Source organism: Trachurus japonicus, chromosome 23 (assembly GCF_045865225.1).
Source record: "Trachurus japonicus isolate A0001 chromosome 23, Traja_1.0".
Lineage (NCBI taxonomy): Eukaryota > Metazoa > Chordata > Actinopteri > Carangiformes > Carangidae > Trachurus > Trachurus japonicus.
The window spans coordinates 2,977,010-3,047,343 of record NC_140929.1 but is presented as its reverse complement, the minus strand read 5'-3'; the positions used below and the strand labels follow the sequence as shown (position 1 = coordinate 3,047,343).

The following is a 70,334-nucleotide window of genomic DNA, read 5'->3' as shown; positions in this document are numbered from 1 at the left end:
TATCCAAATTATGGTTTTTGAGGAGAAACAGGATGTTTTATTTTGAAGGTGAAGAAAGTCAAATCAAACTTTATTGCCACTGTTTCCTCACGCAGAGATGAAAACATCATGAATGTAAAGATATAAAAATATAAATCAAATAATCAAAATAAAAAATAAAAGAAGCAGCAAATGAAATGATCAATTGAACGTCGTGTTCAAAAGTCAGAATTTAACGAGAATTATCTCAAATATTCTCGTTATAACTTGAATTTATTCTCATTTTACCGTCACAACGTTTTGAGGAGAAAGTTGAGAATCATTTCTGTGATGTTTAAAGGGATAGTAGCATTTTTTTTAAAGTGGGGTTGTATGATCTACAAATAGCCCCTAAGTACTTTAATTGCAGTAGAAGACTCTCTGCACTCCTCCCGTTAGCAACACCAGCCCATAATAGCCCTGCCCAGAGATTTACAACATACAGTGTTGTGAACAGACCCAAAGAAACGGCCTATTTTCACGGCCTAAAAGAGGTTTTACCTAAAAAAAAAAATACAGTTCGCTATAATATAATTTTTTCCAGCCCTTCAAAGTGCAAGAAAAACACAGTTTTTATTTGGACCTAACCAACTGCTGATCGGCGGGCGATAACCCTGGGCGGAGGGATACGTGAGTTGGTTAGGTCCAAATAAAAACTGTGTTTTTCTTGCACTTTGAGGGGCTGGAAAAAATTATATTATAGCGAACAATGGAACTGTGTATTTTTTTTTTCAGGTAAAACCTCTTTTAGGCCGTGAAAATAGGCCGTTTCTTTGGGTCTGTTCACAACACTGTATGTTGTAAATCTCTGGGCAGGGCTATTATGGGCTGGCGTTGCTAACGGGAGGAGTGCAGAGAGTCTTCTACTGCAATTAAAGTACTTAGGGGCTATTTGTAGATCATACAACCTAGAGCACTGGAAAAGAGAGTAACGACACCACCATTGACTCCCGTGGTAATGGTTTATGGGTTTAAGGGTTTTGCCCCCCTAGTGGCAGGATATGGGTATTGCAAAAGCGCCCAGAAAACCCATTCACTCCAATGTATGTGTGTTGCCCACTTGCTTGTAAATGGATGAAAACGGCCGTGTTTTTGTTTTTAGGTGTCTTGGTCATATCAGATTATACTTTGTTTATTACAAAATGTAGATTGAAACATTAATGTAGACAACTATTTTTTATTTTTTATTTTATTTTACTCGCCTATGTGTTAATGTTTATCTGTAAAGGATCCTCAATGATGCTATAAATGTCCTAAAATTATTGATAACACCACACTTGCTCATTCACCAACAATGCAGAGATGTCAGTTCTTGGGCGCTTTTGCAATACCCACATTCCTCCACCAGGAGGCGCTGCCATTGGACCAATGCGTGTTGTTACTCTCTTATTCCAGTGCTCTAATACAACCCCACTTTAAAAAAAATGCTACTATCCCTTTAATATTATTCCTGCTGTTTCAGACTCGTGTGTTTCCCTGCGTCTCCGTCACGCGGCGCCCTGACCCCCGTGACCTCCCTGACCTCCGTGACCTCCGTGACCTGCCGCCCTGACGACCACCTCCTCTCCCGACGCCAGCTTCCTGTACAGCGGCGTCAGCTCGGCGGCTCGCGGCGCCTTCGACTCCGGCGTGGCGGGAACGTCGAAGTCGGACGACGCCTGAGAGTCGGAGAGCTCCGACGGGAAGATCAGACCCGAGGCGGCGGCGTTGTGCGTCTTCTCCGGCGGCGGCGGGAGGATCAACGTGTCGGCTAAACACGAGTCCATGTTCTGGGAGGAGTGAGTGGAAGACGACAGCGTCAGACTGAACTCCTCCTGCTGCTCCTCTTCCTCCTCCTCCTCCTCTTCCTCCTCGTCGCTGAACAGCTCGGGCGTCTGCGAGCCCGTCAGCCTGGAGGGGGCGGGGCTTATGTTGGAGCAGCAGGACTGTGATTGGCTGTTCTGGCTGTTCTGGCTGTTCTGGCTGTCCGGCAACGCGTCGGCGGTGAAGAAATCCTCCCACTTCGGATCGCAGCGTTCCTACACATTGTCATCAAATGTCAAAATTCCATACTTTTTCCCAGACTCTCATAATTTCCAGACTTCTCCGTTAAAAAAAAAAAAATTCAAATAATTTGTGACATGTGAGTAATTAGATGTGTTATCATGTAAATAAAATGTGCAATAAATTGTTTGTTTTCATTATTCTGAATTTTCTGAATGCCATTATGTCACCAAATAATTTCCAGGAGAAAGGTACAATAGTGCAGCATACAAAATAATTAAAGGAATAGTTCAACATTTTGGCAAGTTGACCCATTGCCATAATCCCTATAGTCATAGCAGTAGGTTCGTTACCTTTAATTGTCGGTGCAAGCTATTTTTAGAACGGCGGAGCAGAGCCGTGAGCTGCTCAGAGCTACGCTACGGAGGCTCATGGGAGTTCTTGGTTTCCCTCGTCAAACTCATCAAATACACAATCCAACAACTCCACAACGCTCTGGTGGACAAGTTGTGAGCTGCACATTCACCACGCTATGAGATAATAACACAACGTTACCACACAGAGTTGTTTTAGAGGGAAATTCATGCAGAACCGCTGATGCGTGTTGCCTTCAGGGACAGTTTTTCATCAAGCAGTCTCTGTATTTCCCTCTAAAACAACTCTGTCTGGTAACGTTGTGTTATTATCTCATAGCGTGGTGAATGTGCAGGTCACAACTTGTCCACCAGAGCGTTGTGGAGTTGTTGGATTGTGTATTTGATGAGTTTGATGAGGGAAACCAAGAAATCCCATAATGAGCCTCCGTAGTGTAGCTCTGAGCAGCTCACGGCTCTGCTCCGCCGTTCTAAAAACAGCTTGCACCGACAATTAAAGGTAACGAACCTACTGCTATGACTATAGGGATTATTAGTAGGAGCCCCAGGAGGGGTCCACGTGCACCCCCCTTATTTTTTTTTCTAGTCTGGATTTTTTGCATCCTTGGAACCTCTAAAATAGAGATTTGGGTGATCCCCGGAACAAAACCTGTCCAAAATGTGTTTTTTGCAATGTTTTAGTACCCCTATGATACCTGTGGAATTGTTGCCAGGAATGCCAGTCAGACTGTCTTTCAAAGACTGTAGCACGCTCAAATTTCGAGCGAGCCCAAAGATAGAGATATCAATGTATTCGGGACAACCTCAGGTTTCCAGTGTGACCAAGTTTGTTAAGCTACCTTGTCAGAAAGGGAGCTAAAAACCTAATGATTTAAAGTCAGATGAAAATTTTGTGAGGGAAAAACAGCCATCTACATGTTTTCAAATGGTCCCTTGACCTGTCACCTAGATGTATGTGAATGGAAATGGGTTATATGGGTACCCACAGGCCTCCCCTATCCAGACATACCTAATTTGTGTGAATCTAATGCCGTTTTGGGGGAGAACCATGCAGTAATTTGCATGCAGTAGCCTACAAATATGTCATTTCCGCCTATATACAAAATGGTGTATTTGACTATTTCTGCACACTGGGGGTTCATAAACAGTCACAGAATTGCATGAATTGGGTATGACTGGATAGCTGAGATGCTTGTGCATCCAATCAGCCTATTCAATTGTGATTTTAGTCCATTAAGTAGTGTAATGGCACAAATGGTGCTTATTGCTTGTCTTGAGCAATAAAGTCGATAAGAACAAGTTGGGATTACATGTTAAACAACAACCCTAGGCAAGTGTGGGAAGGCCTAAAATACATATTATCAGGGCAACATGGCTGGGTCTGTAAGGTCATTTTAACAGAGGAGCTAAACCACTTCTTTACCCGCTTTGAGAAACCCAAAGCATTCCAGCTTCCCACACACCGCTGCCCATAGTTTCCTCTGAGCATATCCACGGACACACTCTCCCTCAAAGAACATCAGGTTCACAAGTGTGTTTAAGTCAGTGAATCAGAAGACAGCTGCTGATCCTGACGGAGTTCCTGGCAAAGTATTTTAAGTGTGTGCTGATCAGCTGTCTACTGTATTTACAAAAATATTCAACCTCTCACTGACATAAGCCACTGTCCCTCACTGCCTGAAATCAGCCACCATAATCCCTGTTCCCAAATCCACCACCATCAGCGGCCTCATTGACTTCAGACCCATCACCCTAACACCCGTGGTCACCAAGTGCTTTGAGAGGCTGGTCCTAAGGCACATCAAGGACTGCATCCCATCAGTTTGCCGACAAGACAAGCAGGTCCACCGAGGACGCTACCTGGAACATCCTTGGACTTCTGTTACAAATATGAATACAAATTACTTTACAAATTAATTTGTCTGTGATTGACCATTCGCAGAAGAGTCTTCTGACAATTTGCAGAAGAGAAGACTCTTTGTAGCTACCTTCAGCCTGATGGCTTTCTTCGTCCTGCAGTGAAGACAGAGGAGCCGTCCACCACCACTGCTTTCCTGGTCCATCAAGGTGTCATGAAGAGGATGATCCAAGTTATTCAGAATGGCCTCCTCCATCTTCAGTGTGGAACTTCAGGGAAACGTCATTGAGGTCAGTGCCTCAGGATGTTTGGCCTGTATCCTAGCAACGACTGCATGGAAAACTTTGCATTGAACTTGAGCAGCAGCCGTTGGTGGGATGTACACAATTGTTATGATTTTGAAACAATCTACTTTCTGAGTCCAATATCTCCGGCTCATCACTCTTGATGGGCAGGGAGTTGACATTTCCCTTGATAACTGACGGCAGAAAGGACCCAGTTCATCTCCACTTCCAGGCCTTTAACCTTTACTCCACTAGCATGGCAACCACGAAAGCACATCTTCATCTCAGCTGGAATAGGGTGGCATCCTCCACACTTACTCAATTTTCAGGGAAAGTTAGGATGCTTTTCGACTACAGCTCGGCATTCAATACCATCCAGACAAGCTGGTCACACTAAACCTCCCTCCTACCACCTGTGCTTGGATTAAGAATTTTCTTTCTAACCATCCACAGTCTGTTAAAGTTGGTGACAAGAGCTCTTCCATCCTGACTTTTGGAGGCACAAGACTGACCCCCCCCCCTCCTGACCTTGCGGAAAGGGTTTCCACCTTTAAGTTTGTAGGGATCCATATCTCAGAGGATCTATCGTGGTCTGCTGACATAACTGTCCTTGTCCAGAAAGCCCAGCAACGTCTCCCCCTCCGAGGGTCTTGAGATGGAACAAACTGCAGGAAGACCTTCTCATCTCAATTGAGAGTTTGCTGGTGTATGCCATGCCATCTGTATGGTATGCTGGCTGCACTGTGACTGACAGGAAGAGACTGCAGAGAGTGATAAGGTCTGCAGAAGAAGTGATCAGCTGTCCACCTCCCGCCCTGGACTATATTGCTAGCTCTGTTGCCTCTCCAGAGCTACAGCAATTCTCAGTGATCACTCCCATCCAAACCATCACCTGTTCAGCATGCTGCCCTCTGGGAGCAGGTACATGTCCATCAGGTCCAGGACAAATCATGAACAGTTCCTTCCCCTGAACAGTCATTACTCTAAACACACAGTAACTTAACACAATAATATCCTCAAGAGCTCATGTATGAAATGCAATAACTAATGGTATAGGAGGAAGAAAAATTGCAAACATAAACTACTGTAGGAACCAGGGACATGTCCCATACATAATTCCTCTTGCAGAGGAAGCTTGATTTTAGTATTCCTCTTTATCATCAAAAGACTCTGCTTCAATGGTCTCATCTTGTTGTTCTTCCTCTTCTTCGCTATCTGCCTCCTGTGTGAATATGTCAACCAGAGATGGAGGCATTATCGGTCCAGCAGTCAAAGGTAGCTGCCCGCTTGTAACCTGCAACTCTATGGTTGCAGCGATCAATGTGGGTGGAGAGACAGCACTGTGGTGGATGGCGACAGCATTGTGATGGTGGGAGGTGTCTAAGGTCCACTTCAAACTTAGCTTCTTGTGTATCATCTTCACATGCACTGCATTAACTTTCTTTTGGAGTGGCAGGTTACAAACAGGCAGCTGCGCCCATCTCTGAGCAGCCTAAATGACCTACATCTGGTAAATAATATTATATTGTTAACTGTGTTTGCTTTTTTATGTATAACAAGAACATATATTACAAAATGATTTTCACCAGGGATGGGAGAAGAATGAAGATGGAGTACTGTGGAGTACTATGGAGTACTGTGGAGTAGTGTGGACTGCTAGACCCATAATGCCTCCATCTCTGGTTGACATACTCACACAGGAGGCAGATAGTGAAGAAGAGGAAGAAGAGCAAGATGAGACCATTGAAGCAAAAATTTATGATGATGAAGAGAACTACTGAAATCAAGCTTCATCTAGAGGAATTCTATAGGGGACATGTCCCTGGTTCCTACAGTAGTTAATGTTTGCAATATTTCTTGCTCCTATGACCATAAGTTATTGCATTTCATACATAGTTACTAAATGGCTACATTTGGTGAAATTACTGTTTAGCACACGTGAATAAATCCTCCAATGTTCATTTCAAAGAGTGATTGAATTATTGCTCATGATAAGCAATAAGCACCATTTGTGCCAATACACTACTTTATGGACTAAAATCACAATTGAATAGGCTGATTGGATGCACAAGCATCTCAGCTATCCAGTCATACCCAATTCATGCAATTTTGTGACTGTTTATGAACACCCAGTGTGCAGAAATAGTCAAATACACCATTTTGTATATAGGCGGAAATGACATATTTGTAGGCTACTGCATGCAAATTACTGCATGGTTCTCCCCCAAAACTACATTAGATTCACACAAATTAGGTATGTCTGGATAGGGGAGGCCTGTAGGTACCCATATAACCCATTTCCATTGACATACATCTAGGTGACAGGTCAAGGGACCATTTGAAAACATGTAGATGGCTGTTTTTCCCTCACAAAATTTTCATCTGACTTTAAATCATTAGGTTTTTAGCTCCCTTTCTGACAAGGTAGCTTAACAAACTTGGTCACACTGGAAACCTGAGGTTGTCCCGAATACATTGATATCTCTATCTTTGGGCTCGCTCGAAATTTGAGCGTGCTACAGTCTTTGAAAGACAGTCTGACTGGCATTCCTGGCAACAATTCCACAGGTATCATAGGGGTACTAAAACATTGCAAAAAACACATTTTGGACAGGTTTTGTTCCGGGGATCACCCAAATCTCTATTTTAGAGGTTCCAAGGATGCAAAAAATCCAGACTAGAAAAAAAAATAAGGGGGGTGCACGTGAACCCCTCCTGGGGCTCCTACTATATGGCAATGGGCCAATTTGCCAAAATGTTGAACTATCCCTTTAGCCCAAATGGCTTCACATACGACCAAACCCAGATAAGTATTAAGATAAATATATTTCCATACAATAATTTCCATTTTCCATACCTGCGTAGGAACCCTGAGATCGTTACACGTCTCTCCCTCCTTCTTCACCTCCTCTCCCTCCTTCCTCTCCTCGTCCTCCGCCTCTTCTTCCTCTTCTTCTTCTCCGTTGGACTCGGTGCAGTCGACGTAGTTGTGTGAAACAGACGCAGTGTCGCCGACCGCTGGAGGCGCCGTCGCCACCGCCATCGTCGCCTCAGGACGCTCCGTTCCCTCTGCAGACGACGAGTCAACAAAACAAAGCTAATGTGATCGTCTGTGACATCATCACTACAATCAATCAACTCATGCACTGTGTCCGAAATCCCCCCCTACTCACTATATAGTGACCAGGCCATTTTGTAGTGGTGTCCGAATGTTTAGTGATTATTAATGTTCACTATATAGTGACTGAATCTATCCCACAATTCACCGCGAAATGTAGTGAACATCTGATGGTCACTAACCGGAGCAAGATATCCCATCATGCATTGCGGTCACGGATCGACGCCGTTAACACACCGGCCCAGAGCGACCGGTGTAGCTACCAAATAAATGAAGTAGTGCAGCAGCCCATAATACATCCATGCAGCAGCCTCAATAAATGTGTCCAGGCTGCCAGAGTTGTCTGGTTGCGGCTTCCACAGACTCCCAGAACAAACGTCAGAGCAAATTTCCTAACAAGTGTTATAAACTCGGACCCCAGGAAGAATAGCCGATGCTGTGGCAGGTGCTAATGGGGATCCTAATAAAGAAAAGAAAAAGAAACTGACCACAGACTCTGGATAGCGAGGCTAATTTCTGTTAGCCCGTCTATGGTGTTTTACATTAACGTTAGCATTAAGCTAGCGGACTTAATGCTTAGTTGTGACACTGGCTGTGTGTGTTTTGAACGTTGTTTAAAACTATGTGGGTTTGATTGAATATTGAATTAAATATATATATATTACCGCTTAAAGCAGAAGTAAGTGATATATTTGTGTTAATATAAGTCTTAAATAGTTCTATCTTCCGACAGCAATCACTTACATAGAGTGTTTGAACCGAAACACGGGTCTGTCAGTCACTCTGCTCTGCTGTAAGCCGAGGAGAAAACATTTCTCGTATCCTACAGTTTTTATCCAATGAGGAGAGAGAACGGCATGCAGGGCTGTGTGTGCAGCCAAGGGACGCCGTGAATGTGGTGACGTAGGGACGAGGACTGTTATGGTGCGTTCAAGGAAACTCGTAACTCGTGTTTTTCTGACCTGTGAAGTCGTACCAGTTCGATCTGGTACGAGTTCACCGGTCAGAAGTTACGAGTGGCCGTTATAGTGACTTTCACCGGTAAAACAGGTCGGAAAAACACGAGTGGGTTGCCTGGAACGCTACAAAGTCGTAAGTTGTGACTTGAAGCTGCAATTTACGATTTCAAAAGCCTGCCTGGAACGCAGCATTAGCGAAAACGACCGGATCGCTTACTTCTGCTTTAATATATTGCTTTACTCCTCTACACCGGCCGTTACCATGGTTGTATCCATGGTACCTGCACCGGCCGTTACAATCGCGGTCGGAACGTTTCAATTACGCAACGTAATACGTCATTAACTGTGCGGCGGAGTCGTGTCCGAAAGTGCTTTTTTATTTGACCAGTGAGTCACTATATTGAATTCACTATATAGTGAGCAGGGAGGGATTTCGGACACAACCATGGATTGATTATTGTTCCATGTTCCCTCACCTTGTGTCACTTCCTGGTTCAGACCCGTCTTCTTCTTCTTCACCGGTGCCAGGTCGTCAAACAGGTCGTTGTCGTCGCCGTCGTCGCTGCTTCCTGAGTCTGAAAACACACAACGTTAAAAATCAATATCATCTTTATATTTGAATAAAGTGAATTATTTACTTTGTTATGATGTAAAACTGAAAATCTTCATGTTTGAGAAGCTGAAAGAAGAGTTTGAGTTTTAAATAATCAATACAGTTTATTTCTTGTTTTCATGTTTCTGATGTTTCGAGAGAATAAAGTTCATCACACGACTTTATCTTTATGTTTCATGGAGCAAATGGTGTAAAAAAAAACCTAAAAAAACCCTGTGAACCAGTGAAACGGTTACTGCTGTGGAGAAAACACCTGTTAGTGTGTGTGTGTGTGTGTGTGTGTGTGTGTATGTGTGTGTGTGTGTTACCGTATGTAGGTCGCTGCACTCTGCTGCGTTTGAGGACTCCCAGAGGTTCATAAATGAAAGCTGCACGATCAGAGCGGTTCCTGCACATCAGCTTCAACCTTTGAACACACACAGATGTCAATGTGTTAAAGCTCCTTCAAAATAAAGGTAGATGTTTGTGTTAAAGCTCCTTCAAAATAAAGGTAGATGTTTGTGTTAAAGATCCTTCAGAATAAAGGTAGATGTTTGTGTTAAGAAGCGACACAAACGTCACAGAAAAATTAGTTTGGTAAAAAAAATAAACCAAGTCAAACTCGACTCACATCTGTGTGACCTCAGTCAGAGTTCGACCAATAGGAATCACGCTGGGATAGACGTTCACCGGCTGAAGGTACGACAGGAAGTCTCTGAGCTGGAAGTGAAGAGGAGCAGAGTGTCACAACAAATAAACAAAGAAACAAAGAAACACAAATCAATCAAACAACCACACAGCGGCTGCTCTCCGACCTCAGAGTACGACGAGTGGAAGCTGAAACAGGCTCTGAAGGAACTGGCCCCGGTCCTGAAACCACAACGACAACACACACGTTAACACTGACTGGGACTGACTGATCAATCAATCAATCAATCGACCAATAATAATATAAAACAATAAAGTAAAGTAAAGTAAATCGATCAATAATCAGAGAGAATCTTCTGCCTCTCACTTTATGATCACGTTTGTTTTCTTGGTTCTCTCTCCGAACCACATGGTCGACGGTTTGATGCTGATGATGCGGAGAGGAGTCCCGTCGGCCGCCGAGCAGCCGCACGGCAACCGGTTGCCCTGGAAGAACTCCTCATCCTGCACACACACACACACACACACACACAGAGGAAAATCAGATAAAGGTTCCTTCTTCCTTTTAAAGGGTCATTCTTCTACACTAGTGTGTGTGTTGGACCTTCGGGTGTCGACAGGCGTGGATCTGCGACCGGCGGTCGGTCGTCACGTAGCTCAGGATCTCCGGCATCTTCTTGAACATGTCCAGATGGTTCACATGAATCTGTGTGGAAAAAAATGAACAACATAATATGAATCATCCTGGACCGAAACCACCACCACGGGATGAAAAAGTCACGGTTTCAAAACCACTTAAATATTCCGTCATAGCGTTGCTGTTGTATGAGCTGATTTTCTGTGTTTTTATTTTATTTTATTTTATTTAACTTAAATTTTTCGTCAAAGAGAGACAGGGCAGGTCAGAAATCCCTCCGGTCGTGTGCAGCTGCTACACAAACAGAGAGAAGATGTGAAAGCTGTGTGCTCTATTCTCTAACAGGGTATATACAGGAATCTTAAAGCTAATTCTAATACCTTTTTAAGACTTTTTCAAGACCATCTCAATATTTTTTAATACCTTAATACTTCAAGCTGTAACCATTTACATCACTTTTAACGCAACACTTTTAGTTTGTGATAAAGACTCGACCATAACAGAATTCAAAATAGGCTGGGATAATAAATCAAAGGCAAAAAAATCTTCTTTTCTTTTTTATGTACCGGTTCATCTTTGTTTTTTAATGAAATGAATAAATTAACACACTTAACACAATGTTTTTAGGACTCAAACTCTTGGACAGCTAATTCAGAAAAAAAAACTTTTATTATTTATTTTATTTTAAATTCAAGACTTTATAAAGTTGTGAAAAGACTTTTTAATACTTTTTAAGGGTCTTAATTTTCACAAAATTGATTTATCACCTTTTAATACTTTTCAAGACCCCGCGGATACCCTGTCTAAACATTATCCACTAAATGTTAACCGGGAGTTGTGCCGATCGATGCCGATTTAAAGAGGAACTAAACCCCTAAACCACTTTTTTCTGCTGAAAACAAATATATTTGGGTATAAGGTAGTGTTGTCAGTTGATTCTGGTCCAACTTTTGACATTTTAGTCAAAATATTTCAATTTGGTGTATTTTGTAGTAAAAATGTAGAGTGACTGCCCTCTATGGGTTGAAACACGGCTATTACAATCACATTTTTCTATTGGCTGAGATGGAGGCAGATGACGTTTTGGAGGCAGCTTTCGTCACCGGCCACCAGCTCCCCGACCAATCAGCACCGGCTGCTGCCTGCCGCTAATGGTTGCTAGGCACTCTAGCTGCTCTGCTGCGGCTAACGGTTGCTAGGCGCTCTAGCTGCTCTGCTGCAGCTAACGGTTGCTAGGCGCTCTAGCTGCTCTGCTGCAGCTAACGGTTGCTAGGCGCTCTAGCTGCTCTGCTGCGGCTAACGGCTGCTAACGGCTGCTAACAGCTGCCTGAATGGGAATCGTTAGTGCGGCCGGCGCTAACGAGCCGTTAACGAGCTAACGAGCCGGCGGATCAGCTGTAGATGCTGTGTCACGGCTCTGGCGTCCTCTCCTAGTAGTGTCCACGCTACTAGTGCTGTTAAGAGTAGCTCGTTAGTAGCTCGTTAGCGCTAGCAGAAGTGTCGATGTGTGTTTATTACTTTTTTTTCTCTTTTGTGTGATTTCGCGGGTGTGAATGGGGCGCAGGGGGGAGGGGGGATCGGAGAGTGCTCAGGAGTCCCGCCCATAATCAAGACATTTTTTGAATTTCAAGCTTAGAGCACGTCATCCAAAACTGAGGGGTTTAGTTCCCCTTTAACGGACGCGTTTCAGGCGCAGTATCTGAGTATCTCCGCCACCGTTGCTGTTGTTGTTACGTGAAGTCACGTCTAGTGCTGAAATCTAAAAAAAAAAAAAAAAAAAAAAAATTCCATTGAAAATAAAAAAAAATCCATTGGGGAAAAAATAAATCTGGCAAAAAAAAAAATCCATCGGAAAAAACAAAATATCCATCGAAAACAGAAAAAAAATCCATCGGGGAAAAAAAATATGGCAAAAAAAAAAAAAAAATCCATCAGGGGGAAAAAAAAATATGGCAAAAAAAAGGGAGAAAAGGGCCAGCTATAATTATTATAAAGCATTTAACCTTTAAGGAGAAAAGAAAAGAAACTAATCATTTCATGAATTTCAGCCTCATTATAAGAAGCACTTCCTGTTTACAGTCGACTCTGATGACATCAGAGATACGGTGACGTCATCAGGAGGCGGAGGCGTCTGATTGGTCACCTGTGTGTTGAACTCCTCCCCCAGGTTGGTGAACAGGTACTCGTATCCGTACGCCGCTTTGCAGTTGAGCCACACGACGTGATACGAACTCTGACCGATCCACTTCCCGATGAGCTCGGAGATGCCGTTCAGACACACCTCCTACACACACACACACACACACACACACACACACATTTTAAATAATAAACACTCATATTGTTCCAGAAAATTCTCAGGAAATAAATGTTGTTAGAAAAATAAAACTGACCCGTGTTGGGATCTGATAGAAGCGAGGGTCGTAGAAAGTGGAGTCGAGGTAAACGCTGTGAATGTCTTTAACCCTGAGACACAGAGATGAGGAACTAAACACATTTAACAGGTAAAAACAATCTCTAACTTTTTACTTTTATTCATTTAAACTGGGTGAATAACAACAGTTATGGATCAAATCTTTGTTTCTGTGTTTTTGTTGTTAAATATAATGTAAAAAACAAATATTTGCGTCTATTTTTTGTTGTTAAATCAGCATCACAGTCTCAGAAGACCATAGATTTCTTGTGCCATAGTTAAATATAACATATAAATAATAAATTGTGTCCAGTTTTGGTTGTTAAATGTAACGTTAAAAAAACTCAAAAACATCTAACTCCTTTAGATGGACTGAGTGGTGGTGTTTTATTGTGAAAGGTGACAGGAAGTGGCTGACCATCAGACACCGACCTGCTGCCTGAGTGCAGATGTTCGATCCTGGAGGCGTCGCCAGCTGCCAACCTGAAGTCTCCGGTGTACAACACGTTCCCATGACAACCTTCAAACAGGAACCTGCACACACACACACACACACACACTTTTTATAGCTTTTAATTATATGTTTCGTCAGCAGCTGTTACAGCTATTTATCAATATGTAGTTGATCAGTGCTGCATTCGACTAAAGTTAAAGGACAGTGACACCTCAACACTGTTTCCTTTATAGATGAATCTGTAGCTGCTGATTGATCAAGGAGATATATTGAGGAGTAACCTCATTTACAATATAGCCGAGATGTAGCTACGATGTAACTGTCTAGAATAGAAAACAGTGACGTCTCCAGTTGTTTCGTCATTTAAACCCAGTTTTTTTTTTTTTTACCGATAATCGATAACTTTCTGGTTCCAAAGCCTGATACCAATAACCGACAACATACCTGGAGATAAGAAAGACTAGTGAGGACCTAAGATATATCACAACATCAATTCTATAAACAAAACCAAAAACAGTTTTGACGCTTTAAATGAAGATATTCTATGAGCAAGCCTTTGGCAAAGGATACCAAACAAAACTTTTTGATATCTCAAATGAACATCTGTTTAAATAAGGTGCATTACTTATTGATATAAAAATAAAGGCCTCTAGAACTGATGCAAATATTTTGCAGTTCCCACTTCCCGGTTTGTGAGTTGTTCTTCTGACCTGTTTATGTTCATATTTCTAATGGTTTGTGTGTAACACACATGGGTAATGGGTAAAATACTGTGGATAACACGTTGATATCAAGTCAAGTCGGCAACTACCAAAGTTATGACCGAGTTGACGAGTTGTTTTCCGACATGAGGGAGTAATCTGATGGATTTATTCAATCAGAAAGTTGTTTTTCCGATTATACCGAGGCCACTTGAACGCAGCATTCACTGCAGGCCGTTCAGGTCTCATGTAGGAGCGAGAGGCTTGATTAAAAAAAACACCCACACCGCAGTGCTTACAAAAATACTATATCTTATCGGGGCTGTTCGTTATGATATCAGACTTATCAGAATGACGTCATAATTTCCTGATATCGGGCCGATAATTATCGTGCACCCCTATTAAAAATTCAGTTTTCTCTCATGTTCAGGAAAGAAAAGAATCAAACCATGAAAGAAACATCAACTAATCTTTTATTTGCAGCTCTATACTAAATAGTTACAATTACATTTAAACAGATGATGTTTTAACTCACATCACAGAGCCGGGGCAGTGACCTGCAGGGAGCAACGTCACCACAACGTCTTCTTTCTGTGAACACACAACACAACACACACGATGGTTTAAAACAAATACGACCACACAAACTCATATTAAAGCCAAAGACGAGAGGAAGTTTCCAGCTTCACCTCTCCTGATGCTTCGTCCACCAGAGAAATCTGAGTCGGACTCTCCAGCTCCAACGGGACCTGAACACATCATCATTCATTCATTCATTTTACAACAACATCAAATGACTCAAAAAAACACCCGAGGGCAGTGGAAGAGGAAGTGTAGGAGGTGATGGGATGTTTCTGACAGCAAACTCACGATGTAATCCTCCCAGAAGCCATATCTCGGATTATTGAGCAGCAGCTCTTTGGTCACGAAGGAGCAGTAGAGTCGGACCGTACGACTGCAAACAGAACACAGAAAGAGAAGAGAGAGAGGATCTTTATTGTTGTTTTGTCTAGTTTGTATCCACTGTTTTTTGGCCACCAGACCTGACTGAGAGCTTTACAGAAAGACAAGTAAATGGATCCTGGAAAAAAAAAAGAAGCCAAATTTAAGTCAAAATTGTGCAGTATAAAATCAAAATATAGACGATTATTTCATAGTGCTGACCTCCACACTCATATTTGTCTCTGTTAACACATACTTTTATTCCATAATATTTCTTTTTGCCAAACAAACAGTGTAGTGTGTGTGAGAAGGGATGTTATTGTTATTTTGTTTGATGAATATTTAATAGTTTGTATCCACTGTTGGCCACCAGAAGTGACTGAAAAATAAATCCTCATAGGAAATCAAAGCTTTATTCAGGTCAAAATTGTGCGGTATAAAGTCAAAATGTAGACTATATCATTGTGCTGACTTCCACACTCATATGACAAAATTAGTATTTTTATTCCATATTATTTATTTTTGCCAAATAAATCTGACACTTAATTATATTGTGTTTGAGTAATTCAAATGCTGACTGTAAAACACAGCCTTTTTGTAATATATTTTGAGATGTTGTTGACTCATGTCCAATTCTTTGTATTTTTCTTTACACACACGGCCTTCCCTACATTTAGGCTTAATTATATACAGACATGAAATCTCAATATGTTAATCTAATGGATGATTCCTCTCTGACTTTACATATTCAGTTAAAACAGAGAAACAAACCTGAACTGCAGCTTCCTCCTCAGCAGCGGTCCTTTCAGCCCCTTCATGTGATCTGTGGACAGTGACAACACGTCTTTGTGTGAACTTTAAACACTGACTGAATAAAAAATATAGATATTATTATATTTCATTTCGTTTCATTTTTGATTAATTCCATTCATGGTATACATTCTACACATGATTGCACATATTTACATAATGTACACATTGTCACCATGAATGAAAAAAAGGAGCAGGATGAAGAAAACTTATAGTACCGTAGCTGCCCCTCTCTGTTGTTATAATTACATTGGCTTAGGCTACTTCAACACCAATATTATACTCTGTTTCAAAATATTAAAGATGATGAAACATAGTAATGACAAGAAAACAAACAAAATAGCAGTGGACACCACTCGTCTATCTATCCTTTCCTTTCTTTTTTCCCTTTCTTCTTTTTTGTAGACGCTTATCTTTTCTTTTTTAAACATTTTTCTTAAACTGAGACATAGCCTACTTGTACAACTTTTCAATTCCTTGCTTTGTGAATGTCATAGTTTTACACTTGCAACAGAAATATACACATTTGTTTTAAGCTTAACCTTGCAAATGTATGTTTAAAATCAAGCTTCAGTCTGTTTTATCCTCTTCCTCCAGCTTGAACAAGTTTTGTAAATGTTCTGGTCATGATCTGTTCTTTGCTTTAAACATTGTTTTTAAGGTCTGAAGTTCTTAACAGGCAGACTTTTGATGCTGATGCTAGCTTAGCTTCCAGCAGTTTCTCACCTTTGTGACAGTGGGAGAGGAAATAAGCCCGGGCATGTAGGTTTTCCCTGTCGAACCGGTCCAGGGAAATCCACGGATACTCCTTCATCCGACCCGCAAACGAACTCATCCTTCATCCGAACCTTCCGACGGTGTCGTCTTAGATAAGTCATGGGATGTTTTAGACGAGAAAATGTGTCGCTATGTTTTGTTATCTGCTATCATCACTGCTGCAGCCGGTGTTTGTTTTCGTTTTGTCCCGCCCACTGAGTTGAGCTTCTTCCTCTTCTGCGAGTTTCCGTCCCCACAGTTCATTTCGCGGGCGTTGCCGCCATCTTGTGTCAAAACGGTTTAACTGAAATCTACTCCCCGGCAGCCCGGCGCTCCCCGTTAAATACTTCACATCACATTTAGCGCGAATATTAACACATCAGAGATTTAACTGCTTCTATTTTTCAACCACACTGCTTCAAAATATCACATTTTGTCGACGTAAGATCCATTAGTGGAGTCTGCTGCTGCTGCTGCTGCGACTTCATCTTCATCCTCCAAGAAGAAAGTAGTTAACGGTAACCAGGCAACCGAAGGAGAAGCTACAGGAAACTGTCCTTTCCGCCTGATATGAACAGACTTTTCAAGCAACTAAATATATAAATAAGTCCGTATTTAAGTAAAAAATATGACGCTGATATTTAGGGACCGTCATAGACTGTAAAAAGAATGGACGTAGCGTCCGTGACGTCACCCATTGGTTTTGGGGAGTCGTTTTTGTGACTCAAATATGGCGGCCTGGACAGCGCCATGTTGGATTGGCCGGCCGAGAACCCGCCCACTGGCCTCGAAGCAGCCTGTCTCCGAACCGCTCCGGACCTGTCACTCAATGTTTCCGCGCCCTGATTGGCTAGAGTTTTAACCTAATAACAGTAAAACTGTAGAGTTAAAAAAAAATTCACCCCCCTCAGAGTGTGTGCGGGGGTAGAAACTATCGATTGAGACGAAAAAACGTTCTGACACCAGGCTTTTAACATGTTTACTGAGGATGTAAAGTCGGCGATTTTAACATGGGGGTCTATGGGGAATGCTCCCTTCTGACACCAGCCCCCAGAGGAATCCGAGGGGATTGCAGTTTTTTGAACGCGGAAGTGAGCTTCACTTCTCAGACCGACAACTGCCCCCTTGGGGACCGTTCGTTATTTATGGAATGGGCCACCGGAGGAAAATGGGGGGGGGTCATGTCATAATATTCTTTGTTGAGGGGTGGGTCCACTAAAAAAAAAAGGTCAGCGAGGGGGGGTCATTCAACATTTTGTCTGGAGGACACTGCAATGCTCGCAAAAAACAAAAACAAAACAAAAACGGGACATTTAAAAGCTGCAAGCACTGACGGCAATGAGAGCAACGGCCCCTAAATCACAACGTAATTTTATATTGTTCTGATCTGCCCTAAGTGGGGTTCGAACCCGCGTCTCCCGCACCGCAGGCGACGATGCTAACCGCTTCGCCAAGAACTCAGTAAGGATTCGCCGGCAGCTTAGCACGTGTTTTATGGGTGAGTGAGTTTAACTTCACTACCGTACAGAGGCTACGCTGCCTGCCTGCCTCATTGCGTAACTCTACATAGTCTGAGCAGCACGTACGTTCACGTTGCTTTTGTGAATTGTAAACAAACAGACGCCCCCCCCCCCCCCCCCCCTCGGTTTTAGCGTCCAGCAGTTTAGCGGCGAATTCAACTGCAGTGATGGATAACTGTACCAGAGAGGCTCAACAACTTCATGAGCTTCATTTGAGGAATAAACAGCAGCTTTTACCTGACGGGAGACCGACGCCTGAGCTACGGTAGCTAACAGCTAGCAGGTTTTACCTACTTTCTCTCTCTCTCTCTCTCTCTTTCTTACACACGCAGGCGCAGGCACACACACACACACACACACACACACACACACACACACACACACACACACACACACACACACACACACACACACACACACACACACACACACACACACACACACACAGTTGTCTGTCATATCTGTCGTAAACCTTGCAATAATACGTTGTTGAGTGCAGTTCACATTACTGTTGCTTCGGTTTGAGTGTGGATTAATTGTTAATGTCTTGTTGTGTAATGTGAGCTGGTCCAAAATCGCGATTCTGTTATTGATGAGTTGGGTCTTAATAACAGCTGATAAATGGCATGGATTGATGAGAAGGTGTTGCACACATGGTTGTCAAAATGAAATAATGTAGTGTCACGCGCTACGTGATGCGATGTCACGTGTCGATGGCTGGGGGGGGGGGGGTCATGTATCTTTTGATAAGGCTTAATGCAGGGTCATGTTAAAATTTACTGACTCCGACAGGGGGGTCATGTAAAAAAAAAAAAAAGTCCCGTGAATCCCTCCGGTGGCACTGATGATAAATAACGAACAGTCCCTTACAGAAATTAGTTCCCTGTAATTTAACGTGAACGACTTTTTCTAAACTGACATAAAAACAACGTTTTTGTCTATGAAGATCAACACAAAAAACACCATTCAATTATGTTGCGTTCACTGACTGTAGGTATAGAACAATGTCTAACATATATGTTCATTTGCAGTGGTTTACCTTTTTTAATTGTTTTAAATTAATTTTTAATCCCTCAAAGACAGTCTACTTCTTGTTCATCTCCTCTACTTGGAATACACTGACCTTTGACCTGATATAAACACATAACAAGCTGGCCTCATATCAAAACCTGATTAGAAAATAAAAATTTGCCTGGTGAATTACAGTATCAGCATGCAAATGGGGCAACGAGTGCATCAGAATTGCTTTATCTCACCTAGCTAAAATAATTGAAATATATATTGAAACAGCTCTAGTGAATAAAAAAAAATCAATAAGAATATTTTACCAAAGAAGCAAACTTGTTTCAGCCTCAGGGCCCCATAATCCGTCCCTGCATGACCATGAGTAAAACATTTTCCCCTTTTTTCCCACATTATCACCGCTGAACACATGTGATGTGTTGCCAAAGAATTTTGCATGTGTAGGTCAGTAAAATAATTTGTTTGTCTGCATGTCAGGTGTCGAGCTGAAGACAATTTGACTGTCATATGATCCATTTTATTGCTGGTTTAACTGTTATATTGGCACTTGTGCTTTGTTTTTATATTGTATTTGATATAATCAGATCCGTTCAGACTAAAGGAATTCCAGTTGAATGGAGGACAGACGTCACGTCAGCCTGAGGTAAAGTTGTGTTAGTTCTGTAGATTTCATGCTGTAATTAATATCCTGGACTTCTGGACTTTTTTTTGTGAAATTAAACCAGGGATTTTCTCTCCTACATTAAACTGTGGGGTTTAAGGAGGAGAGATTTCATGCCTACTCACTGTAACATTCATGACGTGTTGGAGAAAAAATGTGACTGAAGTTTTCTCCTGCTGGGATTAATAGAGGCCTGTCACACTCTCCTCATGTGATGGTAACATGAAGGGTGAGATTATGTGTGGACCTCCTTTTGCTCCCATATCTGAGGGTTTTCCCCCAGATCAAGAACATATAGCGATATTTAACTGCTGTGGAGGGAGAGATTTATGCTTATTAACTTGTAATTAGAAATAAAGTTTGACCCCGGTTGTGTTGCACAAATCTGATGTGACTGCAGCCTGCTGCAGCAAAGCAGGTGAGTGATACAAACTCCTACTTACTTCACATAAACTTATTAACTCAAATTTGCCTTAATCTGCTTGGATGTATTTCAAAGTATCTTTTAAATTTGTAGAGTCTACGTAAATTCAACCTCCTTAAACCAAACTCCATTCAAAATGTCAATGATTTAATGTCAATTCTTGAAAGTAGTAAATTATTGATCAAATAAGAGATTCAATAATTGAATATGCCTTTTTTATTTGGTAATTTTTCACTTCCCAAATTGGATTGTTTATTAAATGAGTGTTTGGCAACTTTAAACAGCTGTTAAATAGCTTGATTTATGAATGGAGTTTGGTGGCGAGCAGCTAAACTCCCCACTCACACTTTGGACTGAACCGTAAAGCTGTTAGCCTATATATTGAAAGAATACACCCTGATAATCTGGATTATGTTTTTTTTGGTGTAGTCTTCTATTTTGTGTTTTATGTTTTCCTTTATAAAGTGTATTTATTGCCATTCAGAAGTCACTGTTGTTAAATAGCCTGTTTTTGAATGGATTTAGGTGTTAAAGTTGTTTTCATCCGGATGATTTAAATTATGTTGAAGCTGTAATTTTACATTTTAAAAACAGTCTTCAGTGGTTTATACAGTTGTTTTCAAGAGACATCTGACTGTCAGTGATTTTTAAAGGGAGTGTGGCGGGCTCGCGGTGTCGGCTCAGCGGTAAAAGAACTCGCCTTTAACGGCTTCAGCAGACTGGAGGCTACCGGGCTTATGCTGCGTTCACGACAACTCGGAACTCTAAATATCCCAGTTGAAAACTCTGATTTCCGACTTCAAAGCGTTCAAAAAGAGACAGATTCTGCATTACGAAATGTTTCACGTAGCTAATTCATTACAACATTACAAAGGACATAAAAAAAACTAAGCATTTAAAAAATAATGAAACAGATCATATAAAATCGAAGGGAAATAACAACATGCATTTACTGTGCTCCACAACATCAGTTGGTTAATCTGTAACCGTAAGCAAATATTGTAAATTTCATTACGTTTTAATGTATTTTGGCATTTAAAAATGCCTTTTAATCAATGTTTTACCACTGATGGTGTGGGTTTTTCTCAGATAAGTTTTTTTAGGCTACCTCCCAAAAAAGTTGTTCATTATCAACATTTTTTCTCTATTAGCAAATTCCATATCTAGGCCACACAACAGCAAATTCACAAAACAAAAACCCAACTTTTCTGTCTTCACTTCTTACTGTAGCGAAGTCATATCTGGACACTTAACTATTGCACAAATGCCAAAGCTTTAAAGATCATAGCCTTTTAATGTGTTTGACTTGACTGTTTTATTGCTATTCTCGTTTATTTTATTTTTTTTCTCTCTCACTCTATCGCCTTTTTCATTTGATTTCTGCATTATTATTATATTTTTTGTTTCTCTATCTCCAATACTGCATTTTTTTCCCACCAACTTTCCGGAGTGGGAGGGACTCAGTCTCAGACATGAAGTGGCGTTCAATTGCACTTTTTTTTCCAAAGTATAGGAGGTCGGGCAATCAGAATTCCGAGTGGTCTCGAACGCAGCATTAGCTTAGCTTCGTTAGCCTGTGCACCGTTGGCCTGTTGGTGTAATGGGTAAAGCTCAGGTTTAGCAGCTAACGTAACGTAACGTAACGTTGCTGTTTAACGGCTGTGTTTCCACCAGGTTTCCACCCGGGTTGTGTAGCATCGATAAGTTAATAAAACAACAACAACAACGGGCTCGGTCGGTGTTTTAGTTTCACCCCACGGAACCGTGACATATGGCCGGTGAAACCCCCCTCAGGTGAGTTTTATTCACGGGCTGTTTGGGTAAAGTTGAAGGTAATTTTCCCAAAGCTAACGTTAGCATGATAATCTAATGTGCTAATTGGTGAGTTAACTGTGTGTGTGTGTGTCTGTCACAGTTCGTGTGTGTGTGTTATGATTGTGTGACTGTCAGATTTTTATCTCCTCACAGTTTCACCGAGATAAACAGATAAACCCACTTTCTTTTCTGACTGAAGCAGCAACGTCATGTTGTATTTACACTCTTTACATTACAAACTATTAGGAAAAGCTTCATTTATTCATCTTTAATCTGTTTTACACTGCGGCAACGTTGTTTTTCTATTCACGGGTGACATTTGGTTTCATTTCTGTGAACCTAAATGAACTTAAAGTACAGTAAATTCACTGTTTCTTTGAATGGTGTTGTGTTGTGTTGTGTGACTTCAGACTGAACTGAAACCTCAGGGCACAGCACATTAAACAGATGTTAGGAGATTAATTATTAATTTGTTGTCATTTCTCGAGCACAAAAAGCTAAAACTGGAGCTGTTTTCAGCCTCTTCTACTCGTTTTATCTCCCAGTGACCTCAATATCTTTTAGTTTTATACCAAAGAACAAAAAGAAACTGAGATAGATAGATTTCTATTTTTACACAGACCTGAAAACACATGTTAGACACTGCTGTCACTCAAAAGGCTTCTTATCATCATATTTTTAGATGTAAGAAGTCAAAGTGTTTGTTCAGGCAGCAGCAGTTTACATAATGCTAATTACACAGAGCCTGTGGTGTTTTAACTCAACTACTGGCTCACTATCAGCTCTGTAGGTGCACAGAAAAGAGCTGAAAACAAAAACTAAAGTTGCTTATATATATTTATCCGTTATATGCAACTAAAAATTATTTTCATTTTAGGTTAATCTGTCGATTTTGTAAACGATTTGGTCAATAAAATGTTTTAAATGTCAATCAGTGTTCCCAAACCACCAGACGATGTCCTCAAATGTCTTGTTTTGTCCACAAACCAAAGAGAGACTCAGTTTATTGTCATAAAGGAACAAAGAAACCAGAAATATTCACATTGAAGAATCTGAAATCAGAGAATTTGGACTTTTTTTCCTTAAAAAAACGACTCAAACCGATTATTCGATTATCAAAGTAGCTGACATTTCATTGAATAATCGATTATTGCTCGATTAATCAATTAATTGTTGCGGCTCTACAATGGTGTCGAGAAGTTACAATAATAAAACAACATCAGTTAAAGAGGAGAAGACAAAATAGAGACAATTTCAGGAAAATAAAGCAATGAATAAATACAGTTAAACAGTCAAGATGCAGTTAAAAGCAGTGACAGTCCAGTGAAATCCAGTCAGTGATTATTGATTAGTCTTCTGAACTGTTGTACTGATGGTAGCTGTTTTAATTTTAGCACTTTTGTAGATTATTCCATGCGATGGTGCAGTTTGATTGATTTGGTTTGGAGTAAACAGCCAGTTGTGTGAGCGTGCACCAGTGTTGTAACTGTGACAGTGTATTAGTGTGTTAATAATAATATTAATAATAATAATAATATTGTTCTTAAGGCTAAAATGAGCTGAAATAATATTGTTTATTTTGTCATTTGCTACAGAATCAGAGTCTTGTGGTGGTTAATGAGGAATGCTGCCGTCTGTAATCTGCTGTTAAATGTGCTGATTTTAGCATGAAGTTTGGTGTGTGTGCGTGTGTGTGTGAGAGAGAGAGAGTGTGTGTGTGTGTTGTGCCTTAAGCTTTCTGTAATACTCTTATATTCTCTTGCAGCTTGTTCTGCACATGAAACATGAGTCCAGCTGTTTGTGTTTTTATTAGGACGCGTTGTGATTCACACCTGGAATATGAATAAGATGCATGTTCAACTTCATTGCTCATTTATATATATTATATATATATACAGTATATATATATATAGGTTTTCATGCTACACACTGGTGCTTGGTACAGACCGACACTGCACTGTGTGTGTGTGTGTGTGTGTGTGTTGGGGGACATTGAAGTGATTCTTCATGCTGATGTTCAGCTGTAAACCAGTGAATCTGCAGCTGTTTCATCAGCATTTACACTGATAAATTAGATGTAATTGTTGTTTAATCCTGTAAAAAGTTGATAAATCCTCTTTGGTCAGTGTTTTTTAGGTGTAAATAATAATAATAATAATAATAATAATACTGATGGTTGTATTTGTGTCCGTGTCTCAGCAGCTCCATGTGAAGCGGATCTTTCCGGTTTAAGTGGTGGCTCTGGGTTTAAGGAGCCTAGTGAATCACAAGGCAGAGGAGGAATGTCGCTTTAGGCCAGGTTTACGCTGCGCTATAATGAACCGCTTGTTTTTCCTCCTTCTGCTGTGTTTTGTGCTGAGAAAGCTCCAAGCTGCAACGTTTCTTTTTTTTATTTTTTATTTCCTTCCTTCCCTGCTGCTGCTGCGTCGTCGTCACGCAGAGAGGAAGAGACGACCAGACCGGAGAAGAAGTGTTGTCGTCGTTGTTTCGACCTGAACTGAATTTAGACCACGAGACTTTTTCTTTTTGCTCAGAGTGTGAAACGGGCCGATGCCCCCAGGTGTGCAGTCAGTGTGCACTCAGAAAGAGGATGTGGTTTGTTTTCTACCAGCTTCCTCTCAGCCGCTCAGCAAATCTCATTGTTGTTGGCTTTAAACAAAAAAAGAAAAAACACAAAAAAAAAGGAAATGTGAGACTTTGTGTGATTATAAAACATGATGGGATTTAACTTTTCCGGCCTCGGTGACGTCTGTGCAGCGCAGGACGAGTTGCTTTAGCTGTGAGAGGAGGATTTCTTTCATTCTAGTGCAGGAATGATGATCCAGTTTCACAGCCTCACTGCTCCGGTTTGGTTAGATGGTTCCAGGAAACAGTGGAGGAAGAAACGACACATTAATGGGACATTAGGAGGAGGAGTGGTTTGGTTTAGTTTAGTTTTATTGCTCCATCACAGACAGACAGAGGAGAAAACATAATGAAGAAAACAAAACCTTCCTCTTTCTTCCTCTTTTTCTGCTAAACGAACCTGTCGCTCCGTCTAAAACCACTCACACTTTGTCACGAAGCTAAAAACAGGAAGGTTTGACCTGATGGTGGCGCTAGAGAAGAGGTCAGGGGTCAGTTAAAGTCACTGTTGTGGATGTGAAACCATCCCATAGTTGTTGACTTCAGTCTGAACTCAGATACAAGTTACAACCATGACCTGAAACTGTCAATTAGCTTCTTTATTGATTAATAAACTAAATTTATTTAAACTTTTCTTTCAAGAAAAGTCATAAAACAGTGAAAGATTCTTGTTCAGATCCGTCGTCAACATTGAAGACTCGTTTCCTCTGATCAAAACCTGAAACTTTGAATATTTTTTTGTATTTTTCCTTGAACAGAGACTTGAATTTGATTTTAGGGACGTCACCATTACTTGTTTTCACAACTAAATGGCACAATTAATTAATCGTAAAGATCAATAAACACCGTCACTCTCCAAAAAAGATGATGTCAGCACCAAAGTAAACTAAATGCACAGATACTGGTCCATTTATCTAACTAACACTGAATTGGTAGGAATTTAAATGTGAGTGTGTCATTTGTAAAAAAAAAAAAGATTAAAATAAGCGTAAAGATTTAGTATAGATGTCAATTAATGACTTTAATATTTCAAACACTTCCCCTGGAGGATTAATAACTGGTCCTATATTCATAGATACTTCAAATATTTTCACTTTATTTGATTTTACACATTCATAGATGCATAATAATCGTAACACTGTGATTATTTCTCTGACAAGAAAATCTATAATCATGATGTCACTATTTGATTTATTTACTACTGATCAACTCATTAACTGAGAAACTAATGTAAAAACATAAACCAGAGAGAGACGTCAGAGAGTCGGTTATTTGACATTTGCAGTAAAATGTCAAAGCAGTTGTGGGAGAGTCACACTTCAGACATAAGACTGTGAAACAAACACAGATAAATCATAAGACATAAAGATGAGATGATAAGGACACTGGCCTCAGTCATGTAAAAAATAAATAATAAAATAAAACACAAGTTGATTCTTATAGCTACAGAATGAAAACACAACAGGAAGGTTGTGATTTAAATGTTTTAAAGGTCGTAATGCTGCTTTGATGTGAATGAAGATGAAATATGACATTAACGTGTGTGTGTGTGTGTGTGTGTGTGTGTGTGTGTGTGTGTGTGTGTGTGTGTGTGTGTGTGTGTGTGTGTGTGTGTGTGTGTGTGTGTGTGTGTGTGTGTGTGTGTGTGTGTGTGTGTGTGTGTGTGTGTGTGTGTGTGTGGTGTGTGTGTGTGTGTGTGTGTGTGTGTGTGTGTGTGTGTGTGTGTGTGTGTGTGTGTGTGTGTGTGTGTGTGTGTGTGTGTGTGTTTCCTCCAGCTGAGGACATTAACTCTGACAGATAAAGTGTGTGACTCATCAGTCGAAGCTCCAACAGGAAACAGGAGAAGACGCTCGGATGTTCCTCAACGTTTCCTCACACACGCTTTAAAAGGGATAGTTCACCCAAAATTCAAATTTCACTCATTATCTCCTCCCCCTCATGTGGACTAAGGGCTGGGAGAAGTTTCAGAGTCCTCCGTGGTTTCTCTGAGTTACAGGGGGTCTCGGCGTAGCAGTGCATGTCCATATGACGGTAGCGAACGGAGCTCACTTTTCTTCGTCCAAAAAGACACACCAATGTCCCTCTTGTATTGAAGCCCCAACATGAGAAATTGTTCCGAAAAAAATTAAATAAGTCTATGTTTTAAGCTTGTTTGTAGCGGAAGCTCCCAGTACTGCTCTTCCTGGTCCGTCCAAATCTCGCGTGATTTGCATTGACACCCAGTTCACGGCTCCGCAAATCGCGCGAGATTCCGGCAGAGCAACACTGGGAGCTTCAGCTACAAACAAGCTTAAAACATAGACTTGTTTAATTTTTCCAGAACAATTTCTCATGTTGGGGCTGAAATTTGAATTTTGGGTGAACTATCCCTTAAAAAAAAAAAAATTATATATATAGTTTTTTTATATATACACATACACTTTAGAAGACGTTGGTGTGTAAACATCGTTGTCTGACCAACTGTGTGACTTAGTGTTGCTATGGTTGCTATGGTTACCACCACAAATACTGTTCAATTCCCTGTTGCATCACGTCCGACTGTCCCTTTGTTATTGTTTCAGTCTCACCGTACCTTCTGTTTCCTGTCATTGACCTTTGATTCGTGCTGCGTTCACTGTACCCCGGGGAAATCTGAATTTGGAGCAGCCACACGGACTGACTGTATTATGGGATGTTTTTGTGGGGTTTTTCAGGCGCTACTACGACTGATTTAACGACACAAGAACAAGATGGCGCGGCCGATCGACAGTGAAATGTTCAGACTTTATATTTACATTACTGAGTCCAGGAGGCGTTTGAGACGATGGGAATTAGTAAAACTGACTCGACGTAAAGAAATTGTTTTGTCTTTGAGCTGCAGACGGACTGAAAGATGAAACATTGATGGATTGATACAGTCGATCGGATCAGATAACAACTCTGTATCACAGTAACAGACTTTATGTGTCATGTTGAAGTGAAGTTCACTCTGCTCTGATTTCAACTTCCTGTTTGGTCTTTCATCATCATCATCGTGGTTGTCGTCGGCGACGCTCAGAGACAGAAGTGACTGTGGTTTCTTATCGGCTGAGAACAGAGGAAGTCAGAAATCACTTCAGCTGTTTCTGTTTTTCTCTCCAGTCACAGTTTGATCAGTGTGGCTGCGGAATAATAATCATCATCACTCTCTTGAATTTTAGAAATATGGTTTTTATTTAGTGAAAACCTGAGATGGAAACCAGCCACTCATTCTCTCTAGCGGTGGGAATCTTTTACTATCTCACAATTAGATTCGATTCTGATTTTTTGGGGCTACGATTCGATTCAAAATCGATTTTACGATTCAAAACGATTTGATTCCTAATGATTTCTGCTTCAGTCTGTCGGTGTGCAAAGGATCCTGATGATCTACTCCAGTCTGCTTTGCAAGACAGAACGACTGAAGTGTCTTTTTCACATTTATTGAGTTTTAAACATTTATCCATGCTTAGATGGAATTGTTGAAACTGTTGCATAAAAGCAATATCACATATTGCTTAAATAACAACATTAAAAGTGCCTCTTTATTTTAAAAAAATAGTGCAGTTAACCATGCAGCCTTTTAAATTCTAAGGAAACAGAGGCCGACATTTTTTTAAATCGATTTTGGGACATTTTATATCGATTCTGAATCGTATTAAAGGGACAACGAGGAGTTTTGGAAAAGCAAAGTGTTTTCACACTACATTTATGAGCCTCCGCGCACCGTGAAATTCTTTGACCGGCGCAAGACAGACTCATGTTTTCATTCATCAAGAATTAAAGTCAGAGGTTGGAAGACGATCACATACCGTCGTAGTCCCGACCATAAACGGCGATTTGGCGGCGTTGTTCTCATGACTCGCCACGAAACCAAAAGTAAAGAAACGCTGGTCGGCTAGACCAGCATTTCCACCACCACTAATAATAACAAAATAACCATAGAGACAAAACCATATATTTATCTAAAATGGGCCCTTTAACAAGTGTGGGTAGCGTAGATTCATCCACATTAACATGAGACTTTTTTATAACCAAATAGAAACTCCTTGTTGTCCCTTTAATAAAACTGTGTGAGGTTCAGTTTCAGTCTGATAATATCTCCTTCTGTTACAGTCATGAGACCTTTTGATTTTACCAGAATTACGACTCATTGGCAAAAAACACTTTTCAATGGAAACTCCTTTTTTTGAATTTTAGAAATATGTTTTTTATTTAGTGAAAACCTGAGATGGAAACCAGCCACTCTTTCTCTCTCTCTCTCTCAGGTAAAGCCGACGCCCACCTGAGCAGCAGAAGCTCCGCCTCCATCATGTCTCCCTCCACCGCTGGACACTGACCCCCGACACCGAGCGCAGGGAGGCAGCTGGAGGGGGAGTGAGCATGCAGCACTGGCCCCGTGTGTCCAGGAGGCGGCGCTGCTGAGAGGTGATTGGTCGATTGATCAGTCGATCGGTCGATCAATCGGTCGGTGATCGGTCGGGGCCGAGCGTATGTCTGCAGAACCGGCCATGGACGACTTCACCACCAGGACGTACGGCACCAGTGGCCTGGACAACAGACCGCTGTTTGGAGAGACGTCTGCCCGGGTACAGATGATCAGATCATCAATCAATCGATTAATTGATTAAAGGGATACACCAATGTTTGTTTTTTTTCGTGTCTTGCCTCACTCCCGAGTCCATGACCAGCAGATAGACACCATCCTTTCGACTGTGCGTGCAGTAACAAGGGAGATAGAGCCGTATCGCCCTTAATTAGCTTAGCTCAAACACTGGAAGTGTATGGGTAGTGTTAGCCTGCCTCCACCTAAAGTCGCTAATTAGCTTAGCTCAAACACTGGAAGTGTATAGGTAGTGTTAGCCTGCCTCCACCTAAAGTCGCTAATTAGCTTAGCTCAAACGCTGGAAGTGTATAGGTAGTGTTAGCCTGCCTCCACCTAAAGTCGCTAATTAGCTTAGCTCAAACACTGGAAGTGTATGGGTAGTGTTAGCCTGCCTCCTACCCGAGCTGAAACCAGCAGTCAGAAGCTGATTTCATTTTAGCTCTAAACTCTGTAAATATATCACTTTATCCACATTTCAAACATGTTTAGGCGAGAAAGTAGCCGTTTAGATCAGCAGTGTGTCGTTAATTTGTCTAAATACCAGCTGTTTACAATTTTTTTTGGACGAATTTGCTGCTACTCAAGCTAGCCGTTGTGACCAACGCACTTCCGGTTACTTTCACAAAATAAAACACCCGTTGCCCTTTACATACAGAAAACCATGAGGATAGAATTTGTGCTTTTACTTTGAAATAGGAAGCTAACCTACCCTCGATGTAGCTAGCTTGAACCAAAATAAAGCGTCTTTTCTTGATCCCTCCGTTTTGACCGATCTCGTCCCGTTAGTGGCATTTGACCGCTCAAGATGCCTTACCGGAGAGTTTTGTCAGCTCTGAGACGAAGATCGGCCCGCCGGTTTGCGTTTAGAGTTGCTGAAGAGTTTCTCTGATGACTTTAGGTGGAGGCAGGCTAACACTACCCATACACTTCCAGTGTTTGAGCTAAGCTAATTACGGGCGATACGGCTCTATCTCCCTTGTTACTGCACGCACAGTCGAAAGGATGGTGTCTATCTGCTGGTCACGGACTCGGGAGTGAGGCAAGACACGAAAAAAAAAAATGTTGGCGTATTCCTTTAATTGATTGACAGTAAAATGAATCTGCAGACAGACATGTGATTAATTGTTAACGTCGTGTGTTGTGTTGTGTCACAGGATCGCATCATCAACATGGCCGTCGGTGGCTTCACCTCCGTCGTCGTCCTGGTGAGTCTACGACCTCGTCCATAGCAGAGCGCTGACCGCCAAAATAAAAGCGTATAAATAAAATAAATGTTTGGTCAGATATCAATCAATCAATCAATTTGTTTATTTCGGGCATGTCAATTTAAATCATCATCATCACACTTCATCATCAAATAATACAATACACATGGCCGAAAGGGAAAAGCGGGAGAAGCAAAAGCTTATCTAGTCCCGCCCCCATTACCCACAGAATAAGAATATTTGTCATACATACATATCTTTTTGCTTTTTTCTTCTTTTCTTATTATATATATATATATATATATTACATTTTGATGTAACATTCTTTTACTTATGACATTTTGACATAACATGTTACGGTAGTAGATAGTATACAGATCATAACATAATTTTTTTTTTTGTTTTTGCTTTTTTGTATTTTTGTATAACATACTTTTACTTATGACATTTTGACATAACATGTTACAGCAGTAGGTAGTATACAGAGCTGAAGTCTAGCTCTAGACAGTACATACAGATTACGTGTGTGTTTGCACATGTGTCCATATTTGTCCGTCATGAGTGAACAACAGTCTCATCTTGTAGCTTGGCATGTCACAAAGTCACAGAGTGGTCCAATTGACAGAGAGCAAAGTCCAGTGTACTGATTATTTGTTGGGATGGTGTGGTGTGGAGTAAGAGCCCTTTTTTGCCATATTCTTTCATTCATCCATCTCCTCTGCAGCCTTTGCCGCGCTTAACTTGGCCATATCCTCCCGAGTTTTGGCCATGTCAGCTCGCAATATTGACACGAATTCACGAACTGCTGTGATGTCAGATCGTATCCCGACCACAGCACCTCGAGTAGTGGCGTTGTCCGCCCTCGCATTGCTCTGCTCGGAGGCGATCTTCCTCATTTTCCGATATTGCATGAAAATACCGCATCCCAGGGTAATATAGAATAAATTACGCAGAAAAGAAAAAAACTTTCTAAGTCCAACTTGTGTAGAAGTTGTTAGATCATTAGTGCAATAACGTCAAGAATAAATAAGTGTAATCCAGATGTTTCACAGCTTCTACCACAGTAATAATGACTCAGCTGGTTTTCTTCCTGTTAGATCAGAACCTGAGTGAAAACTTAAACATGACTCAGCTGTTTCTACTTCTTCCTTTTCATAGTGAAACTTCTTCCTCGTCCTCCTTCAGACGGAGGAAAAGAAGAAGAAGGAAGTGATTTAAAGTTGTAAACTGAACTTTATGTGTGTGTGTGTGTGTGTGTGTGTGTGTGTGTGTGTGCGCAGGTGACTGTGATCTGCTCCTTCGTGTTCCCGTCGCTGCCGCCGCGGCCGCTCAACGTCTTCTTCGCCGTCTGCATCCTGTTGATCTGTGGATCCACCCTAGTGCTGGTAACACACACACACACACACACACACACACTGATCTGATTCACCACAGTTTAATGAGAGAAAACAACAAACAGACTTTATTTAATTAATTAAATTACAGAGTTTTCTAATCAGATTATTTCACTGGTTTTATAGTTTTTATCCGAAATCGTCTCATTCATTAAATTTGAAGCTGAAACGATTCATTCATGTTTTTAAAATTGATTCATTGTTTGTTTAAGATCAATAATCAATTATACAACAGTTAGTTCTGACCGGTTCCGACCGAGTAATTTGATTGGACAAGAGACGTTCCATGAGTGCTGAAAAAAAAAAAGAGAAAAGAAATCGCTGCGGCGGCAACTACGTTTTGATGGCGATGTATTTTATGAGCGTTAGCTGTTGTTAGCCACGTAGCTCAGCCACTAGCCTCAACTGTGTGTATATTGATTACATAGCAGATGAACAAATGTAATACGGTATCGATAACGTCTATCCACCTTTTTCCGAACGTCAAAAACATAAGCCGGTTTTGCTCTTCCGAATTTTATGTTTATGTTTCCATTGTTTCGCGGTAAATGCATTGATTTTTTTTTTCCCAAAGAAAATCTGTAAAACACATGGATCATCACACTAGAAGCTTTTAACAATGGATATCACACAGATTGACATCCGTGTTAAAAGCCAGCGTTAATAGAGGGATTATCAGCCTACGTCACTGACGTTCTACTGCGCATGTCGCCTGCAGAAAGAGAGCAGCAAGAGCCGTGATCAGGTCTTTTTGTGCTGGAAGTTGCACTAATTGTTTTGATAAAAATAACAAAACGCGCAAATTTAACAGAATACCGTCAACTCGCACCCCTTTCAAGGCAAACGAGAGAGAAAATAGTACATTGGCGATTAATTTCGAGCAATATAACGTGTTAGATACGTTGGTTTGAATGGTGATAAAGCTAAATATGCCCACAGGCACAGCTGTAACTGCAGCGAATGAGTTGTGAAATGTTTACTACGACAGTGACTGAAGACGAGGTCACATACTAATGGAAAACAAGCTGAGATTAATTAACGTTAAACTATATTGTGTTAAATTACCGGTACATACTCAGTCATGCAGTAGCGTTACAGTTGGGGTCAGGATGCAGTTGTTCCAGACTTTAGACACGTCCGTCCTCTTCCCTCGTCTCTGACCAGGCAGCAGCTCAGTCCTCACAGACACTGAGTTTTATAATCGTGAGTATTTTCCTGAACATGACTGTCTGTTAAATAACTGTAGGTAACGTTAGGGATGCATAGTGTTGTTTTTACCGATAACCACCGCTGCTGTGAGTGTCCGTGTCTTGTCCCGTGGCTGAGTTGCCGTTGCCGCGGTACAAACTCGATCCTCCGTCCTGACGTTTTTTTGTTTTTTTTTCCTGCCGTTATAAAACCTACAGTCTATGTGTAAAACACACACTACATCAGTAGGTGATAAACTGTTGTAGTAAGCTGACAACATCGCTAGCTAACACCGCTTTGACTACACTAGATCCATGGAGGTAACCATGACAACCGGTTCTTTCTGCAGTCAGGTTGCGCACGCATCCTGACTTGTTGGTAAACAGATAATCCCTCTATAGATCCATGAGTTTACCGCAACTATGACAACGACTGAAAACCATGGAAACGTAAACGTAAAATTCCACCGGAAATGCAAAACCGGCATCCAGTTTTGACCATAGATGACGTTCGGAAACTTGTGGATATATCTAAGTGCTAATCACTGGCTCGAACCAGCACTGCAACCAGCTCGGTGGAAAAGCTTGTAGTAGACTAGTGAGCTAGCTAGTAGGAAATGTTTATGTGTTGCCTGGCAACAGCCTTGTCTCCCTCCCAGTTGCAGAACATAGACTGTAAAAAGAATGGACGTAGCGTCCGTGACGTCACCCATTGGTTTGGGGGAGTCTGTTTTGTGCCGCTACTACGGGGGTTTGAGCCGCGCCATGTTGGATTCTACTTGCCATATTTGGAGCGGTGCGGCCGTTGGCCGGCCGAGAGCCCGCCCACTGGCCTCGAAGCAGCGGTCGCCGGACCTGTCACTCAACGGTTCTGCGCCCTAATTGGCCAGAACTTTAAACCTAATAACAGTAAAACGGTAGAGTTTAAAAAAAATTCACCCCCCTCAGAGTGTGTGCGGGGGTAGAAACTATCGGTTGAGACCAAAAAAATGAAATGTACCAGGCTGTAAATATGTTTTTTAAAGCTGTAAAATCGGCTATTTTAACATGGGGCTCAATTGGAGTTGCTCCCTTCTGGAGCCAGCCCCCAGCGACAGCCGAGGGGATTGCAGCTTTTTGAACCCGGAAGTGAGCTTCACTTCTCAGACCCACAACTGCCCCCTTGTTGCAGAACTATTTGTGTTGGCGGATAAACAATACAACAGCACGACCTCCAGTGTGATGTTGCTTAATTATTTTCTGGTTTCAGTTTCTCACATTTGAAGATTTTTCACTTTTTCTGCGTCACAGTGAACTGATCTGATCGAGACAGGAAGAGAGAGAACATACAATTAAATTAAAGCTCAGTTAAAGAGTTAATGAATTAATGAATTAAACCCACGTCTCCCTCTTCCTCTTCTCCTCTTTCTCCCTTTTTCTCTCTTCCTTCCCTCTCTCTCCCTCCCCTCCTTCTCTTTCTCTCCCTCTTCCTCTCCTCTTTCTCTCCCTCTCCTTCTCTTTCTCTCCTCCTCCCTCTCTCTTTCCCTTCCTCTCCTCTCTCCTCCTCTTCTCTCCCTATCTCTTCCTCCTCCTCTCTCCCTCTCTTTCTCCTCCCTCTCTCTCTTCGTCTCCTCTGTCCTCCTCTTCTCTCCCTCTCTTTCTCCTCTCCCTTCCTCCTCCCCCTCTCCTTTCTCCTCCCTCCCTCCTCTTCCTTTCTCTCTCCCTTCCTTCTCTTTCTCTCCTCCTCTTCTCTTCCTCCTCTCCTCTCCCTCCTCCTCTTTCTCTCTCTCCCTCCCTCCTCCTCTTTCTCTCCCTCCCCCTCCTTCTTTCTCTCGCTCTTTCTCTCTTCCCCTCTCCCTCCCCTCCTTCTCTTTCTCTCCCTTCCTTCTCTTTCTCTCCTCCTCCCTCTCTTTCCCTTCCTCTCCTCTCTCCTCCTCTTCTCTCCCTATCTCTTCCTCCTCCTCTCTCCATCTCTTTCTCCTCCCTCCCTCTCTTCGTCTCCTCTGTCCTCCTCTTCTCTCCCTCTCTTTCTCCTCTCCCTTCCTCCTCCCCCTCTCCTTTCTCTCTCCCTTCCTTCTCTTTCTCTCCTCCTCTTCTCTTCCTCCTCTCCTCTCTCTCCTCCTTTTTCTCCCTTTCTCTCTCCCTCCTCCTCTTTCTCTCTCTCACTCCCCCTTCTCCCCCTCTCTCTCCCTCTCACTCCCCCCTCCTTCTTTCTCTCCTCCTCCCCCTCTCTTTCTCTTCCTCTCCTCTTCTCTTCCTTGCTCTCTCTCCTCTCTCTCCCTCCTCCTCTTTCTCTGTCTCCCCCTCTTTCTCTCCCTCCCCCTCCTTCTTTCTCTCGCTCTCCCTCCCCTCCTTCTCTTTCTCTCCCTCTTCCTCTCCTCTTTCTCTCCTCCTCCCTCTCTCTCTCTCTCCCTCCTCCTCTTTCCTCTCCCCTCTCCTCCTCTTTCCCCCTCTCTCCCCTCATTCTCTTTCTCTCCTCTTCCCTCTGTCTTTCTCTCCTCTCTCCTCCTCTTCTCTCCCTTTCTCTTCCTCCTCTTCCTCTTTCTCCCTTTCTCTCTCTCTCCCTCCCCCTCCTGTCTCCCTTTTCCTCTCCTCCTCTCTCCTCTTTCTCCCTCCCTCCTCTTCCTCCCTCTTTCTCCTTTCTCTCTCTCCTCCTCCTCTTTCTCTCTCTCCCTCTCACTCCCCCTCCTTCTTTCTCTCCCTCTCCTCCTCTTTCCCTATCTCCTCCTTCTCCTCTCCTCTTTCTCTGTCTTCTCCTCCTTTCCCTCTTTCTCTCCTCTCTCTCCCTCCCTCCTCCTCTTTCTCTCTCTACCTCTCACTCCCCCTCCTTTCTCTCCTCCTCTTCTCTTCCTTGCTCTTCCTCCTCTCCTCTTTCTCCTCTCCCTCCTCCTCTTTCTCTGTCTCCTCCTTTTTCTCCCTTTCTCTCTCACTCCTCTCCTTTCTCTCCCCCCCCTTCTCTTTCCTCCTCCTCTTCTCTCCCTTTCTCTCTCTTCCTCGACTTTCTCTCTGTCTCCTCCTACTTTCCCTCTTTCTCTCCTCTCTCCCTCCCTCCTCCTCTTTCTCTCTCTCCCTTCTCCTCCTCTCTCTCCCTCTTCCTCTTCCTCCCCCTCTCTCTCCTCCCCCTCCCTCCCCCTCTCCTCTTTCTCTCTCCCCCTCCCCCTCTCCCCCTCTCCTCTCCCCCTCTCCCTCAGATCTTCTGGTATCGTCAGGGCGACCTGGAGCCAAAGTTCAGGAACCTGATCTACTACATGCTGGCGTCCATCGTGCTGCTGTGTCTCTGTGCCAACCTCTACTTCCACGACGTCAGGTGAAGAGGAGGAGGAGGAGGAGGATGAAGGGAAGAAGAGAAGAAGACTTGGCCTTGACAGACGGAGAGAGAGAAAACACGTGGACGAAATGAAACTAAACTAAATGAAATGAAGGACAGACCAAAAACAAAAACAAAAAACAAACTCTTGAATGAAGCTCCGCCCACGTTGGAGCCAAACCAGAGACTTTAATGGTTCCAGTGGGATGAAGACACACACAGACACACACACACACAGACACACACACACACACACACACACACACACGCTTCACAGTGTAGAAATCATGATGTACTGTAAAGACGCCATAAAAAACGCTGCTGGAGGACGAACTTGAACACAACACGGTGTGTTTACATGCAGCATAAACGACGTTCGTTCGTTCACCAACGCCACGTTCACGTTTCTTTTCTTCCTATGACGTCATTCTGTAATAATAAATCTATAGAGTCTTTTTACATGTTTTACTCTTTTGCCCTCGTGTGTCAAATTAAAACTTTATTTAAACGTCACGACGACGATGAGACACAAGTTCTTGTTGAAACGAACGGTGCTGCTCGAAAACTCACAAATGATGCGTTTAAAACCATCAGGGAAATTTCAACTTTCTTCACAGTCGAGCTGAAAGATTCAAAGAAAATGAGCTCCATCTTTAAAGGGATAGTTCAACATTTTTGGCAAATTGGCCCATTGCCATAATCCCTATAGTCTTAGCAGTAGGTTCGTTACCTTTTAATTGTCGGTGCAAGCTGTTTTTAGAACGGCGGAGCAGAGCCGCGAGCTGCTCAGAGCTACGCTACGGAGGCTCATGGGATTTCTTGGTTTCCCTCATCAAACTCATCAAATACACAATCCAACAACTCCAAAACAGAGTTGTTTTAGAGGTAAATTCATGCAAAACCGCTGATGTGCGTTGCCTTCAGGGACAGTTTTTCATCAACAGTCTCTGCATTTCCCTCTAAAACAACTCTGTGTGCTAACGTTGTGTTATTATCTCATAGCGTGGTGAATGTGCAGGTCACAACTTGTCCACCAGAGCGTTGTGGAGTTGTTGGATTGTGTATTTGATGAGTTTGATGAGGGAAACCAAGAAATCCCATAATGAGCCTCCGTAGCGTAGCTCTGAGCAGCTCACGGCTCTGCTCCGCCGTTCTAAAAATAGCTTGCACCGACAATTAAAGGTAACAAACCTACTGCTATGACTATAGGGATTATGGCAATGGGCCAATTTGCCAAAATGTTGAACTATCCCTTTAAAAAAACTATTTAAATCTGTTTAAAAAACATTTTTAGAGTCTTTTCTATTTCTTTCACTGCAACGACAAAACAAAATCAGAACTAAGACGCTAAATCGAATGTGATGGATCTTGTTTCCTGATCGATTTGATTCGTCTTCTCGTTGCTAACAGGCCGTGGATGTTTTTATTTTTTGTTGATATCGTTGTTTCCATGGATTCAGAGCAGAAACATCCTTTTTTTATTTAAACTTCCTTTCATTTTTCACACAAAAATCAAAATTAAACACTGAAGCCGAAGCAGGAAGTCGACTTATTATGAGCATGTAAACACATCATGTGAACCCCCCCTCTCCCCCTTCCTTCTCCTCCTTTAGCACAAACTAACTAACGAACGTGGCGATAGCACAAAGCAGCATCAGGGTCCTGTTAAAGAACATATATGCAACAGTTTCTACGTTTTACTGTTTTGTTTTTTCTCTCTTCTCAGCTTCGTCTTCATCGGATCTAATCTGTCGCCCTGAGATTTCATTAATTTTCCACATCCAGTCTCTTCTTAAGAGGATTTTTTTTTAAACTTAAGACTTAAATGCTGAATTACACTGACTCACTGCCAACGCCCGCACTGAATCACACTTTTGTCTAAGCCATAAACACACACAGAGACACACAGATACACACATTCACTCTCAGGCCGGCTGCAGCACCAATGAAGTGAACGGATGAACGGACGTTTTCAACATGAATCTTTTTTTTTCAGCTTTAAGTCGCTGGTTTCACACAAAGAAAAATGAAAAAACTATAAAATTATGAGGACGTTTCAGTTGTTTCAGCTTCAGACTCTGTAAACACTACGGTTTACAGAGTCTGAAGCTGCGCCAGTGAAGGCAGCACAGTAAACAGGAGGCTGTTTGTGACGCCGGTTAGTGCTGCAACTAACAATCATTTTCATTATCGATTATTTTAAACGATTAATCGATTAGTTGTTTGGTCAGTAAAATGTTAAAATATGTTTAAAAGCAAATCAAATGTCTTGTTTTGTCCACAAACCAAAGAGAGACTCAGTTTATTGTCATAAAGGAACAAAGAAACCAGAAATATTCACATTTAAGAAGCTGGAATCAGAGAATTTGGACTTTTTTCTTTAAAATAAAGATAATTTGATTCTCAAAATAGTTGATTTAATTTAATAATCGATTGTTGTTCGATTAATTGTTGCAGCTCTAACGCCGGTGCTCCGTTTGTTTCTCCATGATGTGTTGCTGTTACTCCATGAAGGTTTGTGTAGGATAAAACGCTCAGAATTCCTCCTGTCAGTGAACGCACCACAGCCGGCAAATGAAAATGGAAAGAAAAAAAAATCCAGATTTCATCTCATTTCACTTCAGCTCCTGTTTGTTTGTTTCTTTGCTGACACATGACGCAGGTTTAAAGGGATAGTTCAACATTTTGGCGAATTGGCCCATTGCCATAATCCCTATAGTCATAGCAGTAGGTTTGTCACCTTCAAGGGTAAATTCATGCAAAACCACTGATGCGTGTTGCCTTCAGGGACAGTTTTTCATCAAGCAGTCTCTGCATTTCCCTCTAAAACAACTCTGTCTGGTAACGTTGTGTTATTATCTCATAGCGTGGTGAATGTGCAGGTCACAACTTGTCCACCAGAGCGTTGTGGAGTTGTTGGATTGTGTATTTGATGAGTTTGATGAGGGAAACCAAGAAATCCCATAATGAGCCTCTGTAGCGTAGCTCTGAGCAGCTCACGGCTCTGCTCCGCCGTTCTAAAAACAGCTTGCACCGACAATTAAAGGTAACGAACCTACTGCTATGACTATAGGGATTATGGCAATGGGGCCAATTTGCCAAAATGTTGAACTATCCCTTTTAACTTTCACAATCTTAACTTATATTTTATTATGTGATTATAATGAGTTAATGAGCAGCAAAGGCTCATGGGAAAGTGAGTCTCACAGTACCACACACACACACACACACACACACAATCATCATCATCAAACTGGACTCAACACTGTTAAAACCTGAAAAACACACAGACTGTTGTTTTTTACGTTTTGTTCTGTCGACAAATCTCATGAAAAGACCAAAACCAACAACAAAAACGACGACGTGTCGACATCTGTTGATGTTTTTCTAACTTTTTAATCTTAATAAAATAAAATAAAATAAATAAAACAACAGTTGGTCTTTTTGTGACACGAGTTGACGACAGAAACGGAGGCGTGTCGACTGTCGGACCGTCGCAGCCTGGGGTTTCTTTCTTTTTGTTTTTTATTTAATATTTTATGGAATAAATAATTATGTACCCTGAACGCCTCGTTGTCTTCTTATTCTTCTTTTTCTTCTCCTGAGAATCAAAACCAAACAGTTCAAATTCACCTTAAAATCCAACGACGTGGCTGCGGACGGTTTGTTTTTATTCATAATTATTCATCCAAGTCGCTGCTAAAAACTTGTTCTTCACATAATTATAATAATTATAATAATAATAATAATAATAATAATAAGTTCATGTCTTTGGTGAGTTCACATTTCATCGGGGTCAAAGAGTCCAGACCCGGTTCCACAGCAGCAGCAGCAGCGTCGGTCGTCTCTTCTCTTCCTGTTCCTTCCATTCACCTTCACCCGCCACAATAAAAGTCCTGCTCAGTCGGAGCCGTCCTGGTTCTCCAAGATCGGATCTAATGAGACCAGAACCAGGATCAGTGAGTCGACAGCAGATCAGAGGATAAACTTAAAGGACAATTCTGGGCAAATTCAAAAGCTCAGGGCTGTATTTTCCTAACATTTTAGGTCTAAAAGAAGGAATTTGCAGATTTTCAGTTTACTTTACTTTATTTGTTTATTTAGTCGGGACAATGCATATTAATGGACAGTGAGTACTAGAGTACCCACAGTAAATACACCGGATTTAGCACATGTGCTTAATTACATCCGTAGTCCCCAAAACAATACAACAATTAACATAAAAAGTCCATAAAGACGGAGGACCAGTAGATAACAGAAAAGGTACATAGTTACAGGGTTGGGCATGATTCTTTAAATTGTAAAAATATATATATACTATATAATTTATATAGCTGCGTTTAACATGATTCATTGAAATATAAAAATATATATCTATACAGTTGCGATTGACATGATTCCTTTAAATATAAAAATATAAATGTATACAGTTATATAGTAGTAGTATATAGAAATATAAAAATATATATCTATTTAATGTCTCCTGTTTTGCGGTAGTTGTGTCTGTCCCCGCATCGCCACGGCAACAATGAATGGGAGCGGATTGAAGTTCTGCTGCTTAGGCTGTTTCCATCCCTCAAAGCCACAGACAGCGTCAGGTGGCTACTCAAACATGCAGCCAGAAGTTTATTTACTTGAAGCAAGTCCAGAGTTGATATTCCTGTGTTTTTTATGACACAAACGGGAGCTTCCGGCTGCACCTGAACACACCGAGCGTCAACTTGGGTCTCGACTCCATGAGACTTTGAATTAGATCTAGTTTTACAAACATGTCGGCTTGCTGGAAGTAAATAAACTTCTGGCTGCATGTTTGAGTCTCCATCTGACGCTGTCTGTGGCTTTGAGGGATGGAAACAGCCTAAGCAGCACAACTTCAATCCACTCCCATTCATCGTTGCCGTGGCGATGCGGGGACGGACACAACTACCGCAAAACAGGAGACATTAAACTGAAAATCTGAAATGAAATGACTGAAATTCCTTATTTTAGACCTAAAATGTTAGGAAAATACAGCCCGAGTTTTGAATTTGCCCGGAATTGTCCTTTAACACCAGAGAGTGTGTGTGTGTGTGTGTGTTACCTGTCAGTGTGCTGCTGATGTTGGGAGGAGACACGATGAGCACGGCGCTGCCCGGCGGTATCCCAGAATGCACCACTGGAGCCTCGACGGACGGAGAACTCAGCTCCTGAAACACACACACACAGAGTCAGAGTCAGCTGCCTGTTGCTCAGGCTTTTATTGTGAAAATTATTTGTAGTCAGTGTTTCCTGTTCCTTCACTTTGATTCATTTTGTCAATGATCAATAACTGATCTCTCTCCTCCTCTCTTTTTCTCTTCTCTCTCTCCCCCTCTTTCTCCTCTCCTTCTCTCCTCCTCTTTCTCTTATCTCTTTTTCTCTTCTACTCTTTTTCTCCTCCTCCTCTTTTTCTCTTCTACTCTTCCTCTCCTCCTCCTCTCTTTTTCTCTTCTACTCTTCCTCTCCTCCTCTTTTTCTCTCCTCCTCCTCTCTTTTTCTCTTCTCCTTCTCTCTCTTCCTCTCCTCTCTTCCTCCTCCTCTCTTTTTCTCTCATCTCTTTCTCCTCCTCTCTTTTTCTCTTCTCCTTCTCTCTCTTCCTCTCCTCTCTTTCTCTCCTCTTTTTCTCTTCTACTCTTTTTCTCCTCCTCTCTCTCTCTTCCTCTCCTCCTCTCTTTTTCTCTTCTCTCTCTCCCCCTCTTTCTCTTCTCTCTTTTTCTCCTCCTCCTCTTTCTCTCCTCTTTTTCTCTTCTACTCTTCCTCTCCTCGTCCTCTTTTTCTCTCCTCCTCCTCTTTTTCTCTTCTCCTTCTCTCTCTTCCTCTCCTCTCTTCCTCCTTCTTTTTCTCTCATCTCTTTCTCCTCCTCTCTCTTTCTCCTCCTCCTCCTCTCTCTCTCTCTCCTCTCTTTCTCCTCCTCTCTCTCTCTCTCCTCTCTTTCTCCTCCTCTCTTTCTCTCTTCCTCCCCTCCCTTCTCTCCTCCTCTCTCTCTCTCTTATTTATTTTAATGTGAGGAGAAGTTGAGCTTTTCAAAATAAAAGCTCAATAATCAACAACTTGGATCAATACTTGAAGTCTGTGTTTAAAACCTTGTCGTCGGTGAAGCCGTCTGTGATTGGCTCCTGCTGCGTTTCCGTGACGACGGCCTCGGCGCTCTCCAGCAGGCTGGAGGCGTCGAGGTGGTCGTCGTCGTGGCTACGCCCCTCCGTCTCCACCACCAGCTGCGATTGGCCGAGGGGGTCGGAGGAGGCGGGGTCAGAGGTCACCGTCTGGATGATGACGCCGTCGCCGGAGCAGAGGCCGTCGGTCTGAACACACACACACACACACACACACGTTAAAGGGATAGTTCAACATTTTGTCAAATTGGCCCATTGCCATAATCCCTATAGTCATAGCAGTAGGTTCGTTACCTTTAATTGTCGGTGCAAGCTGTTTTTAGAACGGCGGAGCAGAGCCGTGAGCTGCTCAGAGCTACGCTACAGAGGCTCATGGGATTTCTTGGTTTCCCTCATCAAACTCATCAAATACACAATCCAACAACTCCACAACGCTCTGGTGGACAAGTTGTGAGCTGCACATTCACCACGCTATGAGATAATAACACAACGTTACCACACAGAGTTGTTTTAGAGGGAAATTCATGCAAAACCGCTGATGCACGTTGCCTTCAGGGACAGTTTTTCATCAACAGTCTCTGTATTTACCTCTAAAACAACTCTGTGTGGTAACGTTGTGTTATTATCTTTTTATTTCTTTACCTGACATTGTATTATTGTATCTTTTTGTGGAAGGACCCCCTCGAAAATGAGATGATTCATCTCAAGGGGCTATCCTGAATAAATAAATTCAAAAATAAATTCAAATTATCTCATAGCGTGGTGTGTGTGCAGGTCACAACTTGTCCACCAGAGCGTTGTGGAGTTGTTGGATTGTGTATTTGATGAGTTTGATGAGTTTAAACCAAGAAATCCCATAATGAGCCTCCGTAGCGTAGCTCTGAGCAGCTCGCGGCTCTGCTCCACCGTTCTAAAAACAGCTTGCACCGACAATTAAAGGTAACGAACCTACTGCTATGACTATAGGGATTATGGCAATGGGCTAATTTGCCAAAATGTTGAACTATCCCTTTAAAGGCGGGAGCTGAATATAAACACAAACACACACATGTTTTGCGAGGTGTGTGTGTGTGGCGCTCACCGACAGGCTGTGCAGGATGATGTGTTCGTGTGACGTCGGCGACGAGCCTGTCGTCAGGGTAACGGTGCTGTTGTTGGTCAGGCTGAGCGGGAGGCCCTGGCCCGTGGAGAGGCTCAGCGGGAGGCTCTGATTGGACGTCGTCTGGAGGTAGTAGGTCCCCGGGGTCCCGGTCGGCTGCAGGTGGAACGACTGGGAGAGAAACAATATGATTATTATTATATCAATATAAATCACATGGATCAATACTGATTATTTATCCACTGATTGATTTGATTGACGTCAAAAAAGAAAAGAAAATGAGCGACATTCATTTTGTGTTAATCATGTTGTGCGCTCTTATTTTGAAATGGTCTCATGGCTCCTGATTATATGTTTATTTATAATAATGATAATAACGATGACAACACTAGAAGGAAACTCAAATTAATTTACATTAATTTGTGTTTTGTTGCAGATTTTAAGTTTTGCACTGAAACTATGAAACTTGTTTGTGTAAAACTTTCTTTATAATTGACCCTTTGTCAAGGCCCCGCCCCCCACGGTTACTGTTGCTAGGTTGGACAAACAATGGTCACGGAAGGGTTAACTCCCATTGGAAACCATTGCAAATTAGGCAGATTTAAATTGCTTGTAAGGAAAATTTGAATTAACTTACATATCAGAAAAATGGTGTCTGTGATAGAGGACAGACGTGGCTCAATAGCGATTGAACGGGCATTACCTGACTTTTCCGAAAAATGGGGAAAAATCATTGTTTTGGTCACTCACTAGCTAGTAGCTAACGACGCTAGCTAACGTTAGCTACAAGCTAATCTCCGCCGATCTCCCGTTTCTCCTCGTAAAACTTCACAAAGTTCAAAAGACATTAGCAGCGGTAATGTTACGTTTGCTAGATAATTTTGAAGGTATTAGATCTTCTCTGTTTATGAACACGACCAGAGAGTGGACTGGAGGATGAATGAGTTTAGCACTTCAGTAATACAGCCAGGGAAAACGGGGGCTCACTTCTCATGAGGACTGCACAACAACAAACAAACAAAACTTTGCAGTTAACCCCTGACCTATCCTAGAGCTCCCCCTAGTGGACCACCCCCAAACCCTATTATTAAGCTCAACTAAATATACATAACAGAAGGTTAAAGCAAAGTCGTCTCTGGTTAAAGTAATATGTATACAGTAGCCTACATAGACTAAGTATGTTTATTGATGTCTTGTGTTTAGGGAATGGGAGAAAAATGACTCCGGGAATATGTACAGATATTGTGAGTTGCTATTGCAGGAACCCCAGGCACATTTTAACCATATTGAAAAATTATAAAGTAGTTTTTGCCGAAAAACTTGCTGTCTACCTATCTCGTTTCATAGGGTTTCATGCCAGGGTTGTCCAACCTTAGAATGTTGCGCAACACGTGACATGGGGAGAAGCGCTCTGATTGGTGGAACAGCAGACCAATCAGAAGGCCAACAAAGGGTCAATTGTTTTGTGCTCATAAACTGGCTCAAATAAAGTTATTATTATTACTCATAGTAGACAAACTATCCCTCCGCCACGCAGACTAGTTCAAGTTACTTCCTGTTTCTAAGGATTGAACAGGTACATTTAAAATAACTGCGTTAAATTTTCTTCTACACTGTTTTGAAACTTTTTCTTCTTTACATCATGTTGCGTGCTCTTATTTTGAAATGGTCTCATGGCTTCTGATTATATGTTTATTAATAATAACAACGACAACACTAGAGGGAAACTCACATTCATTTAAATTAATTTGAATGTTGCAGATTTTGTTGAAGTCCTTGTGCTGAAGCTATGAAACTTTTTTGTGTAAAACTTTATTTATAATAGTTTTGTGCTCATAAACTGGTTCCAGTTCTAAATTTTATTTTAATGTAAGCATTTATAACATTGTTTTGAAAAAGTACAACTCAAATAAAAAGTTATTATTATTATTACTCATACTAGACAAACTATCCCTCCGCCACGCAGACTAGTTCCAGTTACTTCCTGTTTCTAAGGAATCATTAAACATGAATCAGTGATGTCATCGTGTGCTGTGATGTCATCGTGTGCTGTGATGTCATCGTGTGCTCTTACCGGCAGGATCTCAAACGTCTGCAGCGCTCCCGTGTTCAGGGTGATGGTCTCCGTGTCGCCGGCGGCAACGGAGGAATCTGAGGCTGAGACAAAGAGACACGGTGAGAGACGGATGTGAGTTTGTGTTCAGTGTTTTCTGTTCCTTCACTTTGATTCATTCTGTCACTGATCAATAACTGAGCTCTTCCTCCTTTTTCTCTTCTCCTCTTTCTTTCCTCCTCCTCTTTTTTTCTCTTCTCCTCTCTCTCCTCCTCTCTTTTTCTCCTCTTTCTCTCCTCCTCTCTTTTTCTCTTCTCTTTCTCCTCTTTCTTTCCTCCTCCTCTCTTTCTCTTCTCCTCTCTCTCCTTCCTCTCCTCTTTCTCCTCCTCCTTTCTCTCCTCCTCCTCTCCTCCTCCTCTTTTTTCTCTTCTCCTCCTCCTCACTTTTTCTCTTTTCCTCTTCCTCCTCCTCTTTCTCTCCTCTCTCTCTCATCCTCCTCTTTTTTCTCTTCTCCTCTCTCATCCTCCGTTATTTCTCTTCTCCTCCTTCTCTTTTTCTCTCCTCCTCTCTCCCCTCCTCCTTCTCTTTCTCTCCTCCTCCTCTTTTTCTCTTCTCCTCTTTCTCTCCTCTCTTTCTCTCTCTCCTCTTCCTCTTTTTTCTCTTCTCTCTCTCTCTCTTCTCCTCCTCTTTCTCTCCTCCTCTTTTTTTCTCTTCTCCTCTCTCTCCTCCTCCTCTTTCTCTCCTCCTCTCTTTCTCTTCTCCTCTTTCTCTCATCCTCTCTCTCCTCCTCCTCCTCTTTCTCCTCCTCCTTTCTCTCCTCCTCCTCCTCTCCTCTCTTTCTCTCTCTCCTCCTCTTTTTTCTCTTCTCTTTCTCCTCCTCTCTTTTTATCTATTCGTTCTCTCCTCCTCTTTTTTCTCTACTCCTCCTCTTTTTCTCTCCTCCTCTTTTTTTCTCTTCTCCTCTCTCTCTCATCCTCCTCTTTTTTCTCTCCTCCTCCTCTCTTTCTCTTCTTCTCTCTCTCCCTCCTCCTCTTTCTCTCCTACACCTCTCTTTTTCTTCTCCTCTTTTTTTCTCTCCTTCCTCTCTCTCTCTCTCTCACACACACACACACACACACACACACACACAGTCTCTCACCCAGGTGTGTGATCTGCAGTGGGATCTGAACGGGGATCTGCAGCGCCGCCACAGAGTTGGGGGCGGGGCTTCCTCCTCCTCCACCTCCACTGCTGCTCTCGTCCAATCGGGTGAGTCGGATCTGCAGCGAGGAGGAGGAGGAGGAGGAGGCGGTCGTCGGGCTGCCGGGTCCCGAGCCGTGGTGAACCGTCTCCATCAGCTCCAAGAGGCCCTTCAGCAGGACTACACACACACACACACACACACACACACACACACACACACACACACACACACACACACACACACAATACATTAACTACCTGTTGTGGCCACTGGGAGGCAGCAGAGACTGAATCTAACAATTAGTTTCTTCATAAAACCTGAAACTTTGAATATTTCTTTGTATTTTTGCTTAAAGGATCCATCACCTGGTATTTATATTGGTTTTAGGTGTTGAAAGGGTCTTAAATGCGAATTTTTGAGAAATAATATGCAACATTCACCTTTATTTATCCCTATTTGTGTACCCAATTTTGCTCTCGCGAGAAAAACACGCAATCTTGTTTTACAGCTTGTCATTAAAAAAAAAAAATTCCATGGGTATTTACCGCGACTACTGAAACCATGGAAACGTAAATATAAAATTCCACCGGAAGAGCAAAACCGGCTTACGTTTTTGACGTTCAGAAAATTTGGATATATATATAAATAAAATGTAATGCAGGCTGATCGGTTCATTGTAAAACATGTATTTATTGATGTAAATGTGGTGATTTCTGTACATCCAGAGCCCCCAGGCAGCGCCACTCCTCTGTCCAGTACCTACACACAGGAAGATTCACTTTTCATTCAAACAAACTGCCACAGTTGTTAGATTTCATCAATGAGACCAGCATTTACATCCTAAAAAGAAGTTAATCAGCCGATGGTAAACCTCTAAAAGCCAGCGGGTAAGTTAATTAACGAACGTTTTGTCCGCCGCGGTGTCGATGTAGTTGTGGCCGGCCGAGCAGCTCTGCAGACCGGCTGCTGCCTCTGTGATGTCGCGGTCGTTGCTCCGCAGGTGGAGTTTCACTCTCTCCGATAAACATCAGAGCGAACTTCTAAACAGCCGTTATTTGGATCTAAACAGTTACTTTCTCGCATCAAAAAATATTAAAACTTAATAAAGTGACGTAATAAAACAGCTTTTTGCCTATTTCACAACTACCACTACCGCTGCCGGCTGCTGCGTACGGCGTGCGGGGGGGTAGTCGCCCCCCCCTCCCCTTCAACATGTGTGTGTGTGTGTGTGTGTGTGTGTGTGTGTGTGTGTGTGTGTGTGTGTGTGTACCACTGAAGGGGATGTCCTTGTGATTGGCCACTTGTCTCTTGATGCTCCACCACTTGGAGCGGAGCCACTGAGGCGACCGGACGCTGCTCCAGCCGCCGGCCAGTTCCTCCCAGAGGATCTCGTTCTCGTCCTCCACGTCCATCTCCATGATCCTGATGCACACACACACACACACAGAGACACACACACACACACACACACACACACACACACAGAGACACACACACACACACACACACACAGAGACACACACACACACACACACACACACACACACACACACACAGAGACACACACACACACACACACACACAGAGACACACACACACACACACACACACACACACACACACACACAGAGACACACACACACACACACACACACAGAGACACACACACACAGAGACACACACACACACACACACACACACAGAGACACACACACACACACACACACACACACACACACACACACACACAGACACACACACACACACACACACACACACACACACACACACGGTTTCAGTTTAACCCTCCTGTTCCCTTCCTCCATCCTTCCCTCTTTCCTTCCTTCCTTCCTTCCTTCTTTCCACAATCATTTTTCCATTCCTTCTTTCCCTTCATCCTTCCTTCCTTCTTTCCCTTCGTCCTTCCTTCCTTCCTTCCTTCCTTCTTTCCCTTCGTCCTTCCTGCCTTCCTTCCTTCTTTCCCTTCGTCCTTCCTTCTTTTCTTCCTTCTTTCCCTCCATAGTTCCTTCTTTTCTTCCTTCCCTCCCTTCGTCCTTCTGCTTCCTTCCTTGACCTAATCTGTTCCCTCCCTCCATCTTTCTTTCCTTCCTTTTCCCTTCCTTCTTTCCACAATCCTTTTCCCTTCCTTCTTTCCCTTCATCCTTCCTTCCTTCCCTTCGTCCTTCCTTCCTTCTTTCTTTCCCTTTGTCCTTCCTGCCATCCTTCCTTCTTTATCTTCGTCCTTCCTTCTTTCCTTTCATCCTTCCTGCCTTCTTTCCTTCTTTCCCTTCGTCCTTCCTGCCTTCTTTCCTTCCTTCCTTCTTTCCCTTTGTCCTTCCTTCCTTCCTTCTTTCCCTTCATCCTTCCTGCCTTCCTTCCTTTTTCCCTTCCTTCTTTCCCTTTGTCCTTCCTTCCTTCTTTCTTTCCCTTCGTCCTTCCTCCCTTCCTTCTTTCCCTTCGTCCTTCCCCCCTTCCTTCTTTCTTTCCTTCCGTCCTTCCTCCCTTCCTTCTTTCTTTCTTTCCCTTCGTCCTTCCTTCCCCCCTTCCTTCTTTCTTTCCTTCCTGCCTTCCTTCCCTTCATCCTTCCTTCTTTCTTTCCCTTCGTCCTTCCTGCCTTCCTTCCTTCTTTCCCTTTGTCCTTCCTTCTTTCCCTCCGTAGTTCCTTCTTTTCTTCCTTCTTTCCCTTCGTCCTTCCTTCCTTCCTTCCTTCCGTCTTTCCCTTCATCCTTCCTTCCTTACTTCTTTCCCTTCCTTCCTTCCGTCTTTCCCTTCATCCTTCCTTCCTTCCTTCTTTCCCTTCATCCTTCCTTCCTTCTTTCCCTTCGTCCTTCCTGCCTTCCTTCCTTCTTTCTTTCCCTTCGTCCTTCCTTCCTTCGTTCCTTCTTTCCCTTCGTGTACCTTCGTATGAGGTTGAGGTCGTCGTCCTTCATCCACTCCGTTCCTCCGCTGTGTTTCCAGTTCAGGTAGTTCAGCCACTTGGACCGACACTGTTTCTCGGAGCGCGTGCGGACGCGGTCGGCGACCGACGCCCAGGAGACGCCCCCGGTGACGGCCGACCCCGGGGACACGCCCGCCATCTCGTACACGACCTCGGCCAGACGGCGCTCCTCCTCCTCGCTCCATTTACCTGCAAGACGAAGATGCAAAGGAGGTTAAAGACGTTTCCTCTCTGGAGCTCCGTAGTAACAACAGGTTGGTGTCGTCCAATCAGAAGAGAGGAGGGCACTCTGAGCCTCTCTTCTGATTGGCTGACTGTTTTCTGAATGATCCAATCCACCACTTTATTTTCCCATGATCCATTGCGTCACACCACAACGGAAGTGGGTTTTAGTAGCATTCTAGCGAGCGGCTAACTGGTAGCGTTAGCCACCGGTGTAGGTACCAAATGTGGGGGCTCCGGGCTGCCAAAACCGTTTTGACTAAATCTGATGTTTGTTAAGTCTATAAAACAAATTATTGAACAAACATTTGTGCACGTTTTTGTAATTAGTCATCGTTATCGTAGCTGTTAGCTTTGCTGCTGCTGACAGTTAACAGCAGCAGCAAACTAACGTCAGCTGTCAAAACCCTCCCGTTGTGGGACACGACATGAAACTACTCCAGCTAGCTCAGTCATGTTGGAACTAGGATATCCGCTGGAAAAAATATTTTTTTCATGGAGCGTTTATTGAGTCACTGAGTTATTGTTTATTGACACTGCTAACGGCTAACGGCTAACAGCTAACGGTTAGCCCAGCTAATCTAAAATGTTTGTTCAACAATTAGTTTTATAGACTTCATAAACATCAGAGTAGTCGCAACGGTGATATAGTGACGTGAAAATGTGACATAAAGCTAAAACCTCGTCCGTATTGTTCTCATTAAAATTATGTGATGATTATAAATAAAGTCATCACGGCCAATGTTTATCAACCAGTCATGCTATCAACAATACAGTAACGGTCGAATGGAGTGTCATGGCGACACCCAGTGTCATTCTCCGGAAAGTGGTGGATAACAACAGAGCAGATTTCTGAATAAAACACTCAGAGAAACCAAATCCTTCAACTTGTTTGGATGTTTTGGTTGCAGGTGGCGAGGGGGGCGGGGCTTAGCGGTGACATCATCACACTCACCTGTGTTGCAGGTGTCCTTCATCAGGCGGCAGCGATCTTTGACCGACGACGCACTGCGGCCCAGAGCGGCGCCGATCGTGGCCCAGTCGTTCCCGTGTTTCTCCCTCAACCTGAACACAAACAACACATGTACTAGGGTTGCAAAATTCCAGGAATTTTCAAAGTTGGAAACTTTCCATGGGAATGGGACGGGAATAAATCCGAAATTTACAAAATTTACTCAACATTCATGTTTTTAGTTGTTCAGTAAAAGAATTGATTGTTCATACAAGACAATATTTTGCATGGATGTCTGCTTATGACAAAACAAAAATATTTCCATTTCCGTTTAAATTACCCCCAATTTCAGGGCGGCATTTAGCTCACTTGGTAGAGCTAAATGCCGTGCCCTGGTTCGAATCCCGCATCGGCATGTCATTCCCCCTCTCTGCTGCCCATTTCCTGTCTCTCTCTCCACTGTGCTATCAATTAAAGCAGAAGTAAGCGATCCGGTGGTTTTGGCTAATGCTGCGTTTCAGGCAGGTTTTTGAAACCGTAAATTACAGCTTCAAGTCACGACTTTGTAGCGTTCCAGGCAACCCACTCGTGTTTTTCCGACCTGTTTTACCTGTGAAAGTCACTATAACGGCCACTCGTAACTTCCGACCCGTGAACTCGTACCAGATCGAACTGGTACGACTTCACAGGTCGGAAAAACACGAGTTACGAGTTGCCTTGAACGCACCATAACAGTCCTCGTCCCTACGTCGCCACATTCATGGCGTCCCTTGGCTGCACACACAGCCCTTCATGCCGTTCTCTCTCCTCATTGGATAAAAACTGTAGGATACAAGAAAAGTTTTCTCCTCGGCTCAGAGCAGAGCAGAGTGACTGACAGACCCGTGTTTCAGTCCAAACACTCTATGTAAGTGATTGCTGTCGGAAGATATAACTATTTAAGACTTATATTAACACAAATATATCACTTACTTCTGCTTTAAAGGCAATAAAAAGCCACCCCCAAAAAATATATTAAAAATTTCCAGTTAATTCCCATAAATTCCCAATAATTCCCATAATTCCCATGGAAAGTTTCCAATTTGGAATATTTCCAAAATTCCCCATATTAACTTCCCATGTCAAGTTTCTGGAAATTTACTAGCAATTTCCAGCCCCTTCGCGACCCCATGTGACCGAGGTTCACTCACGATTTCAGCTTCTCGATCTCGTCCGGCGTGTATCTGAGGAAACACATCAGTCCATTTAAACCTGTTAATCAATAAAGTTGTAGATACAGTGTGTGTGTGTGTGTGTGTGTGTGTGTGTGTGTGTGTGTGTGTGTGTGTGTGTGCGTGTGACTCACTTGCCGACGTGGTTGCGGTTGTCGTACATCCTCAGGACTCGTCTGTAGACGGCGAACAGCGGCCGGTTGAGGCCCGACGCCACCGAGCGGTAGAAGTCCTTCCGCTCCTCCTTCGACATCTCGAAGATGATCTCAGCCGGGTCCTCGATGCCGCGCTCCTACACACACACACGGAGAGAGAGATACACACGGAGAGACACACACACACACACACACACACACACACAGACACATCGTTAGGCACGTAGAGGAAGAGGAGGACGATGGCGACAGACGGGCATCGTCGTGGCGACGGACGGGCAGCGTCACCTTGACGTAGCGGTCGATGTTGCTCATCAGGACGTCGATCTCCTCCTTCGACCACATCCCCTGTTTCCACTTGTGACCTGAGGAGGAGCAGGAGGTTCACTCATTCATCTGTTCATCAGTTCATTCATTTATCAGTTCATTGGTTCATTCATCTATTCATCTGTTGATTCGTTCATCTTTTCATCCGTTCAGTCACTCATCTTTTATTCATTCATCTGTTCACCAGTTCATCTGTTCATCTGTTCATTCATCTGTTCATCAGTTCATTCATTCATCGGTTCATTGGTTCATTCATCTATTCATCTGTTGATTTGTTCATCTTTTCATCCGTTCGGTCACTCATCTTTTATTCATTCATCTGTTCACCAGTTCATTCATTCATCTGTTCATCCACTCATCTTTCCATCCGTTCATTCATCTTTTCATCCGTTCATCTGTTTATTCACTCATCTTTTCATGCATTCATCTTTTCATCCATTCATCTGTTTATTCACTCATCTGTTCATCTTTTCATTCATTCATCTGTTCATTCTTTCATCTGTTCATCTTTCCATTCATTCATTCATCTGTTCATCTTTTCATCTGTTGATTCACTCATCTGTTCATCTTTTCATTCATTCATCTGTTCATTCATTCATATTTTCATCTGTTGATTCACTCATCTGTTCATCTTTTCATTCTTTCATCTGTTCATTCTTTCATCTGTTCATTCATTCATCTGTTCATTCATTCATTCATCTATTCATTCATCTGTTCATCTTTTCATTCATTCATCTTTTCATCTGTTGATTCATTCATCTGGTCATGCATTCATCTGTTCATCCGTTAATCAAGTCATCTGTTCACCTTTTCATCAGTTCATTCATTCATCTGTTCATTCATCTTTTCATCCGTTCATTCATTCATCTGTTCATCTGTTCACCCACTCATCTGTTCATCTATGAATGAATGAATGAATGAATGAGTGAGTGTCAGTGCTCCAGTACCCTTGTTGGCCAGTGTGTCTTTATCTTCCTTGGTGGTGAACCAGGCCTGACTGACGGGCGACACTTCTGTCTTCTGATTGGACGAGAGAGCGTCGTCGTCCTCCTGAAGGATCTAGAGACACAGAGACAGAGAGACAGAGGGACAGACGTGTCTTTTATTAGATGAAACATGAACAAAACTGAACTGAAGGTGTTTAGAGAGAAACTAAAAGCTGCGAGCTGATTGGTCGACGAGTCCGGTACCTGGATCTGGGCGACGCCCTCCTCGGACAGATCTCCGTCGGCCGTCGCCGTCATCGTCACCTCGAAGCCGTCGTCGCTCTCCGACACTGAGGACGAGCGTTCACACAATAAAGATTCAACAGTTTGTAGGAAACTAAATGAGTTTAAAGGGATAGTTCACGCAAAATTGAAATTTCACTCACTTTCCCAGTTCGCAAACCGGGAAGAGGAGCTTCGAGAAGCTTCTGCTACAAAACAAGCTTGAAATATCGACTTATTTAATTTTTTCGGGACAATTTCGCATTTCGGGGCTTCAATACAAGACGGACATTACATACGAGCAGCATGGAGGTATTTGGATGTTTTTTGGTGTGTCTTTTTGTTACGAAGACAAGTTGGTATCCATTTGCAACCGTCATATGGACATGCACTGCTACGCCGAGACCCCCTGTAACTCAGAGAAGCCACAGAGGACTTTCAATTTTGGGTGAACTATCCCTTTAAAGATTTCATTTAATTTAATTTAATGTGACAATAAATATTTTATTTCATATTTTATTTATTTGAAACATAAAATCTGTTGATTTTCATTCATTAAAAACTGATTCACTTGTCGTCGCTTCATCATCTCGACCTCAAAGGTGCGACTTTAACGACGAGCATCTGCCCTGGGTTTTGTCTCTCAGGCGACACAATGGACGTGTGTGTGTGTGTGTAGGAAACTGAATGAGTTTAAAGATTTAATTTAATTTAATGTGACGACAAATATTTTATTTTTTATTTTATTTATTTGAAACATAAAATCTGAAACATAAAAGCTGATTTTCATTTCATTTTCGTCGCTTCATCGTCTCGAGCTCAAAGCTGCAACTTTAACAGGAGGAGGCGACGGGTTTCTGCCCTGGGTTTTGTCTCTCAGGCGACACACTGGACGTCCGTGTGTGTGTGTGTATGTGTGTGTGTGTCTTACTGGGTAACGTGACGACAGAGAACTGAGCAGTTTCTGACTCGTCCTGTTGGTCTGTAGAGAGACGCAGCTTCTTCTGCAGCGGCTCCGAGTGCCCGTCTACACACAAACACACATTAACATCAACGTTTAAGTCGTTAAACATTCACTGTGTGTGTGTGTGTGTGTGTGTGTGTGTGTGTGCGTGCCCACCGCTGGGAGGACAGTGCAGGATGATGCTTCCATCGCTGTCCTGTGTGAGTGTGACGGACTTGACGGTCTCCAACGCCGCAGCCTCGTCGTCCTCGGCCGCTGAGCTCATCCTGCACCTGGTGGACCAATCAGACGCACCGAAACATGAAACCTTTAAAACCTTAAAATAATCTAATCTGAAGCAGCTGTTTATTTTCATATAAAAACACAAGATTATGAACTGTAGATTATGATAAATTTAAACATCTGCTCCAATAGAAATCATTTTGTGCTGCACAAGAACAAAACTTCTGCAAATTTAAACTCATTTTTTAACACTAACACTGATTATTAGGCTCCAACAACAGGACTTACAATAAATATAAAGAAATATTTTAATAAAACTTTGAGAGATGCCAAATTCTCAGAAAAAAAGGAAAATAAAGTCAAGTTGTAAAAGATGATTTCATGAATATCTGGCCTCTAGAAAACCAAACACAGCTCTGGATGGATGATGTAATTTATTATCATTTATTATAGAGTCATTACACTGGTGAAAATAGGGTAAAATACATACATACATTTAAAAAATGTACCATTTTAAGCAAAATTGTTAATCTGCATGTTATTCAGCTTCCACATCATCATATTATACTATATAGGCCTAACTGATTTTTATTCATGGAATAAATAAGTGCAACAGTGCTTTATATTTATGAATCAATATATTTTAATGTATTTGTGTTGAGGAGGATGTAAGGGCCTTTTTTCACTTAATAAACCAGTTAAAAATAAAGTTATTTGCTTGAATTTTGCATCCAACTGTTTATTGAGCTTTTATTGTGTGAACAGAATTAAGTCAAATGGTTGATGTTATTTTCTAAATGACTTTTAAATGCTTTTACATGTAGTTTTCATTAGTAATGTGTTAAACTGATCATTATTATAATATTATAGATTATTATTAGGAAAATCAGTACTAGGATGCAAAGCAGCGATGGGGGCGAGACTCATGTTTAGTTACAGGATCGTTACAACACATTACAGTACATAATAATAGTTTAAATATATAAATATAACATTACAGTTGTGTTAAATTGTCTTTCCAGGAGACAAACAAACCTGACAGACTATTATACTGATTATATTTATGGAATAAATAAGTGATGCAGTGCATTATCTTTAATGTATTTGTGTTGAAGGAGGATGTAAGAGCCTGTTTTCATTAAATATTAATAACCCAGTATAATAAATGATTTGCTTGAACTTTACATCAAACTGTTTATATTGGGCTTTTATTGTGTAAACAGAATTAAGTCAAATATTGGTGATGCTGTCGATGCCAAACTGTTTTTCTGAATGACTTTAGATGATTTTTTACATCTAGTTGTTATAATAATGTGTGTTTATCAGCAGAAATGTGTAAAATGTTCCGTTTTTAGATGGAGTTTGTTTGGAGAAACGTCCTGAGCATCGTTTTTTATTTAGGAACAATAGAAAAAGAAAACAGAGAGATTGAAAACAGCGATGGGAGCGAGACTCGTGTTTAGTTGCAGCATCGTTACATCATAAAGAATGATGGTTTAAATATATAAATATCACACTACAGTTGTGTTTAACTGTGTTTGCAGGGGACAAACAAACGCTGAGGGTCGGATGAGATGCTGCTAACTGTTAGCTTCCACCGAGCGACGCCGCTAAATGAAAAGACTGAAAAATCGCCGGCGCCATTTTTAGTTTTAGTGCAACAAGATGAAGCTTAATAATGGCGTCTGGTGCGGGTTTAGACGCTGTTCTGGCGTTATTCTCCGTCTTCTTTTTCGTTTTTTCCTGCACTTTTACGCTTTCTCCTCTTCCACGACCAAACAGAAACTGAATTTTACTTTTGATTCGGTTACTTACTTCCTGTTTTTGGTCCGGGGACTTCAGAGTTACCAGGATGAAGGAAAGTGCCAGGATGGAGGAGGCTCTGCGTCAGAGGGCCCGCCGCGGGGGCCGCCAGGTCACACAGCTATCCGGAAACTGCAGTTGAACTTATTCTACGTACCGGAAAAACAAATGATTTGATATTTGTAGTCAAATCTACAGTATATTTGAGATATAATTCATAAAAGTACAATAAATTCAAAATAGGCGATATGTGGCTGCGATTTAAAGCATTTTTTCATTCTCACATCCGTGTCTATTCAATTTGCGTGTAAGAATCAAACCTGGCAACCACTGGGTCACCGCTGAAAATCCGTCCGGGCAACAACAACCATATCTTATATATTTTTTAATCGATTTAGATACTGTGACGTGTATGTAAATCTCATTATTAACTATTAATTAATTGATTATTATTATTAATTATATTTTTTTCACCCCCAGCTACATTTTGTTGGTAAAACACCGCATGATTTGCGGTTCCGCTCCCTGTTCGGTCGGACCTTTATCGACGACGGACAGAAGATCCAAGCTGCAAAATTCCAAACCACACATTTTGGACACAATAATCATCTAAAACATGGGAGAACAACCGGTCAGAGTGTGAGTGTCACTTTATTAACATTTTAAATATTGGTTTTAATTGAAGTTTTATCCTGTTGAACGTCTTTGTGGTTGAAGCTGTGAATGTTTTAGTGTCAAAGATGTGTCAAACACTGTTTTGTTTTCCCGGTTTTCGCGATCAAAACGTCGTTTCTTCACATTAAAGTACTGAAATAAATAATCAAAATGTTCCGGTTCAAATAAACTCAAGATAAAACGCGACGACTTGTGGTTATTTTTCTGTAATGATTAGGTTGACTGATCGATTTGGCACCGATATTGACCAGCTATCATATCTCTGGTTTGAGCTCTTGATCTTTAAAGACTAATCAATAAATCAGACTAATTAGATTGTCTCTGATGTTATTGATTTAAGATTCATGTCAGTTTTTTTGAACTTTAGAAACTTTGCATTCTTTATAATAATAATATAATGATAAACTTTATTTATAGAGCACTTATCAAACAAGAGTACAAAGTGCTCAACAGAGAAAATGAGGATAACTAAGAGTTAAAAAAACAGAGAAAATCAGCAGCTCAGGTAAAATCAATGCTCAATGAAAGCAAATTCTTCCGTAGAGGGACCTTAAAGTAGATTTTTAATGTTTGTGATGCTCTGATGACGTAACAGGTGGTTGATTAAAGTGTGTGTTTATGTTCACAGTTTAGCGTGTGGGGACGTTGAAGGCAGGTTGACCGCTCTCTTCAATCGGGTGCAGACGGTTCAGAAGAAAACTGGACAGTTTGATGTGAGAAAGACTCAATCTGACGCATTTCATGTGTATTTACAGACTTCAGATGCTCATATGTAACACTGGGATCCACTTTCACCTTCTTTTCTTCCTCAGATGTTTGAATTTTCTTCGTTTCCTCTCATTGATTTGAATATTTTTATTTTATAACACAAAAAGATCAATCAATTAAAGTAAATAATTGATACTTGCAGCTCTACACTGCAAAAACTCAAAATCTTACCAAGAATATTTGTCTTATTTCTAGTTAAAATGTAATTTCTAGTCAAAACAAACCTAATTATACTAAAAATAAGACTCATCACATTAAAAAGTAGCTTGTTTTCTGACACTTTTTTACTTTTTTCAAGCCTATTTTCACTTGAAATAAGTAAAAGAATCTGACAGTGGAGCAAGTTTTTCTTTCTTATTACAAGCACAAAAAACCTGCTTTCACTGGCAGATTTTTCTACTCATTTCAATTGAAAAGTTGTTTGAAACAAGTGAAAATGATCTAAAAACAAGTAAATTTTTAGGTGACGAGTCTTATTTTAAGTGGAAAGAGATTAGTTTTGATGAAAATTGAGACATTTTGACAAGAAATAAGACAAATATTCTTGGAAAGATTTCAAGTTTTTACAGTGTATACACAACAGTTGCCTCAGTAAAATGTTGTTTACACCTGAATGCATCATTGATAATATTCTAATAATAGTTTATTGACATGTGTAAAGTTCAGTGTGTGTGTGTGTGTGTTGTGTTTTCCTGCAGCTGTTGTTGTGTGTCGGAGAGTTTTTCGGGACGACACCGGAGGCGGCGGCCGAGTGGCAGCAGTACAAGACCGGAGCCAAGAAAGGTGTGAACATCTGGATCGACCAGCTCAACATCTGGCTGCTGCTGATGACACTGTTGCTGTTTTTCTGTCTTTAAACGTCACATCTTCTTTTGTCCCTCGTCAGCTCCCATCCACACCTACATCCTGGGAGCGGCCAGCCAGGACACGGTGAAGAGCTTCCCCGGCGCCGACGGCGACGAACTCGCCGAAAACATCACGTACCTCGGTAAAAAAAACAGCACACAGCTTCAGCCTCTGTTGTTAAAGGGACAGTTCAACATTTTAGTCAGATCCTCCTCTCACCATAACCCCTATAGTCATAGCAGTAGGTTCATCGCCTTTAATTATCGGTGCATGTTGTTTTGAGATCGGCGGGGCAGAGCCGTGAGCTGCTCAGAGCTACGCTACGGAGGTCACAAGTTGTGACCTGCACATTCACCACACTATGAGATAATAATGTAACATTACGACACATGAAGCAAATACTCAGAACTACGGTGACGCTTTAATTTATTGGTCGCTAATTACGCGATAATGTCAAGAAACAGCCAATAAATAATAATTAAATTGTGTCATAATGTCTAGAAATAGCTTAGAAAAAACGGTCAATTTCATAGTAATGTAGAAAAATTCAGCCAAGAAGTAAGTAAGTAAGTAAATTTAATTTAATATAGCACTTTTCATAGATATAATTTACAATTTTCAATTTACAACAAGGATAAAAGGCAATAAAATACAAAGATCACAACGGCACAAATACAGGTAACTTCACAGAGCCCCCAGAACATCAGCATCAGTAGAAATAAGGATTGATTGTGTAAAAATAGCCCAGAAATACTGGTCAATTACAACGACTTGGTGGAAAAAAATTCAGGCCTTTCCCAAAAAAAGCACTTTCCACTTAAAATAAGACTCATCACCTAAAAATTGACTTGTTTTCAGATAAGTTTCATTTGTTTCAAACAAATTTTCTCTGGAAATAAGTAGAAAAATCTGCCAGTGAAAGCAAGTTTTTTGTGCTTGTAATGAGAAAGAAAAACTTGCTCCACTATCAGATTTTTCTACTTATTTCAAGTGAAAATCTGCTTGAAAGAAGTAAAAAGTGTCTAAAAACAAGCTACTTTTAATGTGATGAGTCTTATTTTGAGTAGAATGAGATTTGTTTTGACTAGAAATAAGACAAATATTCTTGGTAAGATTTTGAGTTTTTGCAGTGTATGGTGAGAGGAGGATATGACTAAAATGTTGAACTGTCCCTTTTTGCCCCCCTGCAGGTCGGCGTGGTGTGTTCACGGGCGTGTCGGGGCTCCAGATCGCCTACGTCAGCGGCCGCGAGGCGTCTCAGGAGCCGGCGCCGGCTCACTGCTTCACCGCCAAAGACCTGTCGGCGCTCGTCACGCCGCTGACCGGCAGCTCCAAGTTCAGAGGCGTCGACATCCTGCTGACGTCACAGTGGCCCCGAGGCGTCTGGCACTACGCTAACACGCCGGTAAGTAACAACGCCAGGTTCGAGTACTAAAAAAGAAAAAACATCAGAGCCAAAAAGAGCAGAGTTGTTGAGTTGTGAGTCGTGGTTTTCTCTCGTTGTCTCGTTGCAGGAAGTCAACACCAAGTTCTGTGGCAGCGGCTCCGTCGCCAACCTCGCCGACAAACTGAAGCCGCGCTACCACTTCGCAGCACTAGAGGGAGCTCACTATGAGAGGCTGCCGTACAGGTGGGAGGTCACTTCCTGTCTTTATATTAAAGGACAATTGACCCTTCGCCAACTCCTCCCACAAACGGCTATTGTCCAATCCTACGTTAGCAACCGTAACTATAGGCCTGGCAAGCTTTCTGCAGTGAGTCATTACGTTTGCTTTTGTGGACACATTTTGAGACTAAAAACGAAAAACATTTGTTTGTAGAGAAAGATGTTGTTGTTGCTGCTGCTACTATGGCGGTGGTGGCGGCAGCAGCAATATAGAGATGTTCAGATACGAGCGGACTTTTTTTTCGACTTGAGCAAGTGTAAATATGGGGATAACCATATGTTCACCTCTGAAATGACAGCTGTACTTTTAGGGCTTTTACCTGGGCTTTTAGAGCTTCTACCTGGGCTTTTAGAGCTTCTACCTGGGCTTTTAGGGCTTCTACCTGGGCTTTTAGGGCTTTTACCTGGGCTTTTAGGGCTTTTACCTGGGCTTTTAGGGCTTTTATCTGCGCTTTTAGGGCTTCTACCTGGGCTTTTAGAGCTTCTACCTGGGCTTTTAGGGCTTCTACCTGGGCTTTTAGGGCTTCTACCTGGGCTTTTAGGGCTTCTACCTGGGCTTTTAGGGCTTCTACCTGGGCTTTTAGAGCTTCTACCTGGGCTTTTAGGGCTTCTACCTGGGCTTTTAGAGCTTCTACCTGGGCTTTTAGAGCTTCTACCTGGGCTTTTAGGGCTTCTACCTGGGCTTTTAGGGCTTCTACCTGGGCTTTTAGAGCTTCTACCTGGGCTTTTAGGGCTTTTACCTGGGCTTTTAGGGCTTTTATCTGCGCTTTTAGGGCTTCTACCTGGGCTTTTAGAGCTTCTACCTGGGCTTTTAGGGCTTCTACCTGGGCTTTTAGGGCTTCTACCTGGGCTTTTAGGGCTTCTACCTGGGCTTTTAGGGGAGGGATCCTCCAGGCAGGGACTGCTTTCACTGACTGATACAGCGGTGGGAGAAAAAAACACAGGAGCAAAAGCTGTATGTGGTTCACAATCGCCCAAAAACTTGCAGTTTGACAACCAGTGAGATGACGTAAGTCTTGGTGGGTTGATAGACGGTAAAATGAGCAGCCCTTACTGCTGCTCTGTACATTGTCCAGTCGTGTTGTTGAACAGATGTTTTATCCTCCTGCGCGAGTCACGTCACTGAAAACTCTGAATGATCTTTGTGACTTCTTCTCTCTATTATCTCAGAACAGTTTATCCAGACATTTTCTGATATTTCCTTTGTAATCGATACCAAATACTGCCAGGAGCATGGCTGCGAGTGAAAGCTTGCCCGGCGTAGCAACAGTAACCAAGGGGGCGGGGCTTACGCGAAGGGTCAATTCCGGGCAAATTCAATCTGGGGCTGTAGTTTCCTAATGTTTTAGGTCTAACAGAATGAATGTGAAGATTTTCTTTTTACTGTCTCCTGTTCTGCAGGAGTTCAGTGTTAGATGTCTTCAAACATGCACCGAGGGGTTTGTTCACTTCAAGAAAGAGGATGTGTTTGTAAACGGAGCTGGAAGACAAAGGTCTGAAGCTCCCGTTTGTTTTGTCAGCAAATGAACATCAACTTGGAGGCTCCATGTGTTCGTAGCAGTCAGAGTAAATCTAGCTGTTGCACACTGAGCATGAGACTTGACTCTCAGTGAGACTTTGTATTCCAGCTCCTTAAACATGTTGTTTTTCTTGAAGTGAACAAACCTCTCGGTGTGTGTTTGAAGACATCTGACGTTGTCTGTTTTCTAAACATAAATCTAAACATTCACTCTGTTAGAGCTGAAATATTAGGAAACTATAGAGCCCCAGGTCGGATTTGCCCGGAATCGTCCTTTAATACTGTTTGGAACCAGCAGACAGAGCTGAACGTGTGTTTTTGTCTCCGTCCTTCAGAAACCACGTCATCCTCCAGGAAAACGCTCAACACGTCAGTCGCTTCATCGCCCTGGCAACCGTCAACAACCCGGCGAAGAAGAAGGTCAGAACCGAGATTTATTAGGGTTAGATAATTAGTTAAAAACAGCAGGAGGTCTTTTTTTAATATAAATTTATATATATGTTTTTATTATTATCATGTAATTTATTTTTAAAACACACCCAAAGAAACCAAATTAACAAAAACAAATGAAATATATACATTTATTTACACAATTAAATTGAAAACAGGCGTTATATTATCTTTTCACATAATCATACAGATGTTTTTATTGATTTGTAAATGTATTTGTGTTCCAGTATCTGTATGCCTTCAACATCATCCCCATGAAGACCATGGAGCCGGCGGAGCTGGTGAAGCAGCCGCAGGACGTCACGGAAAACCCGTACAGACGCTCCGGCAAAGACAAGACGGACGCCGCCAAGACGCCGGGCTTCGGCACCACAGAAGAAGAAGAGGTGCGGAGCGTGTCTGTGTCGAGGAGAGAAAGGATTTGGACGCAGTTGTCCTTTAATTTCACAGATTTAAAGGGATACGCCAACATTTTTTTTTTTTACGTGTCTTGCCTCACTCCCGAGTCCATGACCAGCAGATAGACACCATCCTTTCCACTGTGCGTGCAGTAACCATGGAGATAGAGCCGTATCGCCGTAATTAGCTTAGCTCAAACACTGGAAGTGTATGGGTAGTGTTAGCCTGCCTCCACCTAAAGTCGTCAGAGAAACTCTTCAGCAACTCTAAACGGAAACCGGCGGGCCGATCTTCGTCTCAGAGCTGACAAAACTCTCCGGTAAGGCATCTTGAGCGGTCAAATGCCGCTAACGGGACGAGATCGGTCAAAACGGAGGGTTCAAGCAAAGACGCTTTATTTTGGTTCAAGCTAGCTACATCGAGGGTAGGTTAGCTTCCTATTTCAAAGTAAAAGCACAAATTCTATCGTCATGGTTTTCTGTATGTAAAGGGCAACGGGTGTTTTATTTTGTGATAGTAACCGGAAGTGCGTTGGTCACAGCAGCTAGCTTGAGTAGCGCCGAATTCGTCAGAACAAAATTGTAAACAGCTGGTATTTAGACAAATTAACGACACACTGCTGATCTAAACGGCTACTTTCTGTAAAATGTTTGAAATGTTGATAAAGTGATATATTTACAGAGTTTAGAGCTAAAATGAAATCAGCTTTGGCTCGGGTAGGAGGCAGGCTAACACTACCCATACACTTCCAGTGTTTGAGCTAAGCTAATTAGCGACTTTAGGTGGAGGCAGGCTAACACTACCCATACACTTCCAGTGTTTGAGCTAAGCTAATTACGGGCGATACGGCTCTATCTCCCTTGTTACTGCACACACAGTGGAAAGGATGGTGTCTATCTGCTGGTCATGGACTCAGGAGTGAAGCAAGACACGTTAAAAAAAAAAAAAGTTGGCGTAGCACTTGAAAAACTGCACCGGAGCTCCAGACTCTGTGACCACCAGGTGTTTTATTTTGAAATCTGACTCTGGTCTCCGCCGGTACTTCCTGTCCAGGCGCCGCCGGGTCAGTTCTTCTTCGACCTGAAGCAGGGCGGCGGCCGCGGTGGGTACCGGGGCCGCGGCCGGAAGAGAGACGGAGACGGACGAGGACGAGACCAACAGCTGGACGGAGACGGACGACCGAAACAACCGCGGAGACACCGTGAGTCACACACACACACACACATACACACACACATACACACACACATACACACACACACACACACAGAAAACACACACACACACACACAGAAAACACACTGAGGTTTGACTGGTTCAGTTTATTTTAATGCTACTGATGCTAAAAACAGAGATAAGAGATAAAATAAGATAAATTAAAGTCCTTATTGATCCCTCTATGTGGGAATTTTCAAAATAAAAGCATCTCAAACAAACAAGATAGTAGTAGTTAGAAATGGAAAAAACAGATACTGAAAGAAATAAAAAGTAAAAATCTTTATCTATAAATAGAATAGTGTTGATTGTTATATTGTAACTAACTTAGTATATGGTATATATTTATTTGTGAGGATAGTTTTTATATATATATATTTATAAGGATATGTATATAGTATGTTTTTATTTTTGTAATTATATATTTATAATATAGATATTTATGAAGTGTATATTTATATAGGTGTATTATGTAGTTATAAAGATATCTGTGTAGTTACAAATTGAAGAATAGTTAAAAAGGGGTTGGAAATTAAAAAAGTTTTGTACTTCTTCCCACTCAGCTCAGCCGTCCGGTCCCTGCTGGTTCTGTCTGGCCAGTCCTCAGGTGGAGAAACACCTGGTCATCAGCATAGGATCACACGTGAGTGATAATAACCCATAATCAATAATCAATACACATCCAGGTCTAAGCAGCTCTAACCCCCCCCCCTCCTCCTGTCCTCTGTGTTTTTTTTTCTTTACAATTTCTTTATTGATTTTCCATTTTAATGAACATACATTCATACACATAACAGCAACAATATAACACACAGAAACAGAAACAGAAACCCTTCTAATCAACCCTCCTCCCACCCACAATAAGATCTACGGTAAATAAAGTTTTGATAATAATATCAAAATGTGCAGTACATATTTTTAAGATCATCAAGGTGGTGGCAACAGATCTTGTCCAGTTCTAGGTTGCACATTCAGGTTATTCATGTAGGTTAGGAAAGTCCTCAACTTTTCCTCTTGCCATGTAAATCAGTTTTTCCAGTGCCAGATTAGATGACAGCTCTGTAATCCATCGGCCCGAGGTCCCTGGATCTCCTTCCATTTTAAAGCAATCACACGTGTAGCTTGCAACAGACAGAAATTAATTAGTTTACTTTTTTTTACAGTCACTGGGAAATTCTCAGGATATACAGTATGACGTGTAACAAACATATCTTAGCTTCAACTGGAACAACCTTTTCTGTGAGTTTAGAAATAAAAGTCGAGAACCTCTTTCCAGAATATCTGCAGTTTTTGACAGCTCCACATAACAATGTAGCAGGGTACCAACTTCTTCCATGCATTTGGTGCAGTAGTCAGGAATATTGGGATCAAAGTGGTGCAATTTAACAGGTGTGATATAAGTTCTAAGCAACCATTTATACTGTAGGAGTTTGCATCTTGTGCCTCATGCCTCCTCCCAGTCCTCTATACTGATGTCTGACTGAAGATCTTTTGCTCCTCAGTGCTACCTGGCCCTGGCTAAAGGCGGTCTGAGCCGCCACCACGTGCTCATCCTGCCCATCGGCCACTACCAGTCGGTGGTGGACCTGGGCTCCGAGGTGGTGGAGGAGATGGAGAAGTACAAGGCGGCTCTGAAGAGCTTCTACCGCAGCAAAGGACAGAGATGTGTCCTGTTTGAGAGGAACTACAGGAGCCAGCACCTGCAGCTACAGGTGGAGCACACACTCACACATCTAAAACCACACGCAACCGATACGCAACCGATAGGCAACGGTACCTGGTTCTGTCTGTGTGGTGACTGAAGCTGTTTTTACAGAAGCGTTTTGCATTAATTGAGTCATTTCTTCTGTTTTTCTTCTTATTTTTTCAGTTTTAACTTAACGAGATTTCAAATTGTAGCGTTTATCCGCTGCGGTCGAGCTTCCACTTGATTAATTGATTGATTTAATTTGGATCCCCATCAGCTGCTGCAGTTACAGCACATCAACTATTCTGCTCCAAACATGTAACAATAAATAAGAAGAATACACAATCGGAGCTTAAACAGAAACAAAAAGATTTACAAACAGGAATGATATGCAGTTAGATTACACAAACAACGTACAGTAAAGTCTATAAAAATAACACACTTTGAAACATACAGTCAAACTATCCCCGACATTGTTTTGTGCTAAACTACAGTAATAGCAGGTAAGGACGGATTTCAAAATAAAGGTCAGACTGCTCTGATATTTTCTGAGTGACTCTCTCTGAGGTGGAGTTCATATCAATCTGAAATTACAGGAAACATTGAGAAAATAAGAAAAAATTGTGGGCTTTTACTCTGCATCACCTTGCAAATTATGCAATTGAATCAGTTTTGAAAGATCACCTTTATTTTAAAATCAGTCCTTACGCACTCTAACTGTAGTATTATATCAACATGTAGCGCAACAACAATGCTTGACTGTATTCTTCGAAGTGGAGCATAAATATATCATGGAACTAATAGATGTAATAGATCCGTGATGAAGTGGAGACTTGACCGCAGCGGTTAAACGTTGTCTGCAGGTGGGAGCTTCTTGCGGGATTTTGAAATCTCGTTAAATCAGAAAGAAAATTACGAAAAACAAACCTTTTTTTTTAAATGTTTTTATTTCAAGTGAATGCAATACGCTTCCGTAATTTTGTTTATAAAAAATAAGTAAAAACAAATGTGGCAACGTTTGATTTTACGTGAATCGATACTGAGGAGGATTCAGTCGGTTACAATAAAAGTTTTGGTTCCCATCCCGATCAAACACACACACAAACAAAACAACAACAAGGTACAACAAGATGATGATGATGATGATGATGACTCTGATGATGAAGACTGTGGTCTCTGCAGGTGGTCCCGGTGCCGTTGGACCGCTGCGCCACCGACGACATCAAGGAGGCGTTCATGGTCCAGGCTCAGGAGCAGCAGATGGAGCTGATGGAGATCCCTGAACACACCGAGCTCAAACAGGTACACACACACACACACACACACACACACACACACACGGGCAACTACACCGGTAAATATAAAGGCTACATGAGGTGTGTGTGTGTGTGTGTGTGTGTGTGTGTGTGTGCAGATTGCCCCTCCTGGGACACCGTACTTCTACGTGGAGCTGGACTCTGGAGAGAAACTCTACTACCGCATCCAGAAACACTTCCCTCTGCAGTTCGGACGGTGAGAGCATCAATCACTGATCAATCACTGATCAATCATCATTTATTAGATTAATTAGATAATTATATATAATTAAAGTGGTGAATAATGAGAGTTGATAACAAAATAACTTAGTTTTAGTTGTGTTTAAGGTGAGACACTTAAAGGTGAATAGGGTAAAAATGTAAACTAACAGATATCAACATGAAATTTCCCAAGTTTATCACTCACATTAAGACAATTATTTTTTGTATTACAAGTTTTGTCAAATTTTTATGTTTAAATGTGTAAATGAGGCAATATCTGATTAAATATGCGCTAATTTGCATATATTTCCAGAACAGAAATCTGAACAATGGATAAAACTACATTGAAAATTCTTGTTTTATTTTGTTGACATATTAGAGTCAGAAGTTTTTACAGAGGAGGATTTCGAATATCTCTTTTTAAATACTGTCACCAGCCCTAAAAAAAAAAAAAAAAGCAAATTTCTCCATTCTCTCCATTTAGGAATAAAATGTTGTATAAATGAGGCTGTGAATGATATATCAACAATCCCCTCTGTAAAAACCTTCAGAATATAGAAAGGGATCAAACTGGAAGGTTTGGTGTCTGTAAGTGCTGCTGAAGGGGAGATTTGAGGAAAAACTCTTTTTGAGAAAACGGCTTTTAAAGGGATAGTTCAACCTTTTGGCAAATTGGCCCAGACAGAGTTGTTTTAGAGGTAAATTCATGCAAAACCACTGATGCGTGTTGCCTTCAGGGACAGTTTTTCATCAAACAGTCTCTGCATTTCCCTCCAAAACAACTCTGTGTGGTAACGTTGTGTTATTCTCTCATAGCGTGGTGAATGTGCAGCTCACAACTTGTCCACCAGAGCGTTGTGGAGTTGTTGGATTGTGTATTTGATGAGTTTGATGAGGGAAACCAAGAAATCCCATAATGAGCCTCCGTAGCGTAGCTCTGAGCAGCTCACGGCTCTGCTCCGCCGTTCTAAAAATATCTTGCACCGACAATTAAAGGTAACAAACCTACTGCTATGACTGTAGGGATTATGGCAATGGGCCAATTTGCCAAAATGTTGAAATATCTCTTAAAAGATTTGTACTGTAAAGTTCCTGAATTGTTTATGTCAATCACACTTTTATGATTTGTTCATATTCATGTGTGTGTGTGTGTGTGTCTGTGTGTGTGTGTGTTGTCGTTGTGAACACTCAGCGAGGTTCTGGCGAGCGAGGCGGTCCTGAACATCCCGACCCGAGCCGACTGGAAGGAGTGTAAACAGACCAGAGAGGAGGAGGAGCAGAGCAGCAAAGAGCTGAGGGACGAGTTCCAGCCGTACGACTTCGCCTTGGAGGAAGACTGACACACACACTGACACACTAATACACACACAGACACACACAGAGCTGGGATTGTTGTGGTTCAAGTCGTTACCTGTTTTTCCTTCTTGTTACAGTTCGATGACGGAGAAACTGAGACGTTTTTGAGTGAAAATATTTGGGATTTTTCAGGTTTTTTCTGTTCAAAATGAAGCTGAAATTAAAACATCGACAGAAACAGGAATCGAACCCAGAACCTCACACGCAGTTCGCTTTAAATGTTGTGTTTTTTTCTAACAAAAAGTGAGTTTTCATTGATTGATGTCATTTCTTCCTGATGGAGGAAGGTGCTGGATGAACTCCTTCACAATAAAAGTCCAACATACACAGCAACAACTCTACAACAGCAGTTTCTAAACAAAAAGAAAAGATTTCTATCGTTTCTACTGAGAGTTTTTTGTTTTTGTTTTAATTTCAAATGTGGAAAAAGAACGATTTTTTAAATGTTTTTTCTTGTATTTTGTAAATGAACTGAAAATAAACTCTTATTTTGGAATCCTGGTGTCATTATAATGGTCATTGATTACTACATCTATCTATCCCACGGTGGCTGGTTCCTATGACAACTGTCCAAAACTATAATAACGATGCACAAAGTCGTTTGGCAGTGGCTGCAATGTAACGGACATTGTTTTATATGTATAAACTCCACAGGCCAGCTTTAAAGTTTCCTTAAAATTGATTGATTCACTTTAAATTTTATTTCTTCACAAATTTCTCTGCAACATCCTGAAGGAACTAAGACAAAATTAAGTTTGTCAGAGGTTAAAAAACATAATAGAATGAAAAAATATACATAAAATTAAAATGAACAAATACAAAATGCAAAGATTTAAAGATGAAGAATGAAATAAACTGAATCAATAAACCATAATGATGATAATAAATCTCTGACACAAAGACTCAGTTTGACACAAACGAGCGTTTATTAGTTTATTTCTTAAAGATAAATCTGAACTGTCGTCAAAATATTTCCATAAAACTCAACAGTTCTGCTTTTTTATAAAAATCAAAACCTCCGACATGTAACTTTTTTCTAAAATAAAAACAGTAAAAACTCAAGAAGTTAGCTCTTGTTTTAGAGTCAGTAACCGACGGCGACCAGCAGGAAAAAAAACAAAACGAAACAAAAAAAACACATTTTGTTCACTCGACTCAAAAACAGTTTCCACGCTCTCACTGGTCGTCGTGGCGACCGTCCTGCGTGGACCCGAGCAGGAAGTGAAGATAACGATGATGATGATGTTAGACTGAAACTGAAGCAGCAGCAGGTGAGAGAGGGAGGGAGGAAGAGGAGGAAGAGGAAGAGGAGGAGGGAGAAAAGGAGGAGGAGAGAGGAAGAGGAAGAAGAGGAAGAGGCGGCGTGGTGGTTAGACGAAGTCCCGGCTCCTCTTGATGGCGCAGCAGAGCATCATGCTGAAGATCATCCCGAAGATCTGAGTGAGAAGACACAAGTTTTGTCAAATTTTATGTTTAAA

At 41.9% G+C, this 70,334-nt stretch overlaps 5 protein-coding genes across 8 annotated transcripts in view; 2 read left to right on the top strand and 3 right to left on the bottom strand.

Annotated features, from left to right (window-relative positions):
* Positions 1-1,440: 1,440 nt before the first annotated feature.
* dclre1c (DNA cross-link repair 1C, PSO2 homolog (S. cerevisiae)) lies at positions 1,441-16,918 on the bottom strand. Of its 2 annotated transcripts, none has more exons than XM_085769507.1 (16): positions 16,518-16,918; positions 15,753-15,804; positions 14,910-14,994; positions 14,729-14,788; positions 14,575-14,630; positions 13,317-13,418; positions 12,865-12,937; positions 12,615-12,755; positions 10,439-10,540; positions 10,202-10,338; positions 10,002-10,056; positions 9,818-9,906; positions 9,516-9,613; positions 9,071-9,169; positions 7,375-7,586; positions 1,441-2,036 (listed from the first exon to the last, which is right to left on the bottom strand). In XM_085769507.1, the coding sequence occupies exons 1-16, from the start codon at positions 16,624-16,626 to the stop codon at positions 1,506-1,508; spliced, it is 2,001 nt and encodes a 666-aa protein (XP_085625633.1). In that variant the 5' UTR covers positions 16,627-16,918; the 3' UTR covers positions 1,441-1,505. The 2 variants fall into 2 exon arrangements, with proteins under 2 accessions (XP_085625633.1, XP_085625634.1); XM_085769508.1 differs by having other exon boundaries at positions 9,071-9,163; positions 16,518-16,916.
* A 4,824-nt stretch (positions 16,919-21,742) lies between these two features.
* tmem243b (transmembrane protein 243, mitochondrial b) lies at positions 21,743-37,021 on the top strand. The gene is made up of 6 exons (XM_085768989.1): positions 21,743-21,969; positions 28,881-29,067; positions 29,103-29,201; positions 30,373-30,423; positions 31,704-31,808; positions 36,175-37,021. Exons 3-6 carry the CDS (start codon positions 29,106-29,108, stop codon positions 36,292-36,294), a joined length of 372 nt encoding a protein of 123 aa, XP_085625115.1. The 5' UTR covers positions 21,743-21,969; positions 28,881-29,067; positions 29,103-29,105; the 3' UTR covers positions 36,295-37,021.
* Positions 37,022-39,800: 2,779 nt separating this feature from the next.
* Positions 39,801-56,863, bottom strand: dmtf1 (cyclin D binding myb-like transcription factor 1). Of its 2 annotated transcripts, none has more exons than XM_085768894.1 (17): positions 56,771-56,793; positions 54,890-55,005; positions 54,701-54,796; positions 53,752-53,837; positions 53,509-53,620; positions 52,523-52,599; positions 52,214-52,371; positions 52,059-52,091; positions 50,872-50,981; positions 49,655-49,883; positions 48,027-48,178; positions 46,712-46,933; positions 45,595-45,677; positions 43,503-43,691; positions 42,392-42,610; positions 41,371-41,473; positions 39,801-40,225 (listed from the first exon to the last, which is right to left on the bottom strand). In XM_085768894.1, exons 2-17 carry the CDS (start codon positions 54,996-54,998, stop codon positions 40,191-40,193), a joined length of 2,013 nt encoding a protein of 670 aa, XP_085625020.1. In that variant the 5' UTR covers positions 54,999-55,005; positions 56,771-56,793; the 3' UTR covers positions 39,801-40,190. The 2 variants fall into 2 exon arrangements, with proteins under 2 accessions (XP_085625020.1, XP_085625019.1); XM_085768893.1 differs by having other exon boundaries at positions 39,802-40,225; positions 41,371-41,476; positions 56,771-56,863.
* Positions 56,864-57,296: 433 nt separating this feature from the next.
* cwf19l1 (CWF19 like cell cycle control factor 1) lies at positions 57,297-68,967 on the top strand. The gene is made up of 14 exons (XM_085768895.1): positions 57,297-57,397; positions 58,062-58,146; positions 58,900-58,984; positions 59,088-59,189; positions 60,238-60,452; positions 60,562-60,677; positions 62,568-62,652; positions 62,910-63,068; positions 64,135-64,282; positions 64,860-64,939; positions 65,799-66,008; positions 67,166-67,285; positions 67,398-67,495; positions 68,693-68,967. Exons 1-14 carry the CDS (start codon positions 57,375-57,377, stop codon positions 68,838-68,840), a joined length of 1,674 nt encoding a protein of 557 aa, XP_085625021.1. The 5' UTR covers positions 57,297-57,374; the 3' UTR covers positions 68,841-68,967.
* Positions 68,968-70,079: 1,112 nt separating this feature from the next.
* The window catches only part of LOC146962319 (CD9 antigen-like), a 23,000-nt gene continuing 22,745 nt past the window's right edge, over positions 70,080-70,334 (bottom strand). For both annotated transcript variants that reach the window (XM_085768745.1, XM_085768746.1), the window contains exon 8: positions 70,080-70,292. In XM_085768745.1, coding sequence (XP_085624871.1) covers positions 70,227-70,292 — 66 coding nt within the window. In that variant the 3' untranslated portion in view covers positions 70,080-70,226. The remainder of the gene's footprint in view (positions 70,293-70,334) is intronic.

Excerpts from the sequence above, each read along its gene's own strand:
- tmem243b (XM_085768989.1), top strand. The coding sequence starts at position 29,106 with ATGTCTGCAGAACCGGCCATGGACGACTTCACCACCAGGACGTACGGC. Across the intron at positions 29,202-30,372 it reads TTGGAGAGACGTCTGCCCGG|GATCGCATCATCAACATGGC; the intron begins GTACAGATGATC and ends GTTGTGTCACAG. Across the intron at positions 31,809-36,174 it reads GTGGATCCACCCTAGTGCTG|ATCTTCTGGTATCGTCAGGG; the intron begins GTAACACACACA and ends CCTCTCCCTCAG.
- dmtf1 (XM_085768893.1), bottom strand. The coding sequence starts at position 54,998 with ATGAGCTCAGCGGCCGAGGACGACGAGGCTGCGGCGTTGGAGACCGTC. Across the intron at positions 50,982-52,058 it reads GAGATCGAGAAGCTGAAATC|GTTGAGGGAGAAACACGGGA; the intron begins GTGAGTGAACCT and ends GTTTGTGTTCAG. Across the intron at positions 41,477-42,391 it reads ACGGCTTCACCGACGACAAG|GAGCTGAGTTCTCCGTCCGT; the intron begins GTTTTAAACACA and ends TGTGTGTTTCAG.
- dclre1c (XM_085769507.1), bottom strand. The coding sequence starts at position 16,626 with ATGAGTTCGTTTGCGGGTCGGATGAAGGAGTATCCGTGGATTTCCCTG. Across the intron at positions 14,789-14,909 it reads GCTTCTGGGAGGATTACATC|GTCCCGTTGGAGCTGGAGAG; the intron begins GTGAGTTTGCTG and ends TGATGTGTTCAG. Across the intron at positions 13,419-14,574 it reads CACTGCCCCGGCTCTGTGAT|GTTCCTGTTTGAAGGTTGTC; the intron begins GTGAGTTAAAAC and ends GTGTGTGTGCAG.
- cwf19l1 (XM_085768895.1), top strand. The coding sequence starts at position 57,375 with ATGGGAGAACAACCGGTCAGAGT. Across the intron at positions 62,653-62,909 it reads ACAACCCGGCGAAGAAGAAG|TATCTGTATGCCTTCAACAT; the intron begins GTCAGAACCGAG and ends TTTGTGTTCCAG. Across the intron at positions 64,283-64,859 it reads GAAACAACCGCGGAGACACC|CTCAGCCGTCCGGTCCCTGC; the intron begins GTGAGTCACACA and ends CTTCCCACTCAG.